This window comes from Euwallacea similis, unplaced genomic scaffold (assembly GCF_039881205.1).
Source record: "Euwallacea similis isolate ESF13 unplaced genomic scaffold, ESF131.1 scaffold_53, whole genome shotgun sequence".
In the NCBI taxonomy this organism is placed as follows: domain Eukaryota; kingdom Metazoa; phylum Arthropoda; class Insecta; order Coleoptera; family Curculionidae; genus Euwallacea; species Euwallacea similis.
The window spans coordinates 55,519-127,607 of NW_027098678.1; the positions used below are offsets into that span (position 1 = coordinate 55,519).

Consider the following 72,089-nt stretch of genomic DNA (forward strand, 5'->3'; position numbering starts at 1 on the left):
CTAGAGGAACATTTTGAGTGGTCACTCGACCGAATCGGACCAGAAATTTCCGAGCGCGGAGCGTGCAAACTTTTAATAATTACCCGGTTTATTTGAGGTATGTAGATTTCTATCTCAGGAATTCATCAAAATAGTCCCACGACTGATCCCACCGTTAGATAGAGCTTGTCTAGAGGAACATTTTGAGTGGTCACACGGCCGATTCGGACCAGAAATTTCCGAGCGCGGAGCGTGCAAACTTTTAATAATTACCCGGTTTATTTGAGGTATGTGGATTTCTACCTCAGGAATTTATCAAAATAGTCCCACGACTGATACCACCGTTGGATAGAGCTTGTCTAGAGGAACATTTTGAGTGGTCACTCGGCCGAATCGGACCAGAAATTTCCGAGCGCGGAGCGTGCAAACTTTTAATAATTACCCGGTTTATTTGAGGTATGTGGATTTCTATCTCAGGAATTCATCAAAATAGTCCCAAGACTGATACCACCGTTGGATAGAGCTTGTCTAGAGGAACATTTTGAGTGGTCACTCGGCCGAATCGGACCAGGAATTTCCGAGCGCGGAGCGTGCAAACTTTTAATAATTACCCGGTATATTTGACGTATGTGTATTTCTATCTCCGGAATTCATCAAAATAGTCCCAAGACTGATACCACCGTTGGATAGAGCTTGTCTAGAGGAACATTTTGAGTGGTCACTCGGCCGAATCGGACCAGGAATTTCCGAGCGCGGAGCGTGCAAACTTTTAATAATTACCCGGTATATTTGACGTATGTGTATTTCTATCTCCGGAATTCATCAAAATAGTCCCAAGACTGATACCACCGTTGGATAGAGCTTGTCTAGAGGAACATTTTGAGTGGTCACTCGGCCGAATCGGACCAGAAATTTCCGAGCGCGGAGCGTGCAAACTTTTAATAATTACCCGGTTTATTTGAGGTATGTGGATTTCTATCTCAGGAATTCATCAAAATAGTCCCACGACTGATCACACCGTTGGATAGAGCTTGTCTAGAGGAACATTTTGAGTGGTCACACGGTCGAATCGGACCAGAAATTTCCGAGCGCGGAGCGTGCAAACTTTTAATATTTACTCGGTATATTTGACGTATGTGTATTTCTATCTCAGGAATTCATCAAAATAGTCCCACGACTGATCCCACCGTTGGATAGAGCTTGTCTAGAGGAACATTTTGAGTGGTCACTCGGCCGAATCGGACCAGAAATTTCCGAGCGCGGAGCGTGCAAACTTTTAATAATTAACCGGTTTATTTGAGGTATGTGGATCTTTCTCTCAGGAATTCATCAAAATAGTCCCACGACTGATCACACCGTTGGATAGAGCTTGTCTAGAGGAACATTTTGAGTGGTCACACGGCTGAATCGGACCAGAAATTTCCGAGCGCGGAGCGTGCAAACTTTTAATAATTACCCGGTATATTTGACGTATGTGTATTTCTATCTCCGGAATTCATCAAAATAGTCCCACGACTGATCCCACCGTTGGATAGAGCTTGTCTAGAGGAACATTTTGAGTGGTCACACGGCTGAATCGGACCAGAAATTTCCGAGCGCGGAGCGTGCAAACTTTTAATAATTACCCGGTATATTTGACGTATGTGTATTTCTATCTCTGGAATTCATCAAAATAGTCCCACGACTGATCGCACCGTTGTATAGAGCTTGTCTAGAGGAACATTTTGAGTGGTCACACGGCCGAATCGGACCAAAAATTTCCGAGCGCGGAGCGTGCAAACTTTTAATAATTACCCGGTTTATTTGAGGTATGTGGATTTCTATCTCAGGAATTCATCAAAATAGTCCCACGACTGATCCCACCGTTAGATAGAGCTTGTCTAGAGGAACATTTTGAGTGGTCACTCGGCCGAATCGGACCAGAAATTTTCGAGCACGGAGCGTGCAAACTTTTAATAGTTAACCGGTTTATTTGAGGTATGTGGATTTTTCGCTCAGGAATTCATCAAAATAGTCCCACGACTGATACCACCGTTGGATAGAGCTTGTCTAGAGGAATATTTTGAGTGGTCACTCGGCCAAATCGGACCAGGAATTTCCGAGCGCGGAGCGTGCAAACTTTTAATAATTACCCGGTATATTTGACGTATGTGTATTTCTATCTCAGGAATTCATCAAAATAGTCCCACGACTGATCCCACCGTTGGATAGAGCTTGTCTAGAGGAACATTTTGAGTGGTCACTCGGCCGAATCGGACCAGGAATTTCCGAGCGCGGAGCGTGCAAACTTTTAATAATTACCCGGTATATTTGACGTATGTGTATTTCTATCTCCGGAATTCATCAAAATAGTCCCACGACTGATCGCACCGTTGTATAGAGCTTGTCTAGAGGAACATTTTGAGTGGTCACACTGCCGAATCGGACCTGGAATTTCCGAGCGCGGAGCGTGCAAACTTTTAATAATTACCCGGTTTATTTGAGGTATGTGGATTTCTATCTCAGGAATTTATCAAAATAGTCCCACGACTGATACCACCGTTGGATAGAGCTTGTCTAGAGGAACATTTTGAGTGGTCACTCAGCCGAATCGGACCAGGAATTTCCGAGCGCGGAGCGTGCAAACTTTTAATAATTACCCGGTATATTTGACGTATGTGTATTTCTATCTCAGGAATTCATCAAAATAGTCCCACGACTGATCCCACCGTTGGATAGAGCTTGTCTAGAGGAACATTTTGAGTGGTCACTCGGCCGAATCGGACCAGGAATTTCCGAGCGCGGAGCGTGCAAACTTTTAATAATTACCCGGTATATTTGACGTATGTGTATTTCTATCTCCGGAATTCATCAAAATAGTCCCACGACTGATCGCACCGTTGTATAGAGCTTGTCTAGAGGAACATTTTGAGTGGTCACACTGCCGAATCGGACCTGGAATTTCCGAGCGCGGAGCGTGCAAACATTTAATAATTACCCGGTTTATTTGAGGTATGTGGATTTCTATCTCAGGAATTTATCAAAATAGTCCCACGACTGATACCACCGTTGGATAGAGCTTGTCTAGAGGAACATTTTGAGTGGTCACACGGTCGAATCGGACCAGAAATTTCCGAGCGCGGAGCGTGCAAACTTTTAATATTTACTCGGTATATTTGACGTATGTGTATTTCTATCTCAGGAATTCATCAAAATAGTCCCACGACTGATCCCACCGTTGTATAGAGCTTGTCTAGAGGAACATTTTGAGTGGTCACACGGCCGATTCGGACCAGAAATTTCCGAGCGAGGAGCGTGCAAACTTTTAATAATTACCCGGTTTATTTGAGGTATGTGGATTTTTCTCTCAGGAATTCATCAAAATAGTCCCACGACTGATCGCACCGTTGGATAGAGCTTGTCTAAAGGAACATTTTGAGTGGTCACACGGCCGAATCGAACCAGGAATTTCCGAGCGCGGAGCGTGCAAACTTTTAATATTTACTCGGTATATTTGACGTATGTGTATTTCTATCTCAGGAATTCATCAAAATAGTCCCACGACTGATCCCACCGTTGGATAGAGCTTGTCTAGAGGAACATTTTGAGTGGTCACTCGGCCGAATCGGACCAGAAATTTCCGAGCGCGGAGCGTGCAAACTTTTAATAATTACCCTGTTTATTTGAGGTATGTGGATTTTTCGCTCAGGAATTCATCAAAATAGTCCCACGACTGATCCCACCGTTGGATAGAGCTTGTCTAGAGGAACATTTTGAGTGGTCACACGGTCGAATCGGGCCAGAAATTTCCGAGCGCGGAGCGTGCAAACTTTTAATATTTACTCGGTATATTTGACGTATGTGTATTTCTATCTCAGGAATTCATCAAAATAGTCCCACGACTGATCCCACCGTTGGATAGAGCTTGTCTAGAGGAACATTTTGAGTGGTCACTCGGCCGAATCGGACCAGAAATTTCCGAGCGCGGAGCGTGCAAACTTTTAATAATTACCCGGTTTATTTGAGGTATGTGAAGTTTTCTCTCAGGAATTCATCAAAATAGTCCCACGACTGATCCCACCCTTCGATAGAGCTTGTCTAGAGGAATATTTTGAGTGATCACACGGTCGAATCGGACCTGGAATTTCCGAGCGCGGAGCGTGCAAACTTTTAATAATTACCCGGTATATTTGACGTATGTGTATTTCTATCTCCGGAATTCATCAAAATAGTCCCACGACTGATCCCACCGTTAGATAGAGCTTGTCTAGAGGAACATTTTGAGTGGTCACTCGGCCGAATCGGACCAGGAATTTCCGAGCGCGGAGCGTGCAAACTTTTAATAATTACCCGGTTTATTTGAGGTATGTGGATTTCTATCTCAGGAATTCATCAAAATAGTCCCACGACTGATACCACCGTTGGATAGAGCTTGTCTAAAGGAACATTTTGAGTGGTCACACGGCCGAATCGGACCAGGAATTTCCGAGCGCGGAGCGTGCAAACTTTTAATAATTACCCGGTATATTTGACGTATGTGTATTTCTATCTCCGGAATTCATCAAAATAGTCCCACGACTGATCCCACCGTTGGATAGAGCTTGTCTAGAGGAACATTTTGAGTGGTCACTCGGCCGAATCGGACCAGAAATTTCCGAGCGCGGAGCGTGCAAACTTTTAATAATTACCCGGTTTATTTGAGGTATGTGGATTTTTCTCTCAGGAATTCATCAAAATAGTCCCCCGACTGATCGCACCGTTGTATAGAACTTGTCTAGAGGAACATTTTGAGTGGTCACTCGACCGAATCGGACCAGAAATTTCCGAGCGCGGAGCGTGCAAACTTTTAATAATTACCCGGTTTATTTGAGGTATGTAGATTTCTATCTCAGGAATTCATCAAAATAGTCCCACGACTGATCCCACCGTTAGATAGAGCTTGTCTAGAGGAACATTTTGAGTGGTCACACGGCCGATTCGGACCAGAAATTTCCGAGCGCGGAGCGTGCAAACTTTTAATAATTACCCTGTTTATTTGAGGTATGTGGATTTTTCGCTCAGGAATTCATCAAAATAGTCCCACGACTGATCCCACCGTTGGATAGAGCTTGTCTAGAGGAACATTTTGAGTGGTCACACGGTCGAATCGGGCCAGAAATTTCCGAGCGCGGAGCGTGCAAACTTTTAATATTTACTCGGTATATTTGACGTATGTGTATTTCTATCTCAGGAATTCATCAAAATAGTCCCACGACTGATCCCACCGTTGGATAGAGCTTGTCTAGAGGAACATTTTGAGTGGTCACTCGGCCGAATCGGACCAGAAATTTCCGAGCGCGGAGCGTGCAAACTTTTAATAATTACCCGGTTTATTTGAGGTATGTGAAGTTTTCTCTCAGGAATTCATCAAAATAGTCCCACGACTGATCCCACCCTTCGATAGAGCTTGTCTAGAGGAACATTTTGAGTGGTCACTCGGCCGAATCGGACCAGAAATTTCCGAGCGCGGAGCGTGCAAACTTTTAATAATTACCCGGTTTATTTGAGGTATGTGGATTTTTCTCTCAGGAATTCATCAAAATAGTCCCCCGACTGATCGCACCGTTGTATAGAACTTGTCTAGAGGAACATTTTGAGTGGTCACTCGACCGAATCGGACCAGAAATTTCCGAGCGCGGAGCGTGCAAACTTTTAATAATTACCCGGTTTATTTGAGGTATGTAGATTTCTATCTCAGGAATTCATCAAAATAGTCCCACGACTGATCCCACCGTTAGATAGAGCTTGTCTAGAGGAACATTTTGAGTGGTCACACGGCCGATTCGGACCAGAAATTTCCGAGCGCGGAGCGTGCAAACTTTTAATAATTACCCGGTTTATTTGAGGTATGTGGATTTCTATCTCAGGAATTTATCAAAATAGTCCCACGACTGATACCACCGTTGGATAGAGCTTGTCTAGAGGAACATTTTGAGTGGTCACTCAGCCGAATCGGACCAGAAATTTCCGAGCGCGGAGCGTGCAAACTTTTAATAATTACCCGGTTTATTTGAGGTATGTGGATTTCTATCTCAGGAATTCATCAAAATAGTCCCACGACTGATACCACCGTTGGATAGAGCTTGTCTAGAGGAACATTTTGAGTGGTCACTCGGCCGAATCGGACCAGGAATTTCCGAGCGCGGAGCGTGCAAACTTTTAATAATTACCCGGTATATTTGACGTATGTGTATTTCTATCTCAGGAATTCATCAAAATAGTCCCACGACTGATCCCACCGTTGGATAGAGCTTGTCTAGAGGAACATTTTGAGTGGTCACTCGGCCGAATCGGACCAGGAATTTCCGAGCGCGGAGCGTGCAAACTTTTAATAATTACCCGGTATATTTGACGTATGTGTATTTCTATCTCCGGAATTCATCAAAATAGTCCCACGACTGATCCCACCGTTAGATAGAGCTTGTCTAGAGGAACATTTTGAGTGGTCACTCGGCCGAATCGGACCAGGAATTTCCGAGCGCGGAGCGTGCAAACTTTTAATAATTACCCGGTTTATTTGAGGTATGTGGATTTCTATCTCAGGAATTCATCAAAATAGTCCCACGACTGATACCACCGTTGGATAGAGCTTGTCTAAAGGAACATTTTGAGTGGTCACACGGCCGAATCGGACCAGGAATTTCCGAGCGCGGAGCGTGCAAACTTTTAATAATTACCCGGTATATTTGACGTATGTGTATTTCTATCTCCGGAATTCATCAAAATAGTCCCACGACTGATCCCACCGTTGGATAGAGCTTGTCTAGAGGAACATTTTGAGTGGTCACTCGGCCGAATCGGACCAGAAATTTCCGAGCGCGGAGCGTGCAAACTTTTAATAATTACCCGGTTTATTTGAGGTATGTGGATTTTTCTCTCAGGAATTCATCAAAATAGTCCCCCGACTGATCGCACCGTTGTATAGAACTTGTCTAGAGGAACATTTTGAGTGGTCACTCGACCGAATCGGACCAGAAATTTCCGAGCGCGGAGCGTGCAAACTTTTAATAATTACCCGGTTTATTTGAGGTATGTAGATTTCTATCTCAGGAATTCATCAAAATAGTCCCACGACTGATCCCACCGTTAGATAGAGCTTGTCTAGAGGAACATTTTGAGTGGTCACACGGCCGATTCGGACCAGAAATTTCCGAGCGCGGAGCGTGCAAACTTTTAATAATTACCCTGTTTATTTGAGGTATGTGGATTTTTCGCTCAGGAATTCATCAAAATAGTCCCACGACTGATCCCACCGTTGGATAGAGCTTGTCTAGAGGAACATTTTGAGTGGTCACACGGTCGAATCGGGCCAGAAATTTCCGAGCGCGGAGCGTGCAAACTTTTAATATTTACTCGGTATATTTGACGTATGTGTATTTCTATCTCAGGAATTCATCAAAATAGTCCCACGACTGATCCCACCGTTGGATAGAGCTTGTCTAGAGGAACATTTTGAGTGGTCACTCGGCCGAATCGGACCAGAAATTTCCGAGCGCGGAGCGTGCAAACTTTTAATAATTACCCGGTTTATTTGAGGTATGTGAAGTTTTCTCTCAGGAATTCATCAAAATAGTCCCACGACTGATCCCACCCTTCGATAGAGCTTGTCTAGAGGAACATTTTGAGTGGTCACTCGGCCGAATCGGACCAGAAATTTCCGAGCGCGGAGCGTGCAAACTTTTAATAATTACCCGGTTTATTTGAGGTATGTGGATTTTTCTCTCAGGAATTCATCAAAATAGTCCCCCGACTGATCGCACCGTTGTATAGAACTTGTCTAGAGGAACATTTTGAGTGGTCACTCGACCGAATCGGACCAGAAATTTCCGAGCGCGGAGCGTGCAAACTTTTAATAATTACCCGGTTTATTTGAGGTATGTAGATTTCTATCTCAGGAATTCATCAAAATAGTCCCACGACTGATCCCACCGTTAGATAGAGCTTGTCTAGAGGAACATTTTGAGTGGTCACACGGCCGATTCGGACCAGAAATTTCCGAGCGCGGAGCGTGCAAACTTTTAATAATTACCCGGTTTATTTGAGGTATGTGGATTTCTATCTCAGGAATTTATCAAAATAGTCCCACGACTGATACCACCGTTGGATAGAGCTTGTCTAGAGGAACATTTTGAGTGGTCACTCAGCCGAATCGGACCAGAAATTTCCGAGCGCGGAGCGTGCAAACTTTTAATAATTACCCGGTTTATTTGAGGTATGTGGATTTCTATCTCAGGAATTCATCAAAATAGTCCCACGACTGATACCACCGTTGGATAGAGCTTGTCTAGAGGAACATTTTGAGTGGTCACTCGGCCGAATCGGACCAGGAATTTCCGAGCGCGGAGCGTGCAAACTTTTAATAATTACCCGGTATATTTGACGTATGTGTATTTCTATCTCAGGAATTCATCAAAATAGTCCCACGACTGATCCCACCGTTGGATAGAGCTTGTCTAGAGGAACATTTTGAGTGGTCACTCGGCCGAATCGGACCAGGAATTTCCGAGCGCGGAGCGTGCAAACTTTTAATAATTACCCGGTATATTTGACGTATGTGTATTTCTATCTCCGGAATTCATCAAAATAGTCCCACGACTGATCGCACCGTTGTATAGAGCTTGTCTAGAGGAACATTTTGAGTGGTCACACTGCCGAATCGGACCTGGAATTTCCGAGCGCGGAGCGTGCAAACTTTTAATAATTACCCGGTTTATTTGAGGTATGTGGATTTCTATCTCAGGAATTTATCAAAATAGTCCCACGACTGATACCACCGTTGGATAGAGCTTGTCTAGAGGAACATTTTGAGTGGTCACACGGTCGAATCGGACCAGAAATTTCCGAGCGCGGAGCGTGCAAACTTTTAATATTTACTCGGTATATTTGACGTATGTGTATTTCTATCTCAGGAATTCATCAAAATAGTCCCACGACTGATCCCACCGTTGGATAGAGCTTGTCTAGAGGAACATTTTGAGTGGTCACTCGGCCGAATCGGACCAGAAATTTCCGAGCGCGGAGCGTGCAAACTTTTAATAATTACCCGGTTTATTTGAGGTATGTGGATTTTTCTCTCAGGAATTCATCAAAATAGTCCCACGACTGATAGCACCGTTGGATAGAGCTTGTCTAAAGGAACATTTTGAGTGGTCACACGGCCGATTCGGACCAGAAATTTCCGAGCGCGGAGCGTGCAAACTTTTAATAATTACCCTGTTTATTTGAGGTATGTGGATTTCTATCTCAGGAATTCATCAAAATAGTCCCACGACTGATCCCACCGTTAGATAGAGCTTGTCTAGAGGAACATTTTGAGTGGTCACACGGCCGAATCGGACCAGAAATTTCCGAGCGCGCAGCGTGCAAACTTTTAATAATTACCCGGTTTATTTGAGGTATGTGGATTTCTATCTCAGGAATTCATCAAAATAGTCCCACGACTGATACCACCGTTGAATAGAGCTTGTCTAGAGGAACATTTTGAGTGGTCACTCGGCCGAATCGGACCAGGAATTTCCGAGCGCGGAGCGTGCAAACTTTTAATAATTACCCGGTATATTTGACGTATGTGTATTTCTATCTCAGGAATTCATCAAAATAGTCCCACGACTGATCCCACCGTTGTATAGAGCTTGTCTAGAGGAACATTTTGAGTGGTCACACGGCCGATTCGGACCAGAAATTTCCGAGCGCGGAGCGTGCAAACTTTTAATAATTACCCTGTTTATTTGAGGTATGTGGATTTTTCTCTCAGGAATTCATCAAAATAGTCCCACGACTGATCGCACCGTTGGATAGAGCTTGTCTAAAGGAACATTTTGAGTGGTCACACGGCCGAATCGGACCAGGAATTTCCGAGCGCGGAGCGTGCAAACTTTTAATAATTACCCGGTTTATTTGAGGTATGTGGATTTCTATCTCAGGAATTTATCAAAATAGTCCCACGACTGATACCACCGTTGGATAGAGCTTGTCTAGAGGAACATTTTGAGTGGTCACTCAGCCGAATCGGACCAGGAATTTCCGAGCGCGGAGCGTGCAAACTTTTAATAATTACCCGGTATATTTGACGTATGTGTATTTCTATCTCAGGAATTCATCAAAATAGTCCCACGACTGATCCCACCGTTGGATAGAGCTTGTCTAGAGGAACATTTTGAGTGGTCACTCGGCCGAATCGGACCAGGAATTTCCGAGCGCGGAGCGTGCAAACTTTTAATAATTACCCGGTATATTTGACGTATGTGTATTTCTATCTCCGGAATTCATCAAAATAGTCCCACGACTGATCGCACCGTTGTATAGAGCTTGTCTAGAGGAACATTTTGAGTGGTCACACTGCCGAATCGGACCTGGAATTTCCGAGCGCGGAGCGTGCAAACTTTTAATAATTACCCGGTTTATTTGAGGTATGTGGATTTCTATCTCAGGAATTTATCAAAATAGTCCCACGACTGATACCACCGTTGGATAGAGCTTGTCTAGAGGAACATTTTGAGTGGTCACACGGTCGAATCGGACCAGAAATTTCCGAGCGCGGAGCGTGCAAACTTTTAATATTTACTCGGTATATTTGACGTATGTGTATTTCTATCTCAGGAATTCATCAAAATAGTCCCACGACTGATCCCACCGTTGTATAGAGCTTGTCTAGAGGAACATTTTGAGTGGTCACACGGCCGATTCGGACCAGAAATTTCCGAGCGAGGAGCGTGCAAACTTTTAATAATTACCCGGTTTATTTGAGGTATGTGGATTTTTCTCTCAGGAATTCATCAAAATAGTCCCACGACTGATCGCACCGTTGGATAGAGCTTGTCTAAAGGAACATTTTGAGTGGTCACACGGCCGAATCGAACCAGGAATTTCCGAGCGCGGAGCGTGCAAACTTTTAATATTTACTCGGTATATTTGACGTATGTGTATTTCTATCTCAGGAATTCATCAAAATAGTCCCACGACTGATCCCACCGTTGGATAGAGCTTGTCTAGAGGAACATTTTGAGTGGTCACTCGGCCGAATCGGACCAGAAATTTCCGAGCGCGGAGCGTGCGAACTTTTAATAATTAACCGCTTTATTTGAGGTATGTGGATTTTTTTCTCAGGAATTCATCAAAATAGTCCCACGACTGATCCCACCGTTGGATAGAGCTTGTCTAGAGGAACATTTTGAGTGGTCACTCGGCCGAATCGGACCAGGAATTTCCGAGCGCGGAGCGTGCAAACTTTTAATAATTACCCGGTATATTTGACGTATGTGTATTTCTATCTCCGGAATTCATCAAAATAGTCCCACGACTGATACCACCGTTAGATAGAGCTTGTCTAGAGGAACATTTTGAGTGGTCACACGGCCGAATCGGACCAGGAATTTCCGAGCGCGGAGCGTGCAAACTTTTAATAATTACCCGGTATATTTGACGTATGTGTATTTCTATCTCCGGAATTCATCAAAATAGTCCCACGACTGATCACACCGTTGGATAGAGCTTGTCTAGAGGAACATTTTGAGTGGTCACACGGTCGAATCGGGCCAGAAATTTCCGAGCGCGGAGCGTGCAAACTTTTAATAATTACCCGGTTTATTTGAGGTATGTGGATTTTTCTCTCAGGAATTCATCAAAATAGTCCCCCGACTGATCGCACCGTTGTATAGAACTTGTCTAGAGGAACATTTTGAGTGGTCACTCGACCGAATCGGACCAGAAATTTCCGAGCGCGGAGCGTGCAAACTTTTAATAATTACCCGGTTTATTTGAGGTATGTGGATTTCTATCTCAGGAATTCATCAAAATAGTCCCAAGACTGATACCACCGTTGGATAGAGCTTGTCTAGAGGAACATTTTGAGTGGTCACTCGGCCGAATCGGACCAGGAATTTCCGAGCGCGGAGCGTGCAAACTTTTAATAATTACCCGGTATATTTCACGTATGTGTATTTCTATCTCAGGAATTCATCAAAATAGTACCACGACTGATCCCACCGTTGGATAGAGCTTGTCTAGAGGAACATTTTGAGTGGTCACTCGGCCGAATCGGACCAGGAATTTCCGAGCGCGGAGCGTGCAAACTTTTAATTATTACCCGGTATATTTGACGTATGTGTATTTCTATCTCCGGAATTCATCAAAATAGTCCCACGACTGATCGCACCGTTGTATAGAGCTTGTCTAGAGGAACATTTTGAGTGGTCACACTGCCGAATCGGACCTGGAATTTCCGAGCGCGGAGCGTGCAAACTTTTAATAATTACCCGGTTTATTTGAGGTATGTGGATTTCTATCTCAGGAATTCATCAAAATAGTCCCACGACTGATCACACCGTTGGATAGAGCTTGTCTAGAGGAACATTTTGAGTGGTCACACGGTCGAATCGGACCAGAAATTTCCGAGCGCGGAGCGTGCAAACTTTTAATATTTACTCGGTATATTTGACGTATGTGTATTTCTATCTCAGGAATTCATCAAAATAGTCCCACGACTGATCCCACCGTTGGATAGAGCTTGTCTAGAGGAACATTTTGAGTGGTCACTCGGCCGAATCGGACCAGAAATTTCCGAGCGCGGAGCGTGCAAACTTTTAATAATTAACCGGTTTATTTGAGGTATGTGGATCTTTCTCTCAGGAATTCATCAAAATAGTCCCACGACTGATCACACCGTTGGATAGAGCTTGTCTAGAGGAACATTTTGAGTGGTCACACGGCTGAATCGGACCAGAAATTTCCGAGCGCGGAGCGTGCAAACTTTTAATAATTAACCGGTTTATTTGAGGTATGTGGATTTTTCTCTCAGGAATTCATCAAAATAGTCCCCCGACTGATCGCACCGTTGTATAGAACTTGTCTAGAGGAACATTTTGAGTGGTCACTCGACCGAATCGGACCAGAAATTTCCGAGCGCGGAGCGTGCAAACTTTTAATAATTACCCGGTTTATTTGAGGTATGTAGATTTCTATCTCAGGAATTCATCAAAATAGTCCCACGACTGATCCCACCGTTGGATAGAGCTTGTCTAGAGGAACATTTTGAGTGGTCACACGGCTGAATCGGACCAGAAATTTCCGAGCGCGGAGCGTGCAAACTTTTAATAATTAACCGGTTTATTTGAGGTATGTGGATTTTTCTCTCAGGAATTCATCAAAATAGTCCCCCGACTGATCGCACCGTTGTATAGAACTTGTCTAGAGGAACATTTTGAGTGGTCAATCGACCGAATCGGACCAGAAATTTCCGAGCGCGGAGCGTGCAAACTTTTAATAATTACCCGGTTTATTTGAGGTATGTAGATTTCTATCTCAGGAATTCATCAAAATAGTCCCACGACTGATCCCACCGTTAGATAGAGCTTGTCTAGAGGAACATTTTGAGTGGTCACACGGCCGATTCGGACCAGAAATTTCCGAGCGCGGAGCGTGCAAACTTTTAATAATTACCCGGTTTATTTGAGGTATGTGGATTTCTATCTCAGGAATTTATCAAAATAGTCCCACGACTGATACCACCGTTGGATAGAGCTTGTCTAGAGGAACATTTTGAGTGGTCACTCGGCCGAATCGGACCAGAAATTTTCGAGCACGGAGCGTGCAAACTTTTAATAGTTAACCGGTTTATTTGAGGTATGTGGATTGTTCGCTCAGGAATTCATCAAAATAGTCCCACGACTGATACCACCGTTGGATAGAGCTTGTCTAGAGGAATATTTTGAGTGGTCACTCGGCCAAATCGGACCAGAAATTTTCGAGCGCGGAGCGTGCAAACTTTTAATAATTAACCGGTTTATTTGAGGTATGTGAAGTTTTCTCTCAGGAATTCATCAAAATAGTCCCACGACTGATTGCACCGTTGGATAGAGCTTGTCTAAAGGAACATTTTGAGTGGTCACACGGCCGAATCGGACCAGAAATTTCCGAGCGCGGAGCGTGCAAACTTTTAATAATTAACCGGTTTATTTGAGGTGTGTGGATCTTTCTCTCAGGAATTCATCAAAATAGTCCCACGACTGATCACACCGTTGGATAGAGCTTGTCTAGAGGAACATTTTGAGTGGTCACACGGTCGAATCGGGCCAGAAATTTCCGAGCGCGGAGCGTGCAAACTGTTAATAATTACCCGGTTTATTTGAGGTATGTGGATTTTTCTCTCAGGAATTCATCAAAATAGTCCCCCGACTGATCGCACCGTTGTATAGAACTTGTCTAGAGGAACATTTTGAGTGGTCACTCGACCGAATCGGACCAGAAATTTCCGAGCGCGGAGCGTGCAAACTTTTAATAATTACCCGGTTTATTTGAGGTATGTAGATTTCTATCTCAGGAATTCATCAAAATAGTCCCACGACTGATCCCACCGTTAGATAGAGCTTGTCTAGAGGAACATTTTGAGTGGTCACACGGCCGATTCGGACCAGAAATTTCCGAGCGCGGAGCGTGCAAACTTTTAATAATTACCCGGTTTATTTGAGGTATGTGGATTTCTACCTCAGGAATTTATCAAAATAGTCCCACGACTGATACCACCGTTGGATAGAGCTTGTCTAGAGGAACATTTTGAGTGGTCACTCGGCCGAATCGGACCAGAAATTTCCGAGCGCGGAGCGTGCAAACTTTTAATAATTACCCGGTTTATTTGAGGTATGTGGATTTCTATCTCAGGAATTCATCAAAATAGTCCCAAGACTGATACCACCGTTGGATAGAGCTTGTCTAGAGGAACATTTTGAGTGGTCACTCGGCCGAATCGGACCAGGAATTTCCGAGCGCGGAGCGTGCAAACTTTTAATAATTACCCGGTATATTTGACGTATGTGTATTTCTATCTCCGGAATTCATCAAAATAGTCCCAAGACTGATACCACCGTTGGATAGAGCTTGTCTAGAGGAACATTTTGAGTGGTCACTCGGCCGAATCGGACCAGGAATTTCCGAGCGCGGAGCGTGCAAACTTTTAATAATTACCCGGTATATTTGACGTATGTGTATTTCTATCTCCGGAATTCATCAAAATAGTCCCAAGACTGATACCACCGTTGGATAGAGCTTGTCTAGAGGAACATTTTGAGTGGTCACTCGGCCGAATCGGACCAGAAATTTCCGAGCGCGGAGCGTGCAAACTTTTAATAATTACCCGGTTTATTTGAGGTATGTGGATTTCTATCTCAGGAATTCATCAAAATAGTCCCACGACTGATCACACCGTTGGATAGAGCTTGTCTAGAGGAACATTTTGAGTGGTCACACGGTCGAATCGGACCAGAAATTTCCGAGCGCGGAGCGTGCAAACTTTTAATATTTACTCGGTATATTTGACGTATGTGTATTTCTATCTCAGGAATTCATCAAAATAGTCCCACGACTGATCCCACCGTTGGATAGAGCTTGTCTAGAGGAACATTTTGAGTGGTCACTCGGCCGAATCGGACCAGAAATTTCCGAGCGCGGAGCGTGCAAACTTTTAATAATTAACCGGTTTATTTGAGGTATGTGGATCTTTCTCTCAGGAATTCATCAAAATAGTCCCACGACTGATCACACCGTTGGATAGAGCTTGTCTAGAGGAACATTTTGAGTGGTCACACGGCTGAATCGGACCAGAAATTTCCGAGCGCGGAGCGTGCAAACTTTTAATAATTACCCGGTATATTTGACGTATGTGTATTTCTATCTCCGGAATTCATCAAAATAGTCCCACGACTGATCCCACCGTTGGATAGAGCTTGTCTAGAGGAACATTTTGAGTGGTCACACGGCTGAATCGGACCAGAAATTTCCGAGCGCGGAGCGTGCAAACTTTTAATAATTACCCGGTATATTTGACGTATGTGTATTTCTATCTCTGGAATTCATCAAAATAGTCCCACGACTGATCGCACCGTTGTATAGAGCTTGTCTAGAGGAACATTTTGAGTGGTCACACGGCCGAATCGGACCAAAAATTTCCGAGCGCGGAGCGTGCAAACTTTTAATAATTACCCGGTTTATTTGAGGTATGTGGATTTCTATCTCAGGAATTCATCAAAATAGTCCCACGACTGATCCCACCGTTAGATAGAGCTTGTCTAGAGGAACATTTTGAGTGGTCACTCGGCCGAATCGGACCAGAAATTTTCGAGCACGGAGCGTGCAAACTTTTAATAGTTAACCGGTTTATTTGAGGTATGTGGATTTTTCGCTCAGGAATTCATCAAAATAGTCCCACGACTGATACCACCGTTGGATAGAGCTTGTCTAGAGGAATATTTTGAGTGGTCACTCGGCCAAATCGGACCAGGAATTTCCGAGCGCGGAGCGTGCAAACTTTTAATAATTACCCGGTATATTTGACGTATGTGTATTTCTATCTCAGGAATTCATCAAAATAGTCCCACGACTGATCCCACCGTTGGATAGAGCTTGTCTAGAGGAACATTTTGAGTGGTCACTCGGCCGAATCGGACCAGGAATTTCCGAGCGCGGAGCGTGCAAACTTTTAATAATTACCCGGTATATTTGACGTATGTGTATTTCTATCTCCGGAATTCATCAAAATAGTCCCACGACTGATCGCACCGTTGTATAGAGCTTGTCTAGAGGAACATTTTGAGTGGTCACACTGCCGAATCGGACCTGGAATTTCCGAGCGCGGAGCGTGCAAACATTTAATAATTACCCGGTTTATTTGAGGTATGTGGATTTCTATCTCAGGAATTTATCAAAATAGTCCCACGACTGATACCACCGTTGGATAGAGCTTGTCTAGAGGAACATTTTGAGTGGTCACACGGTCGAATCGGACCAGAAATTTCCGAGCGCGGAGCGTGCAAACTTTTAATATTTACTCGGTATATTTGACGTATGTGTATTTCTATCTCAGGAATTCATCAAAATAGTCCCACGACTGATCCCACCGTTGTATAGAGCTTGTCTAGAGGAACATTTTGAGTGGTCACACGGCCGATTCGGACCAGAAATTTCCGAGCGAGGAGCGTGCAAACTTTTAATAATTACCCGGTTTATTTGAGGTATGTGGATTTTTCTCTCAGGAATTCATCAAAATAGTCCCACGACTGATCGCACCGTTGGATAGAGCTTGTCTAAAGGAACATTTTGAGTGGTCACACGGCCGAATCGAACCAGGAATTTCCGAGCGCGGAGCGTGCAAACTTTTAATATTTACTCGGTATATTTGACGTATGTGTATTTCTATCTCAGGAATTCATCAAAATAGTCCCACGACTGATCCCACCGTTGGATAGAGCTTGTCTAGAGGAACATTTTGAGTGGTCACTCGGCCGAATCGGACCAGAAATTTCCGAGCGCGGAGCGTGCGAACTTTTAATAATTAACCGCTTTATTTGAGGTATGTGGATTTTTTTCTCAGGAATTCATCAAAATAGTCCCACGACTGATCCCACCGTTGGATAGAGCTTGTCTAGAGGAACATTTTGAGTGGTCACTCGGCCGAATCGGACCAGGAATTTCCGAGCGCGGAGCGTGCAAACTTTTAATAATTACCCGGTATATTTGACGTATGTGTATTTCTATCTCCGGAATTCATCAAAATAGTCCCACGACTGATACCACCGTTAGATAGAGCTTGTCTAGAGGAACATTTTGAGTGGTCACACGGCCGAATCGGACCAGGAATTTCCGAGCGCGGAGCGTGCAAACTTTTAATAATTACCCGGTATATTTGACGTATGTGTATTTCTATCTCCGGAATTCATCAAAATAGTCCCACGACTGATCACACCGTTGGATAGAGCTTGTCTAGAGGAACATTTTGAGTGGTCACACGGTCGAATCGGGCCAGAAATTTCCGAGCGCGGAGCGTGCAAACTTTTAATAATTACCCGGTATATTTGACGTATGTGTATTTCTATCTCTGGAATTCATCAAAATAGTCCCACGACTGATCGCACCGTTGTATAGAGCTTGTCTAGAGGAACATTTTGAGTGGTCACACGGCCGAATCGGACCAAAAATTTCCGAGCGCGGAGCGTGCAAACTTTTAATAATTACCCGGTTTATTTGAGGTATGTGGATTTCTATCTCAGGAATTCATCAAAATAGTCCCACGACTGATCCCACCGTTAGATAGAGCTTGTCTAGAGGAACATTTTGAGTGGTCACTCGGCCGAATCGGACCAGAAATTTTCGAGCACGGAGCGTGCAAACTTTTAATAGTTAACCGGTTTATTTGAGGTATGTGGATTTTTCGCTCAGGAATTCATCAAAATAGTCCCACGACTGATACCACCGTTGGATAGAGCTTGTCTAGAGGAATATTTTGAGTGGTCACTCGGCCAAATCGGACCAGGAATTTCCGAGCGCGGAGCGTGCAAACTTTTAATAATTACCCGGTATATTTGACGTATGTGTATTTCTATCTCAGGAATTCATCAAAATAGTCCCACGACTGATCACACCGTTGGATAGAGCTTGTCTAGAGGAACATTTTGAGTGGTCACACGGTCGAATCGGGCCAGAAATTTCCGAGCGCGGAGCGTGCAAACTTTTAATAATTACCCGGTATATTTGACGTATGTGTATTTCTATCTCTGGAATTCATCAAAATAGTCCCACGACTGATCGCACCGTTGTATAGAGCTTGTCTAGAGGAACATTTTGAGTGGTCACACGGCCGAATCGGACCAAAAATTTCCGAGCGCGGAGCGTGCAAACTTTTAATAATTACCCGGTTTATTTGAGGTATGTGGATTTCTATCTCAGGAATTCATCAAAATAGTCCCACGACTGATCCCACCGTTAGATAGAGCTTGTCTAGAGGAACATTTTGAGTGGTCACTCGGCCGAATCGGACCAGAAATTTTCGAGCACGGAGCGTGCAAACTTTTAATAGTTAACCGGTTTATTTGAGGTATGTGGATTTTTCGCTCAGGAATTCATCAAAATAGTCCCACGACTGATACCACCGTTGGATAGAGCTTGTCTAGAGGAATATTTTGAGTGGTCACTCGGCCAAATCGGACCAGGAATTTCCGAGCGCGGAGCGTGCAAACTTTTAATAATTACCCGGTATATTTGACGTATGTGTATTTCTATCTCAGGAATTCATCAAAATAGTCCCACGACTGATCCCACCGTTGGATAGAGCTTGTCTAGAGGAACATTTTGAGTGGTCACTCGGCCGAATCGGACCAGGAATTTCCGAGCGCGGAGCGTGCAAACTTTTAATAATTACCCGGTATATTTGACGTATGTGTATTTCTATCTCCGGAATTCATCAAAATAGTCCCACGACTGATCGCACCGTTGTATAGAGCTTGTCTAGAGGAACATTTTGAGTGGTCACACTGCCGAATCGGACCTGGAATTTCCGAGCGCGGAGCGTGCAAACTTTTAATAATTACCCGGTTTATTTGAGGTATGTGGATTTCTATCTCAGGAATTTATCAAAATAGTCCCACGACTGATACCACCGTTGGATAGAGCTTGTCTAGAGGAACATTTTGAGTGGTCACTCAGCCGAATCGGACCAGGAATTTCCGAGCGCGGAGCGTGCAAACTTTTAATAATTACCCGGTATATTTGACGTATGTGTATTTCTATCTCAGGAATTCATCAAAATAGTCCCACGACTGATCCCACCGTTGGATAGAGCTTGTCTAGAGGAACATTTTGAGTGGTCACTCGGCCGAATCGGACCAGGAATTTCCGAGCGCGGAGCGTGCAAACTTTTAATAATTACCCGGTATATTTGACGTATGTGTATTTCTATCTCCGGAATTCATCAAAATAGTCCCACGACTGATCGCACCGTTGTATAGAGCTTGTCTAGAGGAACATTTTGAGTGGTCACACTGCCGAATCGGACCTGGAATTTCCGAGCGCGGAGCGTGCAAACTTTTAATAATTACCCGGTTTATTTGAGGTATGTGGATTTCTATCTCAGGAATTTATCAAAATAGTCCCACGACTGATACCACCGTTGGATAGAGCTTGTCTAGAGGAACATTTTGAGTGGTCACTCAGCCGAATCGGACCAGGAATTTCCGAGCGCGGAGCGTGCAAACTTTTAATAATTACCCGGTATATTTGACGTATGTGTATTTCTATCTCAGGAATTCATCAAAATAGTCCCACGACTGATCCCACCGTTGGATAGAGCTTGTCTAGAGGAACATTTTGAGTGGTCACTCGGCCGAATCGGACCAGGAATTTCCGAGCGCGGAGCGTGCAAACTTTTAATAATTACCCGGTATATTTGACGTATGTGTATTTCTATCTCCGGAATTCATCAAAATAGTCCCACGACTGATCGCACCGTTGTATAGAGCTTGTCTAGAGGAACATTTTGAGTGGTCACACTGCCGAATCGGACCTGGAATTTCCAAGCGCGGAGCGTGCAAACATTTAATAATTACCCGGTTTATTTGAGGTATGTGGATTTCTATCTCAGGAATTTATCAAAATAGTCCCACGACTGATACCACCGTTGGATAGAGCTTGTCTAGAGGAACATTTTGAGTGGTCACACGGTCGAATCGGACCAGAAATTTCCGAGCGCGGAGCGTGCAAACTTTTAATATTTACTCGGTATATTTGACGTATGTGTATTTCTATCTCAGGAATTCATCAAAATAGTCCCACGACTGATCCCACCGTTGTATAGAGCTTGTCTAGAGGAACATTTTGAGTGGTCACACGGCCGATTCGGACCAGAAATTTCCGAGCGAGGAGCGTGCAAACTTTTAATAATTACCCGGTTTATTTGAGGTATGTGGATTTTTCTCTCAGGAATTCATCAAAATAGTCCCACGACTGATCGCACCGTTGGATAGAGCTTGTCTAAAGGAACATTTTGAGTGGTCACACGGCCGAATCGAACCAGGAATTTCCGAGCGCGGAGCGTGCAAACTTTTAATATTTACTCGGTATATTTGACGTATGTGTATTTCTATCTCAGGAATTCATCAAAATAGTCCCACGACTGATCCCACCGTTGGATAGAGCTTGTCTAGAGGAACATTTTGAGTGGTCACTCGGCCGAATCGGACCAGAAATTTCCGAGCGCGGAGCGTGCGAACTTTTAATAATTAACCGCTTTATTTGAGGTATGTGGATTTTTTTCTCAGGAATTCATCAAAATAGTCCCACGACTGATCCCACCGTTGGATAGAGCTTGTCTAGAGGAACATTTTGAGTGGTCACTCGGCCGAATCGGACCAGGAATTTCCGAGCGCGGAGCGTGCAAACTTTTAATAATTACCCGGTATATTTGACGTATGTGTTAGGGCTTGTGTAGGGGACAGAATTCCCGATAATTAATTTAATGTATTAGTTCGATAAGTTGTATTCTTCATAAGCCTAGTATTAAATGTGTGACTAGTATGTAAGAAATCCGTGTGCTACGCCTATGGACATTACTCGTTTCTCTTGCCACTTTGTCCGTATGACCAGATGTTGATTCGCATTTTGTTTGATCTTAGACTAACTGTGTAATAAAACTCCTCGCCGACCTTTTGTGCGTACTAGAATTTAGACACGTTCTCGATGCTGGTCATAAACGCCCTCCAATAAAACCCAATTATATTGTTAAAGTTAGGCAAGTCACAAGGACAAATCTAGAAGAAGCGCCGATGATGACCTCTTAGTTTCTGGTACGCCTATGTACGGTTACCATTAACTTTAGTATTTAAGATTTTGCAAGAAGAAAAATCGCTCTCTTCTTGTGCGTCTCCGTCGACCCTTAACTCCGTACTTTGCACGTTACTCGTACGCGATTACTTTACACACGGTTCCTATACACGGTTAATTACTACACTAATTAACTTGTCACGAAAAGTTGTTATTTCTTTGCTACATTACTCGAAGTTGTTAGTGAATAATAAACCTTTGTTACCGTTAGAAAAGGGTTTTGTTTTCATTTGCACGAACACGGTGTCTCTGAGACCGCGAACTCAGGGTGGTCCTTCGCAAGCATCCAGTCCATTGCTTACTAGACGTATCAAGAATTAGGCCATGTCTAATCAACATCTTGGTACCACGATCCACGAATAAACAGTTTGGTCCTTCGAGCCGGATCAACATTTTTGGTCCTACGAGCCGGATCAACATTTTTGGTCCTTCGAGCCGGATTAAACATTTTTGGTCACTTCGAACCGGATATCACGGGACTGGATCAGAACCTGTGGAACATAGGACATCGAAAGCGGAATAAGGAGTAGAACGGTGGATCCCAAGGAGAGCAAGAAACAATCCCGGTGAGTCATTTCCTTTTTATCACGATTTTTCCTCTTTGAATTTGCATAACCTCATAATCCCGATTCCCATTTGATACTTTAAATGGTCGTTAGTTGTATGAGATTGATACGACTTATTTACTTTGGTTTATGCTCGATTTATGCACATTAAAGAAGTCGAAACTAGTTAATTTCTCCAGTAGTACTTCTGTTTGAATCGCGTAAATTGATTTATTTTAACGCCACGTTATCAATAGTAGTTAAAAATGACCACTAGAGCTCAAAAAGAAAAAATTTCAAAACGATCCGAAATGGAACTAGGCTCAGCAGAGTCTCTTAGCGAGAACGATGAATTTAGAGAACTTTTGCACGCTCGCAGAATTTTAACTAAACGTTTATCCCGTTTTGAACAGTACCTTCGTGAAAACAGAGATATTCAAGAAACAGTTCAATTAGAAATCCGCCTCAAGAACGTGGAGGAGGACTATAATCAGTTCGATAAAGTACAATCTCGTCTAGAATTTTTAAGCTTAAACGAAGAAGAACAACGGATTGAAATCGAATCAGCCTACTTTAATTTAATTTCAGAATTAAAGCAGTTAATAAATTCAATTAGCAAAAATCAAAATAGTACTAATACTCATTTAGGAAAACAAAATTCACCAAGAGGTCTAGGAAAATTACCGGATTTAGGCTTACGTTCATTTTATGGCAATTATGAAACTTGGTTCAGTTTCAAAAACATATTTGATTCCTTAGTCCATAGCAGAACCGACTTGAGTGAAACAGAAAAATTGTTATATCTAAAATTATGTTGTAAAGGCGATGCGCTAAATCTCATAGACTCTCTCGACATAACTCCCGATAATTATACAATCGCTTTAAATCTGTTACAAAAAAGATATGAGAATAAAAAGGCAGTTATTAACATTCACGCTAAAGGCTTAGTTCTTAATTTACCAAACGCGAATAAAGGATCATCTGTAAATATTAGAAAATTAATAGATGCAGTTCAGCAACATAAATCATCATTAGGAAAATTAAAATTACCCGTGGATCAATGGGATGTTTTGTTGATACCGATAATATTAAACAAACTGGATGATAGTACTAATCAGGAGTGGGAGCGGAAACAATGTAATACTGAATTGCCGACTGTTGATCAATTAATGGAATTTTTAACCGAAAAATGTCGTTCGTTGGAAGCGGTTCGCGGCTTCTCAACCGTACATTCAAATAAACATGATAGGGATAGAATGCAAAACAAAGGCCACGAGAAAAGAAACGAATCACATCAGTTTAAGAATTATTCGTATTCTTTGACCGAAAAAATCAATAAGTGTTACATCTGTACTGAAAATCATTTCATTCATCAATGTCCTCGTTTTATCCAATTATCAGTGTCGGACAAATATAACGAAATTCGAAGACATAAATTGTGTAGCAACTGTTTACGTCCAGGGCATCTGAAACAGGAATGTAGATCAAGAGGCTGCAAAAAATGCAACCAAAAACATAATAGCACGTTACATATAGAGAAACGTTCAGGGAGTGGACATGTTCAAAATTCTAGCAACAGCAGCACTAATGAACCTTCCTCATCATTAACTGAACATGAATCATCGATCAGTTCTCCATCTAATCCTTCGGCTCACGATGTATTGAGAAGGTATGGAGAATCCAAACAATCTACAGTTTTAACAATCGGCCAAAGTAACGCGGTCACGTACGATACGGAAAACAATCCTTTGGCATTATCATCGTTAGGTATTGATAAAAATCAAGTACTACTATCTACGGCTACCATTCTCATCTCAGACAGAAAAGGAAATTGGCATAAATGCAATGCCTTACTCGATTGCGGAAGCCAGTCAAATTTAATGACAGAAAACTTCTGCAGAAAGTTAAACTTAAGTCCCCAAACAATTGACCTTTCATTATCAGGTATCAGTCAAATTGTCACAAAGATTAATCAGCGAGTGCACACGAAAATAAAATCCAGGTTCAACCAATATGAATCTAACATAGCATTTTTGGTTTTGCCCATTCTTACCGAAAATCTACCCTCATTTAGATTTCCCAGTTCGGTACTTCAAATTCCAACAAATATCAATCTAGCTGATGAAAAATTTAATGAACCAAAACAAATTGATGTTTTATTAGGGGTAGATATATTTTATAATCTATTAGGTTCGGGTAAACTTAAATTAGGAAAGGGATTGCCAATGTTACAAGAAACCTCTTTAGGCTGGGTAATATCGGGCAATTTAATATGCAGAGAATCTCAAAGTCGGAAAGTAGTGTGCAACCTTGCGACTAGTATTTCAAATAAAACATTAAATGATTCGTTGACGAAATTCTGGCAGATTGAAGAGTTTGAAAATGTTAAATTCCTATCAAAGGAAGAAAATTATTGTGAGGAATATTTTAATCAAACTACAACCCGCGACATGGACAACAGTTTTGTCGTAAGGTATCCGTTCAATAATCAAACAGATTTTAGTCTGGGTGACTCCAAATCGAATGCCCTAAAACGGTTAAAAAATGTAGAGAAAAGGTTAGAAAAGGACAAGGACCTCAAGAAGCAGTACGTAGAATTTATGACGGAATATGAGAACTTAGGCCACATGACGCTTCAAGGACCCATTGAAAAGGACATCTCTATTCCAAACAATTCTTATTTTTTACCCCACAGTGCGGTACTAAAGAATTCTATTACCACGAAGTGTCGCGTCGTTTTTGATGCAAGCTGCAAAACAAGTTTAGGAATTTCCCTGAATGACACGCTTTTGGTAGGACCAGTAGTACAAGATGACTTGTACTCAATTTTGATACGTCTAAGACTTCGCAAAATTGTTTTGAGCGCGGACATCAAAATGATGTACCGATGTATAAAAATTCATGAGGAAGAACGTAACTTCCAAAAGATACTATGGCGAGCAAATCTTAATGATCCGATTAATGTGTATAAACTCAACACGGTAACGTATGGCACATCGAGTGCACCCTTTCAAGCCACACGTTGCTTGATAGAATTGGCCGAGCGCAACAAAGACAGGTATCCACGAACAGCAGAAATAATTAAACGTTCGTTCTACATGGATGACCTGTTGGTTAGCATTGATTCGGAAACAGATGCATTGCAAATTTATAGGGAACTAGACGATATTTTAAGTCAAGCTAATTTTAAATTGAGAAAATGGTCGTCCAACAGTAACATAGTTCTAAACAGTATCCTACAAGCAAACAGTAACGAAAATCACGACAATTTAATTCTACCTCATGAAGATAAACATATAAAAACTCTTGGAATCAGCTGGGATCCTAAACAAGATACTCTGAAGTATTCAGTAAATATTAAATACGAGCCATCCCGTGTTACCAAAAGGACTATTCTTTCGAAAATTTCGCAGATCTTTGACCCGCTTGGGTTGATAGGTCCCGCATTAACTAGGGCCAAGTTAATCATTCAAGCTCTATGGAAATTACATATCGGTTGGGATCAAGTAGTCCCGAATGACCTAAGACAGATTTGGGAGGAATTCTCGAATGAACTGGAGTGCCTCAATGAATACAAGATCGATAGGCTTGTAATTCCAACAAAGACGGCCCATATAAGATTGTACGGATTTTCTGATAGCTCCGAAAAGGCTTACGGAGCCTGTATTTACGTGGCCTCGGAGGATGAGTCAGGTAGTCGCGAATTACGACTGTTGACAGGAAAATCAAGGGTAGCTCCAGCTAAAAAATTGACCTTGCCTCGACTTGAGCTTCTAGCGGCCCACCTTTTAGCCAAACTAATGAATACGGTAAGACAAATTTTAGACATACAAATATCAGACGTACGATACTTCACGGATTCTAGTATTGTTTTGGCATGGTTGAAAATTGATCCTGCTCACCTTAAGACCTTTGTTGCCAATCGAGTGGCAAAAATTAATGAATTGACCAAGATAACGGAGTGGGCTCACGTGCCAAGCAAGGCCAACCCTGCAGATGTAATATCGAGAGGATTGAGCCCAAGGGAATTGCTGGGATGTGATCTTTGGTTTCACGGTCCCGAATTTTTAAAGAAAAACACATCAAGGACGGAAGCGAACTTAGATAGCCATGAGGTTCCCGTCGATGTCTTGCCCGAATTAAAAAATAATCATACCACAGTATATAAAACAACGAGTGTAAATAGCAACAACTACGGACTTAACATTTTTGATAGATTTTCTACCTTCTTCAAACTGCACAGAGTAGTAGGTTACATATGCAGACTTAAAAATCGATGCCGCAAAGTGATGAATAAGTCAACAGCCTTGACAGTTGAAGAATTAAACGAGTCACTGCTTTTATTAGTAAAATTGGTTCAACGGGATAGCTTCGAAAAGGAAATTTCCGACTTATCCAAAAGTAAAAAACTCCCAAGCGAAAGTAAAATTTTGAATCTAAACCCATTTCTCGATTCAGAAGGAATACTTCGAGTCGGGGGACGTTTAATAAATTCACAATTTAATTTTGAACAACAACACCCTATTATATTACCGTATAAACATAAATTCACTGACTTGATAATACAGAATGAGCATATGAAACATCTCCACGCGGGAGTTCAAAACTTGCTTTCGATAATTCGCCTCAGATTTTGGATAATAAACGGAAAAAATGCAGTTAAACGTAACCTTAGTAGATGTATAAGATGTTTTAGAGTAAAACCGAAACCTTCGAAATTTTTAATGGGTTCCCTTCCGACCGCAAGGGTAACGCCTTCACGACCTTTTTCAAATTGCGGAATCGATTATGCAGGGCCTATACTCATAAAGGAGGGTACGCTGCGTAGAGCCAAATCCGTAAAAACTTACATATGCATTTTTGTTTGTTTTGCCACGCGTGCAGTACATATCGAACTGGTTAAAGATCTTTCGACCGATAGCTTTTTGAATGCTTTGGAAAGGTTCTGTTCCAGACGAGGAAAACCAACAAACATACATTCAGACAATGGTTCTAACTTTGTAGGGGCCAATAATTATTTTATCGAACTCTATAACTTAATAAATAATGAATCACACATTAACGCCACAACTACATTTTTAGCCAATCATTTGATAAAGTGGCATTTCATACCCGCGCGTAGTGCCCATATGGGAGGATTGTGGGAGGCGGCGGTGAAATCGACTAAGTTTCATCTTCGCCGCGTCTTAGGTGAATCATCTCTAACATACGAAGAGATGTACACCCTATTAGTAAAAATCGAAGCTTGTCTCAACTCGCGACCACTAATGCCAATCTCAAACGACATAAACGACTATGCACCCTTAACTCCCGCGCATTTCCTTATTGGTGACTCGTTGGCAAGTTTACCACAACCCGACTACCAGAACGCCGTTATCTCTCGCTTATCTCATTACGAACGACTTCAACAACTCCAGCAGCATTTTTGGAATAGTTGGTCCAGAGACTATTTGACAAATTTGCAAACTCGATGTAAATGGAAGAACACTGTAGATAAAACCATAGATATTGGAGCATTAGTTTTACTGGTGGAACACAATACTGCCCCACTGCGCTGGATTTTAGCTCGAGTTGTCGAACTCCACGAAGGAAAGGATCATGTGATACGTGTAGTGTCAGTGCGCTTACCCAGTGGAACTATATCGCGAAGATCATTGTCGAAAATATGCCCATTGCCCATGAATAACAAATAACTCTTTGTAAATAATTTAAAAGGTAACGACCTTTTAACGGGGCCGGCATGTTAGGGCTTGTGTAGGGGACAGAATTCCCGATAATTAATTTAATGTATTAGTTCGATAAGTTGTATTCTTCATAAGCCTAGTATTAAATGTGTGACTAGTATGTAAGAAATCCGTGTGCTACGCCTATGGACATTACTCGTTTCTCTTGCCACTTTGTCCGTATGACCAGATGTTGATTCGCATTTTGTTTGATCTTAGACTAACTGTGTAATAAAACTCCTCGCCGACCTTTTGTGCGTACTAGAATTTAGACACGTTCTCGATGCTGGTCATAAACGCCCTCCAATAAAACCCAATTATATTGTTAAAGTTAGGCAAGTCACAAGGACAAATCTAGAAGAAGCGCCGATGATGACCTCTTAGTTTCTGGTACGCCTATGTACGGTTACCATTAACTTTAGTATTTAAGATTTTGCAAGAAGAAAAATCGCTCTCTTCTTGTGCGTCTCCGTCGACCCTTAACTCCGTACTTTGCACGTTACTCGTACGCGATTACTTTACACACGGTTCCTATACACGGTTAATTACTACACTAATTAACTTGTCACGAAAAGTTGTTATTTCTTTGCTACATTACTCGAAGTTGTTAGTGAATAATAAACCTTTGTTACCGTTAGAAAAGGGTTTTGTTTTCATTTGCACGAACACGGTGTCTCTGAGACCGCGAACTCAGGGTGGTCCTTCGCAAGCATCCAGTCCATTGCTTACTAGACGTATCAAGAATTAGGCCATGTCTAATCAACATCTTGGTACCACGATCCACGAATAAACAGTTTGGTCCTTCGAGCCGGATCAACATTTTTGGTCCTACGAGCCGGATCAACATTTTTGGTCCTTCGAGCCGGATTAAACAGTATGTGTATTTCTATCTCCGGAATTCATCAAAATAGTCCCACGACTGATACCACCGTTAGATAGAGCTTGTCTAGAGGAACATTTTGAGTGGTCACACGGCCGAATCGGACCAGGAATTTCCGAGCGCGGAGCGTGCAAACTTTTAATAATTACCCGGTATATTTGACGTATGTGTATTTCTATCTCCGGAATTCATCAAAATAGTCCCACGACTGATCACACCGTTGGATAGAGCTTGTCTAGAGGAACATTTTGAGTGGTCACACGGTCGAATCGGGCCAGAAATTTCCGAGCGCGGAGCGTGCAAACTTTTAATAATTACCCGGTTTATTTGAGGTATGTGGATTTTTCTCTCAGGAATTCATCAAAATAGTCCCCCGACTGATCGCACCGTTGTATAGAACTTGTCTAGAGGAACATTTTGAGTGGTCACTCGACCGAATCGGACCAGAAATTTCCGAGCGCGGAGCGTGCAAACTTTTAATAATTACCCGGTTTATTTGAGGTATGTGGATTTCTATCTCAGGAATTCATCAAAATAGTCCCAAGACTGATACCACCGTTGGATAGAGCTTGTCTAGAGGAACATTTTGAGTGGTCACTCGGCCGAATCGGACCAGGAATTTCCGAGCGCGGAGCGTGCAAACTTTTAATAATTACCCGGTATATTTCACGTATGTGTATTTCTATCTCAGGAATTCATCAAAATAGTACCACGACTGATCCCACCGTTGGATAGAGCTTGTCTAGAGGAACATTTTGAGTGGTCACTCGGCCGAATCGGACCAGGAATTTCCGAGCGCGGAGCGTGCAAACTTTTAATTATTACCCGGTATATTTGACGTATGTGTATTTCTATCTCCGGAATTCATCAAAATAGTCCCACGACTGATCGCACCGTTGTATAGAGCTTGTCTAGAGGAACATTTTGAGTGGTCACACTGCCGAATCGGACCTGGAATTTCCGAGCGCGGAGCGTGCAAACTTTTAATAATTACCCGGTTTATTTGAGGTATGTGGATTTCTATCTCAGGAATTCATCAAAATAGTCCCACGACTGATCACACCGTTGGATAGAGCTTGTCTAGAGGAACATTTTGAGTGGTCACACGGTCGAATCGGACCAGAAATTTCCGAGCGCGGAGCGTGCAAACTTTTAATATTTACTCGGTATATTTGACGTATGTGTATTTCTATCTCAGGAATTCATCAAAATAGTCCCACGACTGATCCCACCGTTGGATAGAGCTTGTCTAGAGGAACATTTTGAGTGGTCACTCGGCCGAATCGGACCAGAAATTTCCGAGCGCGGAGCGTGCAAACTTTTAATAATTAACCGGTTTATTTGAGGTATGTGGATCTTTCTCTCAGGAATTCATCAAAATAGTCCCACGACTGATCACACCGTTGGATAGAGCTTGTCTAGAGGAACATTTTGAGTGGTCACACGGCTGAATCGGACCAGAAATTTCCGAGCGCGGAGCGTGCAAACTTTTAATAATTAACCGGTTTATTTGAGGTATGTGGATTTTTCTCTCAGGAATTCATCAAAATAGTCCCCCGACTGATCGCACCGTTGTATAGAACTTGTCTAGAGGAACATTTTGAGTGGTCACTCGACCGAATCGGACCAGAAATTTCCGAGCGCGGAGCGTGCAAACTTTTAATAATTACCCGGTTTATTTGAGGTATGTAGATTTCTATCTCAGGAATTCATCAAAATAGTCCCACGACTGATCCCACCGTTGGATAGAGCTTGTCTAGAGGAACATTTTGAGTGGTCACACGGCTGAATCGGACCAGAAATTTCCGAGCGCGGAGCGTGCAAACTTTTAATAATTAACCGGTTTATTTGAGGTATGTGGATTTTTCTCTCAGGAATTCATCAAAATAGTCCCCCGACTGATCGCACCGTTGTATAGAACTTGTCTAGAGGAACATTTTGAGTGGTCACTCGACCGAATCGGACCAGAAATTTCCGAGCGCGGAGCGTGCAAACTTTTAATAATTACCCGGTTTATTTGAGGTATGTAGATTTCTATCTCAGGAATTCATCAAAATAGTCCCACGACTGATCCCACCGTTAGATAGAGCTTGTCTAGAGGAACATTTTGAGTGGTCACACGGCCGATTCGGACCAGAAATTTCCGAGCGCGGAGCGTGCAAACTTTTAATAATTACCCGGTTTATTTGAGGTATGTGGATTTCTATCTCAGGAATTTATCAAAATAGTCCCACGACTGATACCACCGTTGGATAGAGCTTGTCTAGAGGAACATTTTGAGTGGTCACTCGGCCGAATCGGACCAGAAATTTTCGAGCACGGAGCGTGCAAACTTTTAATAGTTAACCGGTTTATTTGAGGTATGTGGATTTTTCGCTCAGGAATTCATCAAAATAGTCCCACGACTGATACCACCGTTGGATAGAGCTTGTCTAGAGGAATATTTTGAGTGGTCACTCGGCCAAATCGGACCAGAAATTTTCGAGCGCGGAGCGTGCAAACTTTTAATAATTAACCGGTTTATTTGAGGTATGTGAAGTTTTCTCTCAGGAATTCATCAAAATAGTCCCACGACTGATTGCACCGTTGGATAGAGCTTGTCTAAAGGAACATTTTGAGTGGTCACACGGCCGAATCGGACCAGAAATTTCCGAGCGCGGAGCGTGCAAACTTTTAATAATTAACCGGTTTATTTGAGGTGTGTGGATCTTTCTCTCAGGAATTCATCAAAATAGTCCCACGACTGATCACACCGTTGGATAGAGCTTGTCTAGAGGAACATTTTGAGTGGTCACACGGTCGAATCGGGCCAGAAATTTCCGAGCGCGGAGCGTGCAAACTGTTAATAATTACCCGGTTTATTTGAGGTATGTGGATTTTTCTCTCAGGAATTCATCAAAATAGTCCCCCGACTGATCGCACCGTTGTATAGAACTTGTCTAGAGGAACATTTTGAGTGGTCACTCGACCGAATCGGACCAGAAATTTCCGAGCGCGGAGCGTGCAAACTTTTAATAATTACCCGGTTTATTTGAGGTATGTAGATTTCTATCTCAGGAATTCATCAAAATAGTCCCACGACTGATCCCACCGTTAGATAGAGCTTGTCTAGAGGAACATTTTGAGTGGTCACACGGCCGATTCGGACCAGAAATTTCCGAGCGCGGAGCGTGCAAACTTTTAATAATTACCCGGTTTATTTGAGGTATGTGGATTTCTACCTCAGGAATTTATCAAAATAGTCCCACGACTGATACCACCGTTGGATAGAGCTTGTCTAGAGGAACATTTTGAGTGGTCACTCGGCCGAATCGGACCAGAAATTTCCGAGCGCGGAGCGTGCAAACTTTTAATAATTACCCGGTTTATTTGAGGTATGTGGATTTCTATCTCAGGAATTCATCAAAATAGTCCCAAGACTGATACCACCGTTGGATAGAGCTTGTCTAGAGGAACATTTTGAGTGGTCACTCGGCCGAATCGGACCAGGAATTTCCGAGCGCGGAGCGTGCAAACTTTTAATAATTACCCGGTATATTTGACGTATGTGTATTTCTATCTCCGGAATTCATCAAAATAGTCCCAAGACTGATACCACCGTTGGATAGAGCTTGTCTAGAGGAACATTTTGAGTGGTCACTCGGCCGAATCGGACCAGGAATTTCCGAGCGCGGAGCGTGCAAACTTTTAATAATTACCCGGTATATTTGACGTATGTGTATTTCTATCTCCGGAATTCATCAAAATAGTCCCAAGACTGATACCACCGTTGGATAGAGCTTGTCTAGAGGAACATTTTGAGTGGTCACTCGGCCGAATCGGACCAGAAATTTCCGAGCGCGGAGCGTGCAAACTTTTAATAATTACCCGGTTTATTTGAGGTATGTGGATTTCTATCTCAGGAATTCATCAAAATAGTCCCACGACTGATCACACCGTTGGATAGAGCTTGTCTAGAGGAACATTTTGAGTGGTCACACGGTCGAATCGGACCAGAAATTTCCGAGCGCGGAGCGTGCAAACTTTTAATATTTACTCGGTATATTTGACGTATGTGTATTTCTATCTCAGGAATTCATCAAAATAGTCCCACGACTGATCCCACCGTTGGATAGAGCTTGTCTAGAGGAACATTTTGAGTGGTCACTCGGCCGAATCGGACCAGAAATTTCCGAGCGCGGAGCGTGCAAACTTTTAATAATTAACCGGTTTATTTGAGGTATGTGGATCTTTCTCTCAGGAATTCATCAAAATAGTCCCACGACTGATCACACCGTTGGATAGAGCTTGTCTAGAGGAACATTTTGAGTGGTCACACGGCTGAATCGGACCAGAAATTTCCGAGCGCGGAGCGTGCAAACTTTTAATAATTACCCGGTATATTTGACGTATGTGTATTTCTATCTCCGGAATTCATCAAAATAGTCCCACGACTGATCCCACCGTTGGATAGAGCTTGTCTAGAGGAACATTTTGAGTGGTCACACGGCTGAATCGGACCAGAAATTTCCGAGCGCGGAGCGTGCAAACTTTTAATAATTACCCGGTATATTTGACGTATGTGTATTTCTATCTCTGGAATTCATCAAAATAGTCCCACGACTGATCGCACCGTTGTATAGAGCTTGTCTAGAGGAACATTTTGAGTGGTCACACGGCCGAATCGGACCAAAAATTTCCGAGCGCGGAGCGTGCAAACTTTTAATAATTACCCGGTTTATTTGAGGTATGTGGATTTCTATCTCAGGAATTCATCAAAATAGTCCCACGACTGATCCCACCGTTGTATAGAGCTTGTCTAGAGGAACATTTTGAGTGGTCACTCGGCCGAATCGGAACAGAAATTTCCGAGCGCGGAGCGTGCAAACTTTTAATAATTACCCTGTTTATTTGAGGTATGTGGATTTTTCTCTAAGGAATTCATCAAAATAGTCCCACGACTGATCGCACCGTTGGATAGAGCTTGTCTAGAGGAACATTTTGAGTGGTCACTCGGCCGAATCGGACCAGGAATTTCCGAGCGCGGAGCGTGCAAACTTTTAATAATTACCCGGTATATTTGACGTATGTGTATTTCTATCTCCGGAATTCATCAAAATAGTCCCAAGACTGATACCACCGTTGGATAGAGCTTGTCTAGAGGAACATTTTGAGTGGTCACTCGGCCGAATCGGACCAGAAATTTCCGAGCGCGGAGCGTGCAAACTTTTAATAATTACCCGGTTTATTTGAGGTATGTGGATTTCTATCTCAGGAATTCATCAAAATAGTCCCACGACTGATCACACCGTTGGATAGAGCTTGTCTAGAGGAACATTTTGAGTGGTCACACGGTCGAATCGGACCAGAAATTTCCGAGCGCGGAGCGTGTAAACTTTTAATATTTACTCGGTATATTTGACGTATGTGTATTTCTATCTCAGGAATTCATCAAAATAGTCCCAAGACTGATACCACCGTTGGATAGAGCTTGTCTAGAGGAACATTTTGAGTGGTCACTCGGCCGAATCGGACCAGAAATTTCCGAGCGCGGAGCCTGCAAACTTTTAATAATTACCCGGTTTATTTGAGGTATGTGGATTTCTATCTCAGGAATTCATCAAAATAGTCCCACGACTGATCCCACCGTTGGATAGAGCTTGTCTAGAGGAACATTTTGAGTGGTCACTCGGCCGAATCGGACCAGAAATTTCCGAGCGCGGAGCGTGCAAACTTTTAATAATTAACCGGTTTATTTGAGGTATGTGGATCTTTCTCTCAGGAATTCATCAAAATAGTCCCACGACTGATCACACCGTTGGATAGAGCTTGTCTAGAGGAACATTTTGAGTGGTCACACGGCTGAATCGGACCAGAAATTTCCGAGCGCGGAGCGTGCAAACTTTTAATAATTACCCGGTATATTTGACGTATGTGTATTTCTATCTCCGGAATTCATCAAAATAGTCCCACGACTGATCCCACCGTTGGATAGAGCTTGTCTAGAGGAACATTTTGAGTGGTCACACGGCTGAATCGGACCAGAAATTTCCGAGCGCGGAGCGTGCAAACTTTTAATAATTAACCGGTTTATTTGAGGTATGTGGATTTTTCTCTCAGGAATTCATCAAAATAGTCCCCCGACTGATCGCACCGTTGTATAGAACTTGTCTAGAGGAACATTTTGAGTGGTCACTCGACCGAATCGGACCAGAAATTTCCGAGCGCGGAGCGTGCAAACTTTTAATAATTAACCGGTTTATTTGAGGTATGTGGATTTTTCTCTCAGGAATTCATCAAAATAGTCCCCCGACTGATCACACCGTTGGATAGAGCTTGTCTAGAGGAACATTTTGAGTGGTCACACGGCTGAATCGGACCAGAAATTTCCGAGCGCGGAGCGTGCAAACTTTTAATAATTACCCGGTATATTTGACGTATGTGTATTTCTATCTCCGGAATTCATCAAAATAGTCCCACGACTGATCGCACCGTTGTATAGAGCTTGTCTAGAGGAACATTTTGAGTGGTCACACTGCCGAATCGGACCTGGAATTTCCGAGCGCGGAGCGTGCAAACTTTTAATAATTAACCGGTTTATTTGAGGTATGTGGATTTTTCTCTCAGGAATTCATCAAAATAGTCCCACGACTGATCGCACCGTTGTATAGAGCTTGTCTAGAGGAACATTTTGAGTGGTCACACGGCCGAATCGGACCAAAAATTTCCGAGCGCGGAGCGTGCAAACTTTTAATAATTACCCGGTTTATTTGAGGTATGTGGATTTCTATCTCAGGAATTCATCAAAATAGTCCCACGACTGATACCACCGTTGGATAGAGCTTGTCTAGAGGAACATTTTGAGTGGTCACTCGGCCGAATCGGACCAGGAATTTCCGAGCGCGGAGCGTGCAAACTTTTAATAATTACCCGGTATATTTGACGTATGTGTATTTCTATCTCCGGAATTCATCAAAATAGTCCCAAGACTGATACCACCGTTGGATAGAGCTTGTCTAGAGGAACATTTTGAGTGGTCACTCGGCCGAATCGGACCAGAAATTTCCGAGCGCGGAGCGTGCAAACTTTTAATAATTACCCGGTTTATTTGAGGTATGTGGATTTCTATCTCAGGAATTCATCAAAATAGTCCCACGACTGATCACACCGTTGGATAGAGCTTGTCTAGAGGAACATTTTGAGTGGTCACTCGGCCGAATCGGACCAGAAATTTCCGAGCGCGGAGCGTGCAAACTTTTAATATTTACTCGGTATATTTGAGGTATGTGTATTTCTATCTCCGGAATTCATCAAAATAGTCCCAAGACTGATACCACCGTTGGATAGAGCTTGTCTAGAGGAACATTTTGAGTGGTCACTCGGTCGAATCGGACCAGAAATTTCCGAGCGCGGAGCGTGCAAACTTTTAATAATTACCCGGTTTATTTGAGGTATGTGGATTTCTATCTCAGGAATTCATCAAAATAGTCCCACGACTGATCACACCGTTGGATAGAGCTTGTCTAGAGGAACATTTTGAGTGGTCACACGGCTGAATCGGACCAGAAATTTCCGAGCGCGGAGCGTGCAAACTTTTAATAATTACCCGGTATATTTGACGTATGTGTATTTCTATCTCCGGAATTCATCAAAATAGTCCCACGACTGATCCCACCGTTGGATAGAGCTTGTCTAGAGGAACATTTTGAGTGGTCACACGGCTGAATCGGACCAGAAATTTCCGAGCGCGGAGCGTGCAAACTTTTAATAATTAACCGGTTTATTTGAGGTATGTGGATTTTTCTCTCAGGAATTCATCAAAATAGTCCCCCGACTGATCGCACCGTTGTATAGAACTTGTCTAGAGGAACATTTTGAGTGGTCACTCGACCGAATCGGACCAGAAATTTCCGAGCGCGGAGCGTGCAAACTTTTAATAATTACCCGGTTTATTTGAGGTATGTAGATTTCTATCTCAGGAATTCATCAAAACAGTCCCACGACTGATCCCACCGTTAGATAGAGCTTGTCTAGAGGAACATTTTGAGTGGTTACTCGGCCGAATCGGACCAGAAATTTCCGAGTGCGGAGCGTGCAAACTTTTAATAATTACCGGGTTTATTTGAGGTATGTGGATTTCTATCTCAGGAATTCATCAAAATAGTCCCACGACTGATACCACCGTTGGATAGAGCTTGTCTAGAGGAACATTTTGAGTGGTCACTCGGCCGAATCGGACCAGGAATTTCCGAGCGCGGAGCATGCAAACTTTTAATAATTACCCGGTATATTTGACGTATGTGTATTTCTATCTCAGGAATTCATCAAAATAGTCCCACGACTGATCCCACCGTTGGATAGAGCTTGTCTAGAGGAACATTTTGAGTGGTCACTCGGCCGAATCGGACCAGGAATTTCCGAGCGCGGAGCGTGCAAACTTTAATAATTACCCGGTATATTTGACGTATGTGTATTTCTATCTCCGGAATTCATCAAAATAGTCCCACGACTGATCCCACCGTTGGATAGAGCTTGTCTAGAGGAACATTTTGAGTGGTCACACTGCCGAATCGGACCTGGAATTTCCGAGCGCGGAGCGTGCAAACTTTTAATAATTACCCGGTTTATTTGAGGTATGTGGATTTTTCTCTCAGGAATTCATCAAAATAGTCCCACGACTGATCACACCGTTGGATAGAGCTTGTCTAAAGGAACATTTTGAGTGGTCACACGGCCGAATCGGACCAGGAATTTCCGAGCGCGGAGCGTGCAAACTTTTAATAATTACCCGGTTTATTTGAGGTATGTGGATTTCTATCTCAGGAATTCATCAAAATAGTCCCACGACTGATCCCACCGTTGTATAGAGCTTGTCTAGAGGAACATTTTGAGTGGTCACACGGCCGATTCGGACCAGAAATTTCCGAGCGCGGAGCGTGCAAACTTTTAATAATTACCCTGTTTATTTGAGGTATGTGGATTTTTCTCTAAGGAATTCATCAAAATAGTCCCACGACTGATCGCACCGTTGGATAGAGCTTGTCTAGAGGAACATTTTGAGTGGTCACTCGGCCGAATCGGACCAGGAATTTCCGAGCGCGGAGCGTGCAAACTTTTAATAATTACCCGGTATATTTGACGTATGTGTATTTCTATCTCCGGAATTCATCAAAATAGTCCCAAGACTGATACCACCGTTGGATAGAGCTTGTCTAGAGGAACATTTTGAGTGGTCACTCGGCCGAATCGGACCAGAAATTTCCGAGCGCGGAGCGTGCAAACTTTTAATAATTACCCGGTTTATTTGAGGTATGTGGATTTCTATCTCAGGAATTCATCAAAATAGTCCCACGACTGATCACACCGTTGGATAGAGCTTGTCTAGAGGAACATTTTGAGTGGTCACTCGGCCGAATCGGACCAGAAATTTCCGAGCGCGGAGCGTGCAAACTTTTAATATTTACTCGGTATATTTGAGGTATGTGTATTTCTATCTCCGGAATTCATCAAAATAGTCCCAAGACTGATACCACCGTTGGATAGAGCTTGTCTAGAGGAACATTTTGAGTGGTCACTCGGCCGAATCGGACCAGAAATTTCCGAGCGCGGAGCGTGCAAACTTTTAATAATTACCCGGTTTATTTGAGGTATGTGGATTTCTATCTCAGGAATTCATCAAAATAGTCCCACGACTGATCACACCGTTGGATAGAGCTTGTCTAGAGGAACATTTTGAGTGGTCACACGGCTGAATCGGACCAGAAATTTCCGAGCGCGGAGCGTGCAAACTTTTAATAATTACCCGGTATATTTGACGTATGTGTATTTCTATCTCCGGAATTCATCAAAATAGTCCCACGACTGATCCCACCGTTGGATAGAGCTTGTCTAGAGGAACATTTTGAGTGGTCACACGGCTGAATCGGACCAGAAATTTCCGAGCGCGGAGCGTGCAAACTTTTAATAATTAACCGGTTTATTTGAGGTATGTGGATTTTTCTCTCAGGAATTCATCAAAATAGTCCCCCGACTGATCGCACCGTTGTATAGAACTTGTCTAGAGGAACATTTTGAGTGGTCACTCGACCGAATCGGACCAGAAATTTCCGAGCGCGGAGCGTGCAAACTTTTAATAATTACCCGGTTTATTTGAGGTATGTAGATTTCTATCTCAGGAATTCATCAAAATAGTCCCACGACTGATCCCACCGTTAGATAGAGCTTGTCTAGAGGAACATTTTGAGTGGTCACTCGGCCGAATCGGACCAGAAATTTCCGAGTGCGGAGCGTGCAAACTTTTAATAATTACCGGGTTTATTTGAGGTATGTGGATTTCTATCTCAGGAATTCATCAAAATAGTCCCACGACTGATACCACCGTTGGATAGAGCTTGTCTAGAGGAACATTTTGAGTGGTCACTCGGCCGAATCGGACCAGGAATTTCCGAGCGCGGAGCATGCAAACTTTTAATAATTACCCGGTATATTTGACGTATGTGTATTTCTATCTCAGGAATTCATCAAAATAGTCCCACGACTGATCCCACCGTTGGATAGAGCTTGTCTAGAGGAACATTTTGAGTGGTCACTCGGCCGAATCGGACCAGGAATTTCCGAGCGCGGAGCGTGCAAACTTTAATAATTACCCGGTATATTTGACGTATGTGTATTTCTATCTCCGGAATTCATCAAAATAGTCCCACGACTGATCCCACCGTTGGATAGAGCTTGTCTAGAGGAACATTTTGAGTGGTCACACTGCCGAATCGGACCTGGAATTTCCGAGCGCGGAGCGTGCAAACTTTTAATAATTACCCGGTTTATTTGAGGTATGTGGATTTTTCTCTCAGGAATTCATCAAAATAGTCCCACGACTGATCACACCGTTGGATAGAGCTTGTCTAAAGGAACATTTTGAGTGGTCACACGGCCGAATCGGACCAGGAATTTCCGAGCGCGGAGCGTGCAAACTTTTAATAATTACCCGGTTTATTTGAGGTATGTGGATTTCTATCTCAGGAATTCATCAAAATAGTCCCACGACTGATACCACCGTTGGATAGAGCTTGTCTAGAGGAACATTTTGAGTGGTCACTCGGCCGAATCGGACCAGAAATTTCCGAGCGCGGAGCGTGCAAACTTTTAATAATTATCCTGTTTATTTGAGGTATGTGGATTTTTCTCTCAGGAATTCATCAAAATAGTCCCACGACTGATCCCACCGTTGTATAGAGCTTGTCTAGAGGAACATTTTGAGTGGTCACACGGCCGATTCGGACCAGAAATTTCCGAGCGCGGAGCGTGCAAACTTTTAATAATTACCCTGTTTATTTGAGGTATGTGGATTTTTCTCTAAGGAATTCATCAAAATAGTCCCACGACTGATCGCACCGTTGGATAGAGCTTGTCTAGAGGAACATTTTGAGTGGTCACTCGGCCGAATCGGACCAGGAATTTCCGAGCGCGGAGCGTGCAAACTTTTAATAATTACCCGGTATATTTGACGTATGTGTATTTCTATCTCCGGAATTCATCAAAATAGTCCCAAGACTGATACCACCGTTGGATAGAGCTTGTCTAGAGGAACATTTTGAGTGGTCACTCGGCCGAATCGGACCAGAAATTTCCGAGCGCGGAGCGTGCAAACTTTTAATAATTACCCGGTTTATTTGAGGTATGTGGATTTCTATCTCAGGAATTCATCAAAATAGTCCCACGACTGATCACACCGTTGGATAGAGCTTGTCTAGAGGAACATTTTGAGTGGTCACTCGGCCGAATCGGACCAGAAATTTCCGAGCGCGGAGCGTGCAAACTTTTAATATTTACTCGGTATATTTGAGGTATGTGTATTTCTATCTCCGGAATTCATCAAAATAGTCCCAAGACTGATACCACCGTTGGATAGAGCTTGTCTAGAGGAACATTTTGAGTGGTCACTCGGCCGAATCGGACCAGAAATTTCCGAGCGCGGAGCGTGCAAACTTTTAATAATTACCCGGTTTATTTGAGGTATGTGGATTTCTATCTCAGGAATTCATCAAAATAGTCCCACGACTGATCACACCGTTGGATAGAGCTTGTCTAGAGGAACATTTTGAGTGGTCACACGGCTGAATCGGACCAGAAATTTCCGAGCGCGGAGCGTGCAAACTTTTAATAATTACCCGGTATATTTGACGTATGTGTATTTCTATCTCCGGAATTCATCAAAATAGTCCCACGACTGATCCCACCGTTGGATAGAGCTTGTCTAGAGGAACATTTTGAGTGGTCACACGGCTGAATCGGACCAGAAATTTCCGAGCGCGGAGCGTGCAAACTTTTAATAATTAACCGGTTTATTTGAGGTATGTGGATTTTTCTCTCAGGAATTCATCAAAATAGTCCCCCGACTGATCGCACCGTTGTATAGAACTTGTCTAGAGGAACATTTTGAGTGGTCACTCGACCGAATCGGACCAGAAATTTCCGAGCGCGGAGCGTGCAAACTTTTAATATTTACTCGGTATATTTGACGTATGTGTATTTCTATCTCAGGAATTCATCAAAATAGTCCCACGACTGATCCCACCGTTGGATAGAGCTTGTCTAGAGGAACATTTTGAGTGGTCACACGGCTGAATCGGACCAGAAATTTCCGAGCGCGGAGCGTGCAAACTTTTAATAATTACCCGGTATATTTGACGTATGTGTATTTCTATCTCTGGAATTCATCAAAATAGTCCCACGACTGATCGCACCGTTGTATAGAGCTTGTCTAGAGGAACATTTTGAGTGGTCACACGGCCGAATCGGACCAAAAATTTCCGAGCGCGGAGCGTGCAAACTTTTAATAATTACCCGGTTTATTTGAGGTATGTGGATTTCTATCTCAGGAATTCATCAAAATAGTCCCACGACTGATCCCACCGTTGTATAGAGCTTGTCTAGAGGAACATTTTGAGTGGTCACTCGGCCGAATCGGACCAGAAATTTCCGAGCGCGGAGCGTGCAAACTTTTAATAATTACCCTGTTTATTTGAGGTATGTGGATTTTTCTCTAAGGAATTCATCAAAATAGTCCCACGACTGATCGCACCGTTGGATAGAGCTTGTCTAGAGGAACATTTTGAGTGGTCACTCGGCCGAATCGGACCAGAAATTTCCGAGCGCGGAGCGTGCAAACTTTTAATAATTACCCGGTTTATTTGAGGTATGTGGATTTCTATCTCCGGAATTCATCAAAATAGTCCCAAGACTGATACCACCGTTGGATAGAGCTTGTCTAGAGGAACATTTTGAGTGGTCACTCGGCCGAATCGGACCAGAAATTTCCGAGCGCGGAGCGTGCAAACTTTTAATAATTACCCGGTTTATTTGAGGTATGTGGATTTCTATCTCAGGAATTCATCAAAATAGTCCCACGACTGATCACACCGTTGGATAGAGCTTGTCTAGAGGAACATTTTGAGTGGTCACACGGCTGAATCGGACCAGAAATTTCCGAGCGCGGAGCGTGCAAACTTTTAATAATTACCCGGTATATTTGACGTATGTGTATTTCTATCTCCGGAATTCATCAAAATAGTCCCACGACTGATCCCACCGTTGGATAGAGCTTGTCTAGAGGAACATTTTGAGTGGTCACACGGCTGAATCGGACCAGAAATTTCCGAGCGCGGAGCGTGCAAACTTTTAATAATTAACCGGTTTATTTGAGGTATGTGGATTTTTCTCTCAGGAATTCATCAAAATAGTCCCCCGACTGATCGCACCGTTGTATAGAACTTGTCTAGAGGAACATTTTGAGTGGTCACTCGACCGAATCGGACCAGAAATTTCCGAGCGCGGAGCGTGCAAACTTTTAATAATTAACCGGTTTATTTGAGGTATGTGGATTTTTCTCTCAGGAATTCATCAAAATAGTCCCCCGACTGATCACACCGTTGGATAGAGCTTGTCTAGAGGAACATTTTGAGTGGTCACACGGCTGAATCGGACCAGAAATTTCCGAGCGCGGAGCGTGCAAACTTTTAATAATTACCCGGTATATTTGACGTATGTGTATTTCTATCTCCGGAATTCATCAAAATAGTCCCACGACTGATCGCACCGTTGTATAGAGCTTGTCTAGAGGAACATTTTGAGTGGTCACACTGCCGAATCGGACCTGGAATTTCCGAGCGCGGAGCGTGCAAACTTTTAATAATTAACCGGTTTATTTGAGGTATGTGGATTTTTCTCTCAGGAATTCATCAAAATAGTCCCACGACTGATCGCACCGTTGTATAGAGCTTGTCTAGAGGAACATTTTGAGTGGTCACACGGCCGAATCGGACCAAAAATTTCCGAGCGCGGAGCGTGCAAACTTTTAATAATTACCCGGTTTATTTGAGGTATGTGGATTTCTATCTCAGGAATTCATCAAAATAGTCCCACGACTGATACCACCGTTGGATAGAGCTTGTCTAGAGGAACATTTTGAGTGGTCACTCGGCCGAATCGGACCAGAAATTTCCGAGCGCGGAGCGTGCAAACTTTTAATAATAACCCTGTTTATTTGAGGTATGTGGATTTTTCTCTCAGGAATTCATCAAAATAGTCCCACGACTGATCCCACCGTTGTATAGAGCTTGTCTAGAGGAACATTTTGAGTGGTCACACGGCCGATTCGGACCAGAAATTTCCGAGCGCGGAGCGTGCAAACTTTTAATAATTACCCTGTTTATTTGAGGTATGTGGATTTTTCTCTTAGGAATTCATCAAAATAGTCCCACGACTGATCGCACCGTTGGATAGAGCTTGTCTAGAGGAACATTTTGAGTGGTCACTCGGCCGAATCGGACCAGGAATTTCCGAGCGCGGAGCGTGCAAACTTTTAATAATTACCCGGTATATTTGACGTATGTGTATTTCTATCTCCGGAATTCATCAAAATAGTCCCAAGACTGATACCACCGTTGGATAGAGCTTGTCTAGAGGAACATTTTGAGTGGTCACTCGGCCGAATCGGACCAGAAATTTCCGAGCGCGGAGCGTGCAAACTTTTAATAATTACCCGGTTTATTTGAGGTATGTGGATTTCTATCTCAGGAATTCATCAAAATAGTCCCACGACTGATCACACCGTTGGATAGAGCTTGTCTAGAGGAACATTTTGAGTGGTCACTCGGCCGAATCGGACCAGAAATTTCCGAGCGCGGAGCGTGCAAACTTTTAATATTTACTCGGTATATTTGAGGTATGTGTATTTCTATCTCCGGAATTCATCAAAATAGTCCCAAGACTGATACCACCGTTGGATAGAGCTTGTCTAGAGGAACATTTTGAGTGGTCACTCGGTCGAATCGGACCAGAAATTTCCGAGCGCGGAGCGTGCAAACTTTTAATAATTACCCGGTTTATTTGAGGTATGTGGATTTCTATCTCAGGAATTCATCAAAATAGTCCCACGACTGATCACACCGTTGGATAGAGCTTGTCTAGAGGAACATTTTGAGTGGTCACACGGCTGAATCGGACCAGAAATTTCCGAGCGCGGAGCGTGCAAACTTTTAATAATTACCCGGTATATTTGACGTATGTGTATTTCTATCTCCGGAATTCATCAAAATAGTCCCACGACTGATCCCACCGTTGGATAGAGCTTGTCTAGAGGAACATTTTGAGTGGTCACACGGCTGAATCGGACCAGAAATTTCCGAGCGCGGAGCGTGCAAACTTTTAATAATTAACCGGTTTATTTGAGGTATGTGGATTTTTCTCTCAGGAATTCATCAAAATAGTCCCCCGACTGATCGCACCGTTGTATAGAACTTGTCTAGAGGAACATTTTGAGTGGTCACTCGACCGAATCGGACCAGAAATTTCCGAGCGCGGAGCGTGCAAACTTTTAATAATTACCCGGTTTATTTGAGGTATGTAGATTTCTATCTCAGGAATTCATCAAAATAGTCCCACGACTGATCCCACCGTTAGATAGAGCTTGTCTAGAGGAACATTTTGAGTGGTCACTCGGCCGAATCGGACCAGAAATTTCCGAGTGCGGAGCGTGCAAACTTTTAATAATTACCGGGTTTATTTGAGGTATGTGGATTTCTATCTCAGGAATTCATCAAAATAGTCCCACGACTGATACCACCGTTGGATAGAGCTTGTCTAGAGGAACATTTTGAGTGGTCACTCGGCCGAATCGGACCAGGAATTTCCGAGCGCGGAGCGTGCAAACTTTAATAATTACCCGGTATATTTGACGTATGTGTATTTCTATCTCCGGAATTCATCAAAATAGTCCCACGACTGATCCCACCGTTGGATAGAGCTTGTCTAGAGGAACATTTTGAGTGGTCACACTGCCGAATCGGACCTGGAATTTCCGAGCGCGGAGCGTGCAAACTTTTAATAATTACCCGGTTTATTTGAGGTATGTGGATTTTTCTCTCAGGAATTCATCAAAATAGTCCCACGACTGATCACACCGTTGGATAGAGCTTGTCTAAAGGAACATTTTGAGTGGTCACACGGCCGAATCGGACCAGGAATTTCCGAGCGCGGAGCGTGCAAACTTTTAATAATTACCCGGTTTATTTGAGGTATGTGGATTTCTATCTCAGGAATTCATCAAAATAGTCCCACGACTGATCCCACCGTTGTATAGAGCTTGTCTAGAGGAACATTTTGAGTGGTCACACGGCCGATTCGGACCAGAAATTTCCGAGCGCGGAGCGTGCAAACTTTTAATAATTACCCTGTTTATTTGAGGTATGTGGATTTTTCTCTAAGGAATTCATCAAAATAGTCCCACGACTGATCGCACCGTTGGATAGAGCTTGTCTAGAGGAACATTTTGAGTGGTCACTCGGCCGAATCGGACCAGGAATTTCCGAGCGCGGAGCGTGCAAACTTTTAATAATTACCCGGTATATTTGACGTATGTGTATTTCTATCTCCGGAATTCATCAAAATAGTCCCAAGACTGATACCACCGTTGGATAGAGCTTGTCTAGAGGAACATTTTGAGTGGTCACTCGGCCGAATCGGACCAGAAATTTCCGAGCGCGGAGCGTGCAAACTTTTAATAATTACCCGGTTTATTTGAGGTATGTGGATTTCTATCTCAGGAATTCATCAAAATAGTCCCACGACTGATCACACCGTTGGATAGAGCTTGTCTAGAGGAACATTTTGAGTGGTCACTCGGCCGAATCGGACCAGAAATTTCCGAGCGCGGAGCGTGCAAACTTTTAATATTTACTCGGTATATTTGAGGTATGTGTATTTCTATCTCCGGAATTCATCAAAATAGTCCCAAGACTGATACCACCGTTGGATAGAGCTTGTCTAGAGGAACATTTTGAGTGGTCACTCGGCCGAATCGGACCAGAAATTTCCGAGCGCCGAGCGTGCAAACTTTTAATAATTACCCGGTTTATTTGAGGTATGTGGATTTCTATCTCAGGAATTCATCAAAATAGTCCCACGACTGATCACACCGTTGGATAGAGCTTGTCTAGAGGAACATTTTGAGTGGTCACACGGCTGAATCGGACCAGAAATTTCCGAGCGCGGAGCGTGCAAACTTTTAATAATTACCCGGTTTATTTGAGGTATGTAGATTTTTATCTCAGGAATTCATCAAAATAGTCCCACGACTGATCCCACCGTTGGATAGAGCTTGTCTAGAGGAACATTTTGAGTGGTCACACGGCTGAATCGGACCAGAAATTTCCGAGCGCGGAGCGTGCAAACTTTTAATAATTAACCGGTTTATTTGAGGTATGTGGATTTTTCTCTCAGGAATTCATCAAAATAGTCCCCCGACTGATCGCACCGTTGTATAGAACTTGTCTAGAGGAACATTTTGAGTGGTCACTCGACCGAATCGGACCAGAAATTTCCGAGCGCGGAGCGTGCAAACTTTTAATAATTACCCGGTTTATTTGAGGTATGTAGATTTCTATCTCAGGAATTCATCAAAATAGTCCCACGACTGATCCCACCGTTAGATAGAGCTTGTCTAGAGGAACATTTTGAGTGGTCACTCGGCCGAATCGGACCAGAAATTTCCGAGTGCGGAGCGTGCAAACTTTTAATAATTACCGGGTTTATTTGAGGTATGTGGATTTCTATCTCAGGAATTCATCAAAATAGTCCCACGACTGATACCACCGTTGGATAGAGCTTGTCTAGAGGAACATTTTGAGTGGTCACTCGGCCGAATCGGACCAGGAATTTCCGAGCGCGGAGCATGCAAACTTTTAATAATTACCCGGTATATTTGACGTATGTGTATTTCTATCTCAGGAATTCATCAAAATAGTCCCACGACTGATCCCACCGTTGGATAGAGCTTGTCTAGAGGAACATTTTGAGTGGTCACTCGGCCGAATCGGACCAGGAATTTCCGAGCGCGGAGCGTGCAAACTTTAATAATTACCCGGTATATTTGACGTATGTGTATTTCTATCTCCGGAATTCATCAAAATAGTCCCACGACTGATCCCACCGTTGGATAGAGCTTGTCTAGAGGAACATTTTGAGTGGTCACACTGCCGAATCGGACCTGGAATTTCCGAGCGCGGAGCGTGCAAACTTTTAATAATTACCCGGTTTATTTGAGGTATGTGGATTTTTCTCTCAGGAATTCATCAAAATAGTCCCACGACTGATCACACCGTTGGATAGAGCTTGTCTAAAGGAACATTTTGAGTGGTCACACGGCCGAATCGGACCAGGAATTTCCGAGCGCGGAGCGTGCAAACTTTTAATAATTACCCGGTTTATTTGAGGTATGTGGATTTCTATCTCAGGAATTCATCAAAATAGTCCCACGACTGATACCACCGTTGGATAGAGCTTGTCTAGAGGAACATTTTGAGTGGTCACTCGGCCGAATCGGACCAGAAATTTCCGAGCGCGGAGCGTGCAAACTTTTAATAATTATCCTGTTTATTTGAGGTATGTGGATTTTTCTCTCAGGAATTCATCAAAATAGTCCCACGACTGATCCCACCGTTGTATAGAGCTTGTCTAGAGGAACATTTTGAGTGGTCACACGGCCGATTCGGACCAGAAATTTCCGAGCGCGGAGCGTGCAAACTTTTAATAATTACCCTGTTTATTTGAGGTATGTGGATTTTTCTCTAAGGAATTCATCAAAATAGTCCCACGACTGATCGCACCGTTGGATAGAGCTTGTCTAGAGGAACATTTTGAGTGGTCACTCGGCCGAATCGGACCAGGAATTTCCGAGCGCGGAGCGTGCAAACTTTTAATAATTACCCGGTATATTTGACGTATGTGTATTTCTATCTCCGGAATTCATCAAAATAGTCCCAAGACTGATACCACCGTTGGATAGAGCTTGTCTAGAGGAACATTTTGAGTGGTCACTCGGCCGAATCGGACCAGAAATTTCCGAGCGCGGAGCGTGCAAACTTTTAATAATTACCCGGTTTATTTGAGGTATGTGGATTTCTATCTCAGGAATTCATCAAAATAGTCCCACGACTGATCACACCGTTGGATAGAGCTTGTCTAGAGGAACATTTTGAGTGGTCACTCGGCCGAATCGGACCAGAAATTTCCGAGCGCGGAGCGTGCAAACTTTTAATATTTACTCGGTATATTTGAGGTATGTGTATTTCTATCTCCGGAATTCATCAAAATAGTCCCAAGACTGATACCACCGTTGGATAGAGCTTGTCTAGAGGAACATTTTGAGTGGTCACTCGGCCGAATCGGACCAGAAATTTCCGAGCGCGGAGCGTGCAAACTTTTAATAATTACCCGGTTTATTTGAGGTATGTGGATTTCTATCTCAGGAATTCATCAAAATAGTCCCACGACTGATCACACCGTTGGATAGAGCTTGTCTAGAGGAACATTTTGAGTGGTCACACGGCTGAATCGGACCAGAAATTTCCGAGCGCGGAGCGTGCAAACTTTTAATAATTACCCGGTATATTTGACGTATGTGTATTTCTATCTCCGGAATTCATCAAAATAGTCCCACGACTGATCCCACCGTTGGATAGAGCTTGTCTAGAGGAACATTTTGAGTGGTCACACGGCTGAATCGGACCAGAAATTTCCGAGCGCGGAGCGTGCAAACTTTTAATAATTAACCGGTTTATTTGAGGTATGTGGATTTTTCTCTCAGGAATTCATCAAAATAGTCCCCCGACTGATCGCACCGTTGTATAGAACTTGTCTAGAGGAACATTTTGAGTGGTCACTCGACCGAATCGGACCAGAAATTTCCGAGCGCGGAGCGTGCAAACTTTTAATAATTACCCGGTTTATTTGAGGTATGTAGATTTCTATCTCAGGAATTCATCAAAATAGTCCCCCGACTGATCCCACCGTTAGATAGAGCTTGTCTAGAGGAACATTTTGAGTGGTCACTCGGCCGAATCGGACCAGAAATTTCCGAGTGCGGAGCGTGCAAACTTTTAATAATTACCGGGTCTATTTGAGGTATGTGGATTTCTATCTCAGGAATTCATCAAAATAGTCCCACGACTGATACCACCGTTGGATAGAGCTTGTCTAGAGGAACATTTTGAGTGGTCACTCGGCCGAATCGGACCAGGAATTTCCGAGCGCGGAGCATGCAAACTTTTAATAATTACCCGGTATATTTGACGTATGTGTATTTCTATCTCAGGAATTCATCAAAATAGTCCCACGACTGATCCCACCGTTGGATAGAGCTTGTCTAGAGGAACATTTTGAGTGGTCACACTGCCGAATCGGACCTGGAATTTCCGAGCGCGGAGCGTGCAAACTTTTAATAATTACCCGGTTTATTTGAGGTATGTGGATTTTTCTCTCAGGAATTCATCAAAATAGTCCCACGACTGATCACACCGTTGGATAGAGCTTGTCTAAAGGAACATTTTGAGTGGTCACACGGCCGAATCGGACTAGGAATTTCCGAGCGCGGAGCGTGCAAACTTTTAATAATTACCCGGTTTATTTGAGGTATGTGGATTTCTATCTCAGGAATTCATCAAAATAGTCCCACGACTGATACCACCGTTGGATAGAGCTTGTCTAGAGGAACATTTTGAGTGGTCACTCGGCCGAATCGGACCAGAAATTTCCGAGCGCGGAGCGTGCAAACTTTTAATAATTATCCTGTTTATTTGAGGTATGTGGATTTTTCTCTCAGGAATTCATCAAAATAGTCCCACGACTGATCCCACCGTTGTATAGAGCTTGTCTAGAGGAACATTTTGAGTGGTCACACGGCCGATTCGGACCAGAAATTTCCGAGCGCGGAGCGTGCAAACTTTTAATAATTACCCTGTTTATTTGAGGTATGTGGATTTTTCTCTAAGGAATTCATCAAAATAGTCCCACGACTGATCGCACCGTTGGATAGAGCTTGTCTAAACGAACATTTTGAGTGGTCACACGGCCGAATCGGACCAGGAATTTCCGAGCGCGGAGCGTGCAAACTTTTAATAATTACCCGGTATATTTGATTTATGTGTATTTCTATCTCTGGAATTCATCAAAATAGTCCCACGACTGATCGCACCGTTGTATAGAGCTTGTCTAGAGGAACATTTTGAGTGGTCACACGGCCGAATCGGACCAAAAATTTCCGAGCGCGGAGCGTGCAAACTTTTAATATTTACTCGGTATATTTGACGTATGTGTATTTCTATCTCAGGAATTCATCAAAATAGTCCCACGACTGATCGCACCCTTCGATAGAGCTTGTCTAGAGGAATATTTTGAGTGATCACACGGTCGAATCGGACCTGGAATTTCCGAGCGCGGAGCGTGCAAACTTTTAATAATTATCCTGTTTATTTGAGGTATGTGGATTTTTCTCTCAGGAATTCATCAAAATAGTCCCACGACTGATCCCACCGTTGTATAGAGCTTGTCTAGAGGAACATTTTGAGTGGTCACACGGCCGATTCGGACCAGAAATTTCCGAGCGCGGAGCGTGCAAACTTTTAATAATTACCCTGTTTATTTGAGGTATGTGGATTTTTCTCTAAGGAATTCATCAAAATAGTCCCACGACTGATCGCACCGTTGTATAGAGCTTGTCTAGAGGAACATTTTGAGTGATCACACGGCCGATTCGGACCAGAAATTTCCGAGCGCGGAGCGTGCAAACTTTTAATAATTACCCTGTTTATTTGAGGTATGTGGATTTTTCTCTCAGGAATTCATCAAAATAGTCCCACGACTGATCCCACCGTTGTATAGAGCTTGTCTAGAGGAACATTTTGAGTGGTCACTCGGCCGAATCGGACCAGAAATTTCCGAGCGCGGAGCGTGCAAACTTTTAATAATTACCCTGTTTATTTGAGGTATGTGGATTTTTCTCTCAGGAATTCATCAAAATAGTCCCACGACTGATCCCACCGTTGTATAGAGCTTGTCTAGAGGAACATTTTGAGTGGTCACACGGCCGATTCGGACCAGAAATTTCCGAGCGCGGAGCGTGCAAACTTTTAATAATTACCCTGTTTATTTGAGGTATGTGGATTTTTCTCTAAAGAATTCATCAAAATAGTCCCACGACTGATCGCACCGTTGGATAGAGCTTGTCTAGAGGAACATTTTGAGTGGTCACTCGGCCGAATCGGACCAGGAATTTCCGAGCGCGGAGCGTGCAAACTTTTAATAATTACCCGGTATATTTGACGTATGTGTATTTCTATCTCCGGAATTCATCAAAATAGTCCCAAGACTGATACCACCGTTGGATAGAGCTTGTCTAGAGGAACATTTTGAGTGGTCACTCGGCCGAATCGGACCAGAAATTTCCGAGCGCGGAGCGTGCAAACTTTTAATAATTACCCGGTTTATTTGAGGTATGTGGATTTCTATCTCAGGAATTCATCAAAATAGTCCCAAGACTGATCACACCGTTGGATAGAGCTTGTCTAGAGGAACATTTTGAGTGGTCACTCGGCCGAATCGGACCAGAAATTTCCGAGCGCGGAGCGTGCAAACTTTTAATATTTACTCGGTATATTTGACGTATGTGTATTTCTATCTCAGGAATTCATCAAAATAGTCCCACGACTGATCGCACCCTTCGATAGAGCTTGTCTAGAGGAATATTTTGAGTGATCACACGGTCGAATCGGACCTGGAATTTCCGAGCGCGGAGCGTGCAAACTTTTAATAATTATCCTGTTTATTTGAGGTATGTGGATTTTTCTCTCAGGAATTCATCAAAATAGTCCCACGACTGATCCCACCGTTGTATAGAGCTTGTCTAGAGGAACATTTTGAGTGGTCACACGGCCGATTCGGACCAGAAATTTCCGAGCGCGGAGCGTGCAAACTTTTAATAATTACCCTGTTTATTTGAGGTATGTGGATTTTTCTCTAAGGAATTCATCAAAATAGTCCCACGACTGATCGCACCGTTGTATAGAGCTTGTCTAGAGGAACATTTTGAGTGATCACACGGCCGATTCGGACCAGAAATTTCCGAGCGCGGAGCGTGCAAACTTTTAATAATTACCCTGTTTATTTGAGGTATGTGGATTTTTCTCTCAGGAATTCATCAAAATAGTCCCACGACTGATCCCACCGTTGTATAGAGCTTGTCTAGAGGAACATTTTGAGTGGTCACTCGGCCGAATCGGACCAGAAATTTCCGAGCGCGGAGCGTGCAAACTTTTAATAATTACCCTGTTTATTTGAGGTATGTGGATTTTTCTCTCAGGAATTCATCAAAATAGTCCCACGACTGATCCCACCGTTGTATAGAGCTTGTCTAGAGGAACATTTTGAGTGGTCACACGGCCGATTCGGACCAGAAATTTCCGAGCGCGGAGCGTGCAAACTTTTAATAATTACCCTGTTTATTTGAGGTATGTGGATTTTTCTCTAAAGAATTCATCAAAATAGTCCCACGACTGATCGCACCGTTGGATAGAGCTTGTCTAGAGGAACATTTTGAGTGGTCACTCGGCCGAATCGGACCAGGAATTTCCGAGCGCGGAGCGTGCAAACTTTTAATAATTACCCGGTATATTTGACGTATGTGTATTTCTATCTCCGGAATTCATCAAAATAGTCCCAAGACTGATACCACCGTTGGATAGAGCTTGTCTAGAGGAACATTTTGAGTGGTCACTCGGCCGAATCGGACCAGAAATTTCCGAGCGCGGAGCGTGCAAACTTTTAATAATTACCCGGTTTATTTGAGGTATGTGGATTTCTATCTCAGGAATTCATCAAAATAGTCCCAAGACTGATCACACCGTTGGATAGAGCTTGTCTAGAGGAACATTTTGAGTGGTCACTCGGCCGAATCGGACCAGAAATTTCCGAGCGCGGAGCGTGCAAACTTTTAATATTTACTCGGTATATTTGAGGTATGTGTATTTCTATCTCCGGAATTCATCAAAATAGTCCCAAGACTGATACCACCGTTGGATAGAGTTTGTCTAGAGGAACATTTTGAGTGGTCACTCGGCCGAATCGGACCAGAAATTTCCGAGCGCGGAGCGTGCAAACTTTTAATAATTACCCGGTTTATTTGAGGTATGTGGATTTCTATCTCAGGAATTCATCAAAATAGTCCCACGACTGATCACACCGTTGGATAGAGCTTGTCTAGAGGAACATTTTGAGTGGTCACACGGCTGAATCGGACCAGAAATTTCCGAGCGCGGAGCGTGCAAACTTTTAATAATTACCCGGTATATTTGACGTATGTGTATTTCTATCTCCGGAATTCATCAAAATAGTCCCACGACTGATCCCACCGTTGGATAGAGCTTGTCTAGAGGAACATTTTGAGTGGTCACACGGCTGAATCGGACCAGAAATTTCCGAGCGCGGAGCGTGCAAACTTTTAATAATTAACCGGTTTATTTGAGGTATGTGGATTTTTCTCTCAGGAATTCATCAAAATAGTCCCCCGACTGATCGCACCGTTGTATAGAACTTGTCTAGAGGAACATTGTGAGTGGTCACTCGACCGAATCGGACCAGAAATTTCCGAGCGCGGAGCGTGCAAACTTTTAATAATTACCCGGTTTATTTGAGGTATGTAGATTTTTATCTCAGGAATTCATCAAAATAGTCCCACGACTGATCCCACCGTTAGATAGAGCTTGTCTAGAGGAACATTTTGAGTGGTCACTCGGCCGAATCGGACCAGAAATTTCCGAGTGCGGAGCGTGCAAACTTTTAATAATTACCGGGTTTATTTGAGGTATGTGGATTTCTATCTCAGGAATTCATCAAAATAGTCCCACGACTGATACCACCGTTGGATAGAGCTTGTCTAGAGGAACATTTTGAGTGGTCACTCGGCCGAATCGGACCAGGAATTTCCGAGCGCGGAGCATGCAAACTTTTAATAATTACCCGGTATATTTGAGGTATGTAGATTTTTATCTCAGGAATTCATCAAAATAGTCCCACGACTGATCCCACCGTTAGATAGAGCTTGTCTAGAGGAACATTTTGAGTGGTCACTCGGCCGAATCGGACCAGAAATTTCCGAGTGCGGAGCGTGCAAACTTTTAATAATTACCGGGTTTATTTGAGGTATGTGGATTTCTATCTCAGGAATTCATCAAAATAGTCCCACGACTGATCCCACCGTTAGATAGAGCTTGTCTAGAGGAACATTTTGAGTGGTCACTCGGCCGAATCGGACCAGAAATTTCCGAGTGCGGAGCGTGCAAACTTTTAATAATTACCGGGTTTATTTGAGGTATGTGGATTTCTATCTCAGGAATTCATCAAAATAGTCCCACGACTGATCCCACCGTTAGATAGAGCTTGTCTAGAGGAACATTTTGAGTGGTCACTCGGCCGAATCGGACCAGAAATTTCCGAGCGCGGAGCGTGCAAACTTTTAATAATTACCCGGTTTATTTGAGGTATGTGGATTTCTATCTCAGGAATTCATCAAAATAGTCCCACGACTGATCACACCGTTGGATAGAGCTTGTCTAGAGGAACATTTTGAGTGGTCACTCGGCCGAATCGGACCAGAAATTTCCGAGCGCGGAGCGTGCAAACTTTTAATATTTACTCGGTATATTTGAGGTATGTGTATTTCTATCTCCGGAATTCATCAAAATAGTCCCAAGACTGATACCACCGTTGGATAGAGCTTGTCTAGAGGAACATTTTGAGTGGTCACTCGGCCGAATCGGACCAGAAATTTCCGAGCGCGGAGCGTGCAAACTTTTAATAATTACCCGGTTTATTTGAGGTATGTGGATTTCTATCTCAGGAATTCATCAAAATAGTCCCACGACTGATCACACCGTTGGATAGAGCTTGTCTAGAGGAACATTTTGAGTGGTCACACGGCTGAATCGGACCAGAAATTTCCGAGCGCGGAGCGTGCAAACTTTTAATAATTACCCGGTATATTTGACGTATGTGTATTTCTATCTCCGGAATTCATCAAAATAGTCCCACGACTGATCCCACCGTTGGATAGAGCTTGTCTAGAGGAACATTTTGAGTGGTCACACGGCTGAATCGGACCAGAAATTTCCGAGCGCGGAGCGTGCAAACTTTTAATAATTAACCGGTTTATTTGACGTATGTGTATTTCTATCTCAGGAATTCATCAAAATAGTCCCACGACTGATCCCACCGTTGGATAGAGCTTGTCTAGAGGAACATTTTGAGTGGTCACTCGGCCGAATCGGACCAGGAATTTCCGAGCGCGGAGCGTGCAAACTTTAATAATTACCCGGTATATTTGACGTATGTGTATTTCTATCTCCGGAATTCATCAAAATAGTCCCACGACTGATACCACCGTTAGATAGAGCTTGTCTAGAGGAACATTTTGAGTGGTCACACGGCCGAATCGGACCAGGAATTTCCGAGCGCGGAGCGTGCAAACTTTTAATAATTACCCGGTATATTTGACGTATGTGTATTTCTATCTCCGGAATTCATCAAAATAGTCCCACGACTGATACCACCGTTAGATAGAGCTTGTCTAGAGGAACATTTTGAGTGGTCACACGGCCGAATCGGACCAGGAATTTCCGAGCGCGGAGCGTGCAAACTTTTAATAATTACCGGGTTTATTTGAGGTATGTGGATTTCTATCTCAGGAATTCATCAAAATAGTCCCACGACTGATACCACCGTTGGATAGAGCTTGCCTAGAGGAACATTTTGAGTGGTCACTCGGCCGAATCGGACCAGGAATTTCCGAGCGCGGAGCGTGCAAACTTTTAATAATTACCCGGTATATTTGACGTATGTGTATTTCTATCTCAGGAATTCATCAAAATAGTCCCACGACTGATCCCACCGTTGGATAGAGCTTGTCTAGAGGAACATTTTGAGTGGTCACACTGCCGAATCGGACCTGGAATTTCCGAGCGCGGAGCGTGCAAACTTTTAATAATTACCCGGTTTATTTGAGGTATGTGGATTTTTCTCTCAGGAATTCATCAAAATAGTCCCACGACTGATCACACCGTTGGATAGAGCTTGTCTAAAGGAACATTTTGAGTGGTCACACGGCCGAATCGGACCAGGAATTTCCGAGCGCGGAGCGTGCAAACTTTTAATATTTACTCGGCATATTTGACGTATGTGTATTTCTATCTCTGGAATTCATCAAAATAGTCCCACGACTGATCGCACCGTTGTATAGAGCTTGTCTAGAGGAACATTTTGAGTGGTCACACGGCCGAATCGGACCAAAAATTTCCGAGCGCGGAGCGTGCAAACTTTTAATAATTACCCGGTTTATTTGAGGTATGTGGATTTCTATCTCAGGAATTCATCAAAATAGTCCCACGACTGATACCACCGTTGGATAGAGCTTGTCTAGAGGAACATTTTGAGTGGTCACACGGCCGATTCGGACCAGAAATTTCCGAGCGCGGAGCGTGCAAACTTTTAATAATTACCCTGTTTATTTGAGGTATGTGGATTTTTCTCTAAGGAATTCATCAAAATAGTCCCACGACTGATCGCACCGTTGGATAGAGCTTGTCTAAAGGAACATTTTGAGTGGTCACACGGCCGAATCGGACCAGGAATTTCCGAGCGCGGAGCGTGCAAACTTTTAATAATTACCCGGTATATTTGACGTATGTGTATTTCTATCTCTGGAATTCATCAAAATAGTCCCACGACTGATCGCACCGTTGTATAGAGCTTGTCTAGAGGAACATTTTGAGTGATCACACGGCCGATTCGGACCAGAAATTTCCGAGCGCGGAGCGTGCAAACTTTTAATAATTACCCGGTATATTTGACGTATGTGTATTTCTATCTCTGGAATTCATCAAAATAGTCCCACGACTGATCGCACCGTTGTATAGAGCTTGTCTAGAGGAACATTTTGAGTGATCACACGGCCGATTCGGACCAGAAATTTCCGAGCGCGGAGCGTGCAAACTTTTAATAATTACCCGGTATATTTGACGTATGTGTATTTCTATCTCTGGAATTCATCAAAATAGTCCCACGACTGATCGCACCGTTGTATAGAGCTTGTCTAGAGGAACATTTTGAGTGGTCACACGGCCGAATCGGACCAAAAATTTCCGAGCGCGGAGCGTGCAAACTTTTAATATTTACTCGGTATATTTGACGTATGTGTATTTCTATCTCAGGAATTCATCAAAATAGTCCCACGACTGATCGCACCCTTCGATAGAGCTTGTCTAGAGGAATATTTTGAGTGATCACACGGTCGAATCGGACCTGGAATTTCCGAGCGCGGAGCGTGCAAACTTTTAATAATTAACCGCTTTATTTGAGATATGTGGATTTTTTTCTCAGGAATTCATCAAAATAGTCCCACGACTGATCCCACCGTTGGATAGAGCTTGTCTAGAGGAACATTTTGAGTGGTCACTCGGCCGAATCGGACCAGGAATTTCCGAGCGCGGAGCGTGCAAACTTTTAATAATTACCCGGTATATTTGACGTATGTGTATTTCTATCTCCGGAATTCATCAAAATAGTCCCACGACTGATACCACCGTTAGATAGAGCTTGTCTAGAGGAACATTTTGAGTGGTCACACGGCCGAATCGGACCAGGAATTTCCGAGCGCGGAGCGTGCAAACTTTTAATAATTACCCGGTATATTTGACGTATGTGTATTTCTATCTCCGGAATTCATCAAAATAGTCCCACGACTGATCCCACCGTTGGATAGAGCTTGTCTAGAGGAATATTTTGAGTGGTCACTCGGCCAAATCGGACCAGAAATTTTCGAGCGCGGAGCGTGCAAACTTTTAATAGTTAACCGGTTTATTTGAGGTATGTGGATTTTTCGCTCAGGAATTCATCAAAATAGTCCCACGACTGATACCACCGTTGGATAGAGCTTGTCTAGAGGAATATTTTGAGTGGTCACTCGGCCAAATCGGACCAGAAATTTTCGAGCGCGGAGCGTGCAAACTTTAATAATTACCCGGTATATTTGACGTATGTGTATTTCTATCTCCGGAATTCATCAAAATAGTCCCACGACTGATACCACCGTTAGATAGAGCTTGTCTAGAGGAACATTTTGAGTGGTCACACGGCCGAATCGGACCAGGAATTTCCGAGCGCGGAGCGTGCAAACTTTTAATAATTACCCGGTATATTTGACGTATGTGTATTTCTATCTCCGGAATTCATCAAAATAGTCCCACGACTGATCCCACCGTTGGATAGAGCTTGTCTAGAGGAATATTTTGAGTGGTCACTCGGCCGAATCGGACCAGGAATTTCCGAGCGCGGAGCGTGCAAACTTTAATAATTACCCGGTATATTTGACGTATGTGTATTTCTATCTCCGGAATTCATCAAAATAGTCCCACGACTGATACCACCGTTAGATAGAGCTTGTCTAGAGGAACATTTTGAGTGGTCACACGGCCGAATCGGACCAGGAATTTCCGAGCGCGGAGCGTGCAAACTTTTAATAATTACCCGGTATATTTGACGTATGTGTATTTCTATCTCAGGAATTCATCAAAATAGTCCCACGACTGATACCACCGTTGGATAGAGCTTGTCTAGAGGAACATTTTGAGTGGTCACACGGCCGAATCGGACCAGAAATTTCCGAGCGCAGAGCGTGCAAACTTTTAATAATTAACCGGTTTATTTGAGGTATGTGGATTTTTCTCTCAGGAATTCATCAAAATAGTCCCACGACTGATACCACCGTTGGACAGAGCTTGTCTAGAGGAACATTTTGAGTGGTCACTCGGCCGAATCGGACCAGAAATTTCCGAGCGCAGAGCGTGCAAACTTTTAATAATTAACCGGTTTATTTGAGGTATGTGGATTTTTCTCTCAGGAATTCATCAAAATAGTCCCACGACTGATACCACCGTTGGACAGAGCTTGTCTAGAGGAACATTTTGAGTGGTCACTCGGCCGAATCGGACCAGAAATTTCCGAGCGCGGAGCGTGCAAACTTTTAATAATTAACCGGTTTATTTGAGGTATGTGGATTTTTCTCTCAGGAATTCATCAAAATAGTCCCACGACTGATACCACCGTTGGACAGAGCTTGTCTAGAGGAACATTTTGAGTGATCACACGGCCGAATCGGACCAGAAATTTCCGAGCGCAGAGCGTGCAAACTTTTAATATTTACTCGGTATATTTGACGTATGTGTATTTCTATCTCAGGAATTCATCAAAATAGTCCCACGACTGATACCACCGTTGGATAGAGCTTGTCTAGAGGAACATTTTGAGTGGTCACTCGGCCGAATCGGACCAGAAATTTCCGAGCGCGGAGCGTGCAAACTTTTAATAATTAACCGGTTTATTTGAGGTATGTGGATTTTTCTCTCAGGAATTCATCAAAATAGTCCCACGACTGATACCACCGTTGGACAGAGCTTGTCTAGAGGAACATTTTGAGTGGTCACTCGACCGAATCGGACCAGAAATTTCCGAGCGCGGAGCGTGCAAACTTTTAATATTTACCCGGTTTATTCGAGGTATGTGGATTTCTATCTCAGGAATTCATCAAAATAGTCCCACGACTGATACCACCGTTGGATAGAGCTTGTCTAGAGGAACATTTTCAGTGGTCACTCGGCCGAATCGGACCAGAAATTTCCGAGCGCGGAGCGTGCAAACTTTTAATAATTAACCGGTTTATTTGAGGTATGTGGATTTTTCTCTCAGGAATTCATCAAAATAGTCCCACGACTGATACCACCGTTGGACAGAGCTTGTCTAGAGGAACATTTTGAGTGATCACACGGCCGAATCGGACCAGAAATTTCCGAGCGCAGAGCGTGCAAACTTTTAATAATTAACCGGTTTATTTGAGGTATGTGGATTTTTCTCTCAGGAATTCATCAAAATAGTCCCACGACTGATACCACCGTTGGACAGAGCTTGTCTAGAGGAACATTTTGAGTGGTCACTCGGCCGAATCGGACCAGAAATTTCCGAGCGCGGAGCGTGCAAACTTTTAATAATTACCCTGTTTATTTGAGGTATGTGGATTTTTCTCTCAGGAATTCATCAAAATAGTCCCACGACTGATCACACCGTTGGATAGAGCTTGTCTAGAGGAACATTTTGAGTGGTCACTCGGCCGAATCGGACCAGAAATTTCCGAGCGCGGAGCGTGCAAACTTCTAATAATTAACCGGGTTTTTTGAGGTATGTGAAGTTTTCTCTCAGGAATTCATCAAAATAGTCCCACGACTGATCCCACCCTTCGATAGAGCTTGTCTAGAGGAACATTTTGAGTGATCACACGGTCGAATCGGACCTGGAATTTCCGAGCGCGGAGCGTGCAAACTTCTAATAATTAACCGGGTTTTTTGAGGTATGTGAAGTTTTCTCTCAGGAATTCATCAAAATAGTCCCACGACTGATCCCACCCTTCGATAGAGCTTGTCTAGAGGAACATTTTGAGTGGTCACTCGGCCGAATCGGACCAGAAATTTCCGAGCGCGGAGCGTGCAAACTTCTAATAATTAACCGGGTTTTTTGAGGTATGTGAAGTTTTCTCTCAGGAATTCATCAAAATAGTCCCACGACTGATCCCACCCTTCGATAGAGCTTGTCTAGAGGAACATTTTGAGTGATCACACGGTCGAATCGGACCTGGAATTTCCGAGCGCGGAGCGTGCAAACTTTTAATAATTAACCGGTTTATTTGAGGTATGTGGATTTTTTTCTCAGGAATTCATCAAAATAGTCCCACGACTGATCCCACCGTTGGATAGAGCTTGTCTAGAGGAACATTTTGAGTGATCACACGGCCGAATCGGACCTGGAATTTCCGAGCGCGGAGCGTGCAAACTTCTAATAATTAACCGGGTTTTTTGAGGTATGTGAAGTTTTCTCTCAGGAATTCATCAAAATAGTCCCACGACTGATCCCACCCTTCGATAGAGCTTGTCTAGAGGAACATTTTGAGTGATCACACGGTCGAATCGGACCTGGAATTTCCGAGCGCGGAGCGTGCAAACTTTTAATAATTAACCGGTTTATTTGAGGTATGTGGATTTTTTTCTCAGGAATTCATCAAAATAGTCCCACGACTGATACCACCGTTGGACAGAGCTTGTCTAGAGGAACATTTTGAGAGGTCACTCGACCGAATCGGACCAGAAATTTCCGAGCGCGGAGCGTGCAAACTTTTAATAATTACCCGGTATATTTGACGTATGTGTATTTCTATCTCCGGAATTCATCAAAATAGTCCCACGACTGATCCCACCGTTGGATAGAGCTTGTCTAGAGGAACATTTTGAGTGGTCACTCGGCCGAATCGGACCAGAAATTTCCGAGCGCGGAGCGTGCAAACTTTTAATAATTACCCTGTTTATTTGAGGTATGTGGATTTTTCTCTCAGGACTTCATCAAAATAGTCCCACGACTGATACCACCGTTGGACAGAGCTTGTCTAGAGGAACATTTTGAGTGGTCACTCGGCCGAATCGGACCAGAAATTTCCGAGCGCGGAGCGTGCAAACTTTTAATAATTAACCGGTTTATTTGAGGTATGTGGATTTTTCTCTCAGGAATTCATCAAAATAGTCCCACGACTGATCCCACCGTTGGATAGAGCTTGTCTAGAGGAACATTTTGAGTGATCACACGGCCGAATCGGACCAGAAATTTCCGAGCGCAGAGCGTGCAAACTTTTAATAATTAACCGGTTTATTTGAGGTATGTGGATTTTTCTCTCAGGAATTCATCAAAATAGTCCCACGACTGATCACACCGTTGGATAGAGCTTGTCTAGAGGAAAATTTTGAGTGGTCACACGGCCGAATCGGACCAGAAATTTCCGAGCGCGGAGCGTGCAAACTTTTAATAATTAACCGGGTTATTTGACGTATGTGTATTTCTATCTCTGGAATTCATCAAAATAGTCCCACGACTGATCCCACCGTTGGATAGAGCTTGTCTAGAGGAACATTTTGAGTGATCACACGGCCGAATCGGACCAGAAATTTCCGAGCGCAGAGCGTGCAAACTTTTAATAATTAACCGGTTTATTTGAGGTATGTGGATTTTTCTCTCAGGAATTCATCAAAATAGTCCCACGACTGATACCACCGTTGGACAGAGCTTGTCTAGAGGAACATTTTGAGTGGTCACTCGGCCGAATCGGACCAGAAATTTCCGAGCGCGGAGCGTGCAAACTTTTAATAATTAACCGGTTTATTTGAGGTATGTGGATTTTTCTCTCAGGAATTCATCAAAATAGTCCCACGACTGATACCACCGTTGGACAGAGCTTGTCTAGAGGAACATTTTGAGTGATCACACGGCCGAATCGGACCAGAAATTTCCGAGCGCAGAGCGTGCAAACTTTTAATATTTACTCGGTATATTTGACGTATGTGTATTTCTATCTCAGGAATTCATCAAAATAGTCCCACGACTGATACCACCGTTGGATAGAGCTTGTCTAGAGGAACATTTTGAGTGGTCACTCGGCCGAATCGGACCAGAAATTTCCGAGCGCGGAGCGTGCAAACTTTTAATAATTAACCGGTTTATTTGAGGTATGTGGATTTTTCTCTCAGGAATTCATCAAAATAGTCCCACGACTGATACCACCGTTGGACAGAGCTTGTCTAGAGGAACATTTTGAGTGGTCACTCGACCGAATCGGACCAGAAATTTCCGAGCGCGGAGCGTGCAAACTTTTAATATTTACCCGGTTTATTCGAGGTATGTGGATTTCTATCTCAGGAATTCATCAAAATAGTCCCACGACTGATACCACCGTTGGATAGAGCTTGTCTAGAGGAACATTTTCAGTGGTCACTCGGCCGAATCGGACCAGAAATTTCCGAGCGCGGTGCGTGCAAACTTTTAATAATTAACCGGTTTATTTGAGGTATGTGGATTTTTCTCTCAGGAATTCATCAAAATAGTCCCACGACTGATACCACCGTTGGACAGAGCTTGTCTAGAGGAACATTTTGAGTGATCACACGGCCGAATCGGACCAGAAATTTCCGAGCGCAGAGCGTGCAAACTTTTAATAATTAACCGGTTTATTTGAGGTATGTGGATTTTTCTCTCAGGAATTCATCAAAATAGTCCCACGACTGATACCACCGTTGGACAGAGCTTGTCTAGAGGAACATTTTGAGTGGTCACTCGGCCGAATCGGACCAGAAATTTCCGAGCGCGGAGCGTGCAAACTATTAATAATTACCCTGTTTATTTGAGGTATGTGGATTTTTCTCTCAGGAATTCATCAAAATAGTCCCACGACTGATCACACCGTTGGATAGAGCTTGTCTAGAGGAAAATTTTGAGTGGTCACACGGCCGAATCGGACCAGAAATTTCCGAGCGCGGAGCGTGCAAACTTTTAATAATTAACCGGGTTATTTGACGTATGTGTATTTCTATCTCTGGAATTCATCAAAATAGTCCCACGACTGATCCCACCGTTGGATAGAGCTTGTCTAGAGGAACATTTTGAGTGATCACACGGCCGAATCGGACCAGAAATTTCCGAGCGCAGAGCGTGCAAACTTTTAATAATTAACCGGTTTATTTGAGGTATGTGGATTTTTCTCTCAGGAATTCATCAAAATAGTCCCACGACTGATACCACCGTTGGACAGAGCTTGTCTAGAGGAACATTTTGAGTGGTCACTCGGCCGAATCGGACCAGAAATTTCCGAGCGCGGAGCGTGCAAACTTTTAATAATTAACCGGTTTATTTGAGGTATGTGGATTTTTCTCTCAGGAATTCATCAAAATAGTCCCACGACTGATACCACCGTTGGACAGAGCTTGTCTAGAGGAACATTTTGAGTGATCACACGGCCGAATCGGACCAGAAATTTCCGAGCGCAGAGCGTGCAAACTTTTAATATTTACTCGGTATATTTGACGTATGTGTATTTCTATCTCAGGAATTCATCAAAATAGTCCCACGACTGATACCACCGTTGGATAGAGCTTGTCTAGAGGAACATTTTGAGTGGTCACTCGGCCGAATCGGACCAGAAATTTCCGAGCGCGGAGCGTGCAAACTTTTAATAATTAACCGGTTTATTTGAGGTATGTGGATTTTTCTCTCAGGAATTCATCAAAATAGTCCCACGACTGATACCACCGTTGGACAGAGCTTGTCTAGAGGAACATTTTGAGTGGTCACTCGACCGAATCGGACCAGAAATTTCCGAGCGCGGAGCGTGCAAACTTTTAATAATTACCCGGTTTATTCGAGGTATGTGGATTTCTATCTCAGGAATTCATCAAAATAGTCCCACGACTGATACCACCGTTGGATAGAGCTTGTCTAGAGGAACATTTTCAGTGGTCACTCGGCCGAATCGGACCAGAAATTTCCGAGCGCGGAGCGTGCAAACTTTTAATAATTACCCTGTTTATTTGAGGTATGTGGATTTTTCTCTCAGGAATTCATCAAAATAGTCCCACGACTGATCACACCGTTGGATAGAGCTTGTCTAGAGGAACATTTTGAGTGGTCACACGGCCGAATCGGACCAGAAATTTCCGAGCGCGGAGCGTGCAAACTTTTAATAATTAACCGGGTTTTTTGAGGTATGTGAAGTTTTCTCTCAGGAATTCATCAAAATAGTCCCACGACTGATCCCACCCTTCGATAGAGCTTGTCTAGAGGAACATTTTGAGTGATCACACGGTCGAATCGGACCTGGAATTTCCGAGAGCGGAGCGTGCAAACTTTTAATAATTAACCGGTTTATTTGAGGTATGTGGATTTTTTTCTCAGGAATTCATCAAAATAGTCCCACGACTGATCCCACCGTTGGATAGAGCTTGTCTAGAGGAACATTTTGAGTGATCACACGGCCGAATCGGACCTGGAATTTCCGAGCGCGGAGCGTGCAAACTTTAATAATTACCCGGTATATTTGACGTATGTGTATTTCTATCTCCGGAATTCATCAAAATAGTCCCACGACTGATCCCACCGTTGGATAGAGCTTGTCTAGAGGAATATTTTGAGTGATCACACGGCCGAATCGGACCAGAAATTTCCGAGCGCGGAGCGTGCAAACTTTTAATAATTACCCGGTTTATTTGAGGTATGTGGATTTTTCTCTCAGGAATTCATCAAAATAGTCCCACGACTGATACCACCGTTGGATAGAGCTTGTCTAGAGGAACATTTTGAGTGGTCACTCGGCCGAATCGGACCAGAAATTTCCGAGCGCGGAGCGTGCAAACTTTTAATAATTACCCGGTTTATTTGAGGTATGTGGATTTCTATCTCAGGAATTCATCAAAATAGTCCCACGACTGATACCACCTTTGGCTAGAGCTTGTCTAGAGGAACATTTTGAGTGGTCACTCGGCCGAATCGGACCAGAAATTTCCGAGCGCGGAGCGTGCAAACTTTTAATAATTACCCTGTTTATTTGAGGTATGTGGATTTTTCTCTCAGGAATTCATCAAAATAGTCCCACGACTGATCACACCGTTGGATAGAGCTTGTCTAGAGGAAAATTTTGAGTGGTCACACGGCCGAATCGGACAAGAAATTTCCGAGCGCGGAGCGTGCAAACTTTTAATAATTAACCGGGTTATTTGACGTATGTGTATTTCTATCTCTGGAATTCATCAAAATAGTCCCACGACTGATCCCACCGTTGGATAGAGCTTGTCTAGAGGAACATTTTGAGTGATCACACGGCCGAATCGGACCAGAAATTTCCGAGCGCAGAGCGTGCAAACTTTTAATATTTACACGGTTTATTTGACGTATGTGTATTTCTATCTCCGGAATTCATCAAAATAGTCCCAAGACTGATCACACCGTTGGATAGAGCTTGTCTAGAGGAACATTTTGAGTGGTCACACGGCCGAATCGGACCAGAAATTTCCGAGCGCGGAGCGTGCAAACTTTTAATAATTAACCGGGTTATTTGACGTATGTGTATTTCTATCTCTGGAATTCATCAAAATAGTCCCACGACTGATCCCACCCTTCGATAGAGCTTGTCTAGAGGAACATTTTGAGTGATCACACGGTCGAATCGGACCTGGAATTTCCGAGAGCGGAGCGTGCAAACTTTTAATAATTAACCGGTTTATTTGAGGTATGTGGATTTTTTTCTCAGGAATTCATCAAAATAGTCCCACGACTGATCCCACCGTTGGATAGAGCTTGTCTAGAGAAACATTTTGAGTGATCACACGGCCGAATCGGACCTGGAATTTCCGAGCGCGGAGCGTGCAAACTTTAATAATTACCCGGTATATTTGACGTATGTGTATTTCTATCTCCGGAATTCATCAAAATAGTCCCACGACTGATCCCACCGTTGGATAGAGCTTGTCTAGAGGAACATTTTGAGTGATCACACGGCCGAATCGGACCTGGAATTTCCGAGCTCGGAGCGTGCAAACTTTAATAATTACCCGGTATATTTGACGTCTGTGTATTTCTATCTCCGGAATTCATCAAAATAGTCCCACGACTGATCGCACCGTTGTATAGAGCTTGTCTAGAGGAACATTTTGAGTGGTCACTCGGCCGAATCGGACCAGGATTTTCCGAGCGCGTAGCGTGCAAACTTTTAATAATTAACCGGTTTATTTGAGGTATGTGGATTTTTCTCTCAGGAATTCATCAAAATAGTCCCCCGACTGATCGCACCGTTGTATAGAGCTTGTCTAGAGGAACATTTTGAGTGGTCACTCGACCGAATCGGACCAGAAATTTCCGAGCGCGGAGCGTGCAAACTTTTAATAATTACCCGGTTTATTTGAGGTATGTGGATTTCTATCTCAGGAATTCATCAAAATAGTCCCACGACTGATACCACCATTGGATAGAGCTTGTCTAGAGGAACATTTTGAGTGGTCACTCGGCCGAATCGGACCAGAAATTTCCGAGCGCGGAGCGTGCAAACTTTTAATAATTACCCGGTTTATTTGAGGTATGTGGATTTCTATCTCAGGAATTCATCAAAATAGTCCCACGACTGATACCACCTTTGGCTAGAGCTTGTCTAGAGGAACATTTTGAGTGGTCACTCGGCCGAATCGGACCAGAAATTTCCGAGCGCGGAGCGTGCAAACTTTTAATAATTACCCTGTTTATTTGAGGTATGTGGATTTTTCTCTCAGGAATTCATCAAAATAGTCCCACGACTGATCACACCGTTGGATAGAGCTTGTCTAGAGGAAAATTTTGAGTGGTCACACGGCCGAATCGGACCAGAAATTTCCGAGCGCGGAGCGTGCAAACTTTTAATAATTAACCGGGTTATTTGACGTATGTGTATTTCTATCTCTGGAATTCATCAAAATAGTCCCACGACTGATCCCACCGTTGGATAGAGCTTGTCTAGAGGAACATTTTGAGTGGTCACTCGGCCGAATCGGACCAGAAATTTCCGAGCGCGGAGCGTGCAAACTTTTAATAATTACCCGGTTTATTTGAGGTATGTGGATTTCTATCTCAGGAATTCATCAAAATAGTCCCACGACTGATACCACCTTTGGCTAGAGCTTGTCTAGAGGAACATTTTGAGTGGTCACTCGGCCGAATCGGACCAGAAATTTCCGAGCGCGGAGCGTGCAAACTTTTAATAATTACCCTGTTTATTTGAGGTATGTGGATTTTTCTCTCAGGAATTCATCAAAATAGTCCCACGACTGATCACACCGTTGGATAGAGCTTGTCTAGAGGAAAATTTTGAGTGGTCACACGGCCGAATCGGACCAGAAATTTCCGAGCGCGGAGCGTGCAAACTTTTAATAATTAACCGGGTTATTTGACGTATGTGTATTTCTATCTCTGGAATTCATCAAAATAGTCCCACGACTGATCCCACCGTTGGATAGAGCTTGTCTAGAGGAACATTTTGAGTGATCACACGGCCGAATCGGACCAGAAATTTCCGAGCGCAGAGCGTGCAAACTTTTAATATTTACACGGTTTATTTGACGTATGTGTATTTCTATCTCCGGAATTCATCAAAATAGTCCCACGACTGATACCACCGTTGGATAGAGCTTGTCTAGAGGAACATTTTGAGTGGTCACTCGGCCGAATCGGACCAGAAATTTCCGAGCGCGGAGCGTGCAAACTTTTAATAATTAACCGGTTTATTTGAGGTATGTGGATTTTTCTCTCAGGAATTCATCAAAATAGTCCCACGACTGATACCACCGTTGGACAGAGCTTGTCTAGAGGAACATTTTGAGAGGTCACTCGACCGAATCGGACCAGAAATTTCCGAGCGCGGAGCGTGCAAACTTTTAATAATTACCCGGTTTATTCGAGGTATGTGGATTTCTATCTCAGGAATTCATCAAAATAGTCCCAAGACTGATCACACCGTTGGATAGAGCTTGTCTAGAGGAACATTTTGAGTGGTCACACGGCCGAATCGGACCAGAAATTTCCGAGCGCGGAGCGTGCAAACTTTTAATAATTAACCGGGTTATTTGACGTATGTGTATTTCTATCTCTGGAATTCATCAAAATAGTCCCACGACTGATCCCACCCTTCGATAGAGCTTGTCTAGAGGAACATTTTGAGTGATCACACGGTCGAATCGGACCTGGAATTTCCGAGAGCGGAGCGTGCAAACTTTTAATAATTAACCGGTTTATTTGAGGTATGTGGATTTTTCTCTCAGGAATTCATCAAAATAGTCCCCCGACTGATCGCACCGTTGTACAGAGCTTGTCAAGAGGAACATTTTGAGTGGTCACTCGACCGAATCGGACCAGAAATTTCCGAGCGCGGAGCGTGCAAACTTTTAATAATTACCCGGTTTATTTGAGGTATGTGGATTTCTATCTCAGGAATTCATCAAAATAGTCCCACGACTGATACCACCGTTGGATAGAGCTTGTCTAGAGGAACATTTTGAGTGGTCACTCGGCCGAATCGGACCAGAAATTTCCGAGCGCGGAGCGTGCAAACTTTTAATAATTACCCGGTTTATTTGAGGTATGTGGATTTCTATCTCAGGAATTCATCAAAATAGTCCCACGACTGATACCACCTTTGGCTAGAGCTTGTCTAGAGGAACATTTTGAGTGGTCACTCGGCCGAATCGGACCAGAAATTTCCGAGCGCGGAGCGTGCAAACTTTTAATAATTACCCTGTTTATTTGAGGTATGTGGATTTTTCTCTCAGGAATTCATCAAAATAGTCCCACGACTGATCACACCGTTGGATAGAGCTTGTCTAGAGGAAAATTTTGAGTGGTCACACGGCCGAATCGGACCAGAAATTTCCGAGCGCGGAGCGTGCAAACTTTTAATAATTAACCGGGTTATTTGACGTATGTGTATTTCTATCTCTGGAATTCATCAAAATAGTCCCACGACTGATCCCACCGTTGGATAGAGCTTGTCTAGAGGAACATTTTGAGTGATCACACGGCCGAATCGGACCAGAAATTTCCGAGCGCAGAGCGTGCAAACTTTTAATAATTAACCGGTTTATTTGACGTATGTGTATTTCTATCTCCGGAATTCATCAAAATAGTCCCACGACTGATACCACCGTTGGATAGAGCTTGTCTAGAGGAACATTTTGAGTGGTCACTCGACCGAATCGGACCAGAAATTTCCGAGCGCGGAGCGTGCAAACTTTTAATATTTACACGGTTTATTTGACGTATGTGTATTTCTATCTCCGGAATTCATCAAAATAGTCCCACGACTGATACCACCGTTGGATAGAGCTTGTCTAGAGGAACATTTTGAGTGGTCACTCGGCCGAATCGGACCAGAAATTTCCGAGCGCGGAGCGTGCAAACTTTTAATAATTAACCGGTTTATTTGAGGTATGTGGATTTTTCTCTCAGGAATTCATCAAAATAGTCCCACGACTGATACCACCGTTGGACAGAGCTTGTCTAGAGGAACATTTTGAGAGGTCACTCGACCGAATCGGACCAGAAATTTCCGAGCGCGGAGCGTGCAAACTTTTAATAATTACCCGGTTTATTCGAGGTATGTGAATTTCTATCTCAGGAATTCATCAAAATAGTCCCAAGACTGATCACACCGTTGGATAGAGCTTGTCTAGAGGAACATTTTGAGTGGTCACACGGCCGAATCGGACCAGAAATTTCCGAGCGCAGAGCGTGCAAACTTTTAATAATTAACCGGTTTATTTGACGTATGTGTATTTCTATCTCAGGAATTCATCAAAATAGTCCCAAGACTGATCACACCGTTGGATAGAGCTTGTCTAGAGGAACATTTTGAGTGGTCACACGGCCGAATCGGACCAGAAATTTCCGAGCGCGGAGCGTGCAAACTTTTAATAATTAACCGGGTTATTTGACGTATGTGTATTTCTATCTCTGGAATTCATCAAAATAGTCCCACGACTGATCCCACCGTTGGATAGAGCTTGTCTAGAGGAACATTTTGAGTGATCACACGGCCGAATCGGACCTGGAATTTCCGAGCGCGGAGCGTGCAAACTTTAATAATTACCCGGTATATTTGACGTCTGTGTATTTCTATCTCCGGAATTCATCAAAATAGTCCCACGACTGATCGCACCGTTGTATAGTGCTTGTCTAGAGGAACATTTTGAGTGGTCACACGGCCGAATCGGACCAGAAATTTCCGAGCGCGGAGCGTGCAAACTTTTAATAATTAACCGGTTTATTTGAGGTATGTGGATTTTTCTCTCAGGAATTCATCAAAATAGTCCCACGACTGATCCCACCGTTGGATAGAGCTTGTCTAGAGGAACATTTTGAGTGATCACACGGCCGAATCGGACCAGAAATTTCCGAGCGCGGAGCGTGCAAACTTTTAATAATTAACCGGGTTATTTGACGTATGTGTATTTCTATCTCTGGAATTCATCAAAATAGTCCCACGACTGATACCACCGTTGGACAGAGCTTGTCTAGAGGAACATTTTGAGTGGTCACTCGGCCGAATCGGACCAGAAATTTCCGAGCGCGGAGCGTGCAAACTTTTAATAATTAACCGGTTTATTTGAGGTATGTGGATTTTTCTCTCAGGAATTCATCAAAATAGTCCCACGACTGATACCACCGTTGGACAGAGCTTGTCTAGAGGAACATTTTGAGTGATCACACGGCCGAATCGGACCAGAAATTTCCGAGCGCAGAGCGTGCAAACTTTTAATATTTACTCGGTATATTTGACGTATGTGTATTTCTATCTCAGGAATTCATCAAAATAGTCCCACGACTGATACCACCGTTGGACAGAGCTTGTCTAGAGGAACATTTTGAGTGGTCACTCGACCGAATCGGACCAGAAATTTCCGAGCGCGGAGCGTGCAAACTTTTAATATTTACCCGGTTTATTCGAGGTATGTGGATTTCTATCTCAGGAATTCATCAAAATAGTCCCACGACTGATACCACCGTTGGATAGAGCTTGTCTAGAGGAACATTTTCAGTGGTCACTCGGCCGAATCGGACCAGAAATTTCCGAGCGCGGAGCGTGCAAACTTTTAATAATTAACCGGTTTATTTGAGGTATGTGGATTTTTCTCTCAGGAATTCATCAAAATAGTCCCACGACTGATACCACCGTTGGACAGAGCTTGTCTAGAGGAACATTTTGAGTGATCACACGGCCGAATCGGACCAGAAATTTCCGAGCGCAGAGCGTGCAAACTTTTAATAATTAACCGGTTTATTTGAGGTATGTGGATTTTTCTCTCAGGAATTCATCAAAATAGTCCCACGACTGATACCACCGTTGGACAGAGCTTGTCTAGAGGAACATTTTGAGTGGTCACTCGGCCGAATCGGACCAGAAATTTCCGAGCGCGGAGCGTGCAAACTTTTAATAATTACCCTGTTTATTTGAGGTATGTGGATTTTTCTCTCAGGAATTCATCAAAATAGTCCCACGACTGATACCACCGT

The 72,089-nt window shown here is 43.3% G+C and overlaps 1 protein-coding gene across 1 annotated transcript; it reads left to right on the forward strand.

The window, feature by feature from the left end:
• Positions 1-22,492: 22,492 nt before the first annotated feature.
• On the forward strand, positions 22,493-27,874 carry LOC136418976 (uncharacterized). The gene is made up of 2 exons (XM_066405178.1): positions 22,493-26,603; positions 27,264-27,874. Exons 1-2 carry the CDS (start codon positions 22,493-22,495, stop codon positions 27,872-27,874), a joined length of 4,722 nt encoding a protein of 1,573 aa, XP_066261275.1.
• Positions 27,875-72,089: the final 44,215 nt, after the last annotated feature.

Bases quoted from the DNA above. Each gene is read 5' to 3' on its own strand.
- LOC136418976 (XM_066405178.1), top strand. From the start codon at position 22,493: ATGGAACTAGGCTCAGCAGAGTCTCTTAGCGAGAACGATGAATTTAGA. The intron at 26,604-27,263 runs GTAAAATTTTGA...CTACATTTTTAG, and splicing joins TAAAAAACTCCCAAGCGAAA to CCAATCATTTGATAAAGTGG.